Here is a 57,701-nt window from a genome sequence, read left to right on the forward strand (position 1 = left end):
GTGTGTGTGTGTGTGTGTGTGTGTGTGTGTGTGTGTGTGTGTGTGTGCAATTCTTATTTCAGATGGCATTCAGAAATGTGAATGCAAGCAAACAAAATAATGTGTAAAATCTGCCCTTTTTAGATTTGGAGACTTGGCTCTGACCTTGAGAATGTAGCCACAGCCTTTCAGACCATCTTCTGTTGCTCTTTTCTAAAATGAATCATCATTTTTCAGGTCCCCACAAATCTTTACTTTCAAGATTCCTGAAAAATCTCTTCATAGCAGTTTCTGGTAATGTTCTTATGTCCTAAGAGCAGGATAGGCACATGCTCCATCATTTTGTTGGTGTCATCAACCACACAGGAGTCTTTTCAACCTCCCTAGCTCATATAACCTGATTTATCTTAAATTCTGGATATCACTTACCCAATGTGACCAGCACAGAATGCATGGTGTTTCTAACTCTCTTCTCTGTTTTGAATCTTCTGAGACTGACTAGCTTACTTACCCAGTGGCTGAAGCCATAAAATCTCTTTTCTTCTTTCTTTGGTAGGGCGGCAGCCAGTTATTAAATCCTGGCACAATGCAGCCTTCTAAGAATCATTTTATCATCCACCCATCCTAAACTCACGTTTCCCAAGTTAGTTCTGGCTTCTCTAATGTTTCACATTGCTGATTGCCAAGTGTCCTGCCTGGATGACTTGTGCCTCATTTCTCCCCCTCTCTGCTTTCTATAAGCATCTGCTCTAGGACACATAGCATTTTCTACCTTCTCTTCTTGCAGTCATGAACTCAGTCAGCATAAAGAATTGTGTATACCCAGCATACAGCAAGAGCCAAAATAAAATAAAAAGTGTCTTAAATGTGTGATAGAGACTTGTAATATTACCCTCATAGTAATATTCCATAGGACAGAAAGCATCCAACATATTTTTATGTGCAAGCATTAAGAGAGTTCATGTACGTGTGCGTTTATGTGCTTATCTATGTTTATAAATAGATGTGACTACTTGGAAATTCTAAAACATTCTCTCTCTTGTCTTTATTTCTGACTTTGAAATTCTAACCGATATTTCCAGGTATATTTCAATATTTAACTTGGCTGCCTCTGACCTGTGAAACATACAGATGTCCCAGTTCAACACTGAATCATGTATACTAAATGGAAACCCCTTGCCCTTGGCATAAAAGAAGGGCAACACAAATGTTAGGAGAAAAACTCACACTCAACAGAAGCTACATGGAGAGTGTAGGCCTTTTGAGAAGCTTCATTCCCATCACTCCCTCACTCGTCATCCCAATAGATTTACATCTGCTTGCAAGTATTATACTTCGTTTAAACATAGCTGAAACCATACATAAAATTCATATTTTCAAAACATGAACATCCATAGGGTGTAAAACCATGCCTTGATTTACAAAACTACTTTTATATACAGTATTTTGATCCTGGATTCTAATGGCTAAATAGAATGTGGAACAGTGTGCTGGATAGTTTCATGTCAACTTGGCACAAGCTAAAGTCACCTGAGAGGAGAGAACCTTAATTAAGAAAATTCTTTCATAACATGGGGCTGTAAGCAAACCTTCAGAGCATTTTTTACAGTAGCAGTTGATGGGGGAGGGCCCAGACATTATGGGTGGTGCCATCGCCTGGCTAGCGGTCCCGGGTTCTCTAAGGAAGCAGGTTGAGCAAGCCACGAGGCGCAAGCCATAAGCAGCACTTCTCCATGGCCTCTGCATCAGCTCCTGATCCATGTCTTTGCTTTGCTTGGGTTCCTTTTCTGACTTCATTCAGTGATGGCCTATGATGTGGAAGTGTAAGCCAAATAAACCCCTTTTCTCCCGAAGTTGCTTCAGTTATAGTCTTTTTATCACAGCAATAGTAATACCAACCTAAGACAAACAGTATTCTCTTCTGCTCCTGGAGGACCTTGCTAACAGGTTTTCTCTACTTCACAGTTTCCTTACTTTCTTGTGGACACTGAACCAGGTCTGTTAAGACAATATTCCACACACAGGTTTGTTATTGGAAAATACATAGCTAGAGATATGCTGTAGATATTTAAACTTTGCTTTTAAACATAAGGAGGAAGAACAGGTTTGATGGAAAAATATCATTCATTTCTTACTCTGTATTTAACATGAAGTAGCATACCGCTACTGTACTGTGGTCATGTCATATCAGTCATTGGTGTGGTCCGTAGACACCAATAGACATCAGAGACATCAGAGATGGATGCTGCAGCCTTGGCAGCAAACAACTCTTTGATTGGATTTAAGATCTGCTTAACAAGAGGGAAACCATGCCTGGTAATGGAAGCCTCGCTAACTGCTCGATGGTAGTGAAGTCTTGGTTATCGAAGAGGAATCTACAACCACTAATTTACTAAATCAGCACAACCCCTAACAACATTCTATAAGCATTTGTCTTTATATCCACAGATAAATGTAGTCTTCACCATATATCAAAAAAAGAAAAAAGAAAAGAAAAAAAAAAGGACAGAGGAACTTTCACAACCAATCAGAATGCAGAGTAGTGGTGCCTACTCCCAGTGGATACATCTACAAAACACTCTTGAGCCTAAAGCTTAGGAAATACTGTGAAAGAGGGAGCAGAATATTTGCTGTGAGACTTCGTCTCACATCAATGGGTTGTCCAATGTCAAATGGTCAGCCCTGAAAACACACATACAGGTAACACTACACAGACTAAACGGGTTATACTTAGGAAAAAGTGTGTGTGTGTGTGTATAAAATAACAATTAGTTGAAACAGAAAACATGAATTTGAAGGAGAGAGGAGGTGGATATGTGAGAGGGTTTGGAGGGAGGAAAGGGATATGAGAAATGTAAAGATATAATCTCGAAAATAAAATTAAAAAAGAAAACACAATGTATTAAAGTGGCATATACTTTATAGTACGTACTCTAGTGTTCTGCCTTCTCAGGATCATTCTCTGGGAACATAGTATTGATGATGACTGTTGCTTCATCTGGGTTAGATGCCCCATGGACAGCATTTCTCAAAATGTCTACCCCATATTTGGCTCGGAGGCAACCTGGGGAGATGAGCTTTGCTTCTTCTGGGTCTACGGGGCCTATCATGCGTCTCCATTCTGCAACAGCATTCCACTTGGTCAGAACCATGACTATAGAGTTGCCCCTGCAAATGGCAATTCTTTTAGAAGGCTGGTCCCTCCACACATTGCTAAAGACAGAATGCTTCTGGCACATCCAGAGAATTTTTCCCTAATCAATATAATCATGTATTTTCTTCTTTTTCACAAGCTTTGTGTCATTTAGGTGCTGTAACTTAATTCTAGAGAATGAATGTGAGAGAATTCCCATTTTTACCATTTTGGGGATCACACAAACATTGTCCTGGACCCAGGCTTTTACTTTATGTTCACCGTTCAGTCTCCAGTGCAGTGGTACTCAACCTCGTTAATGCTCTGGCCCTTTAATACAGTTCCTCATGTGGTGACCTTCAACCATGAAACTGTTTCATTGCTTCTTCATAATTGTACTTTTGCTACTGCTACGGATCATAATGTCAATATATGATGTGCAGGAGATTTGACATGCGACCCCGAAAGGTGTTGTGGTCCATAAGTTGAGAACCATTGTCTAGCCCTATAGGGATTGCCTCCACTGCAGAAGGCTACCTTGCCCAGACTACCCTTATTCTCAAGATGTACTCTATCCAGTGATTGGCTGGTATAAGTCCTCAGCCCACTGCATTACCACTTAGATGGCAGATCTAGTTGGTCAGCAGAGACTTTGGTCCTCTGTATAGCACCTTGAACTCTTCTTCCTGCCCCTTTCACCTCTTTTGCCTCTGCCTGCACAATCCTCTAAATATATTACCTAAACCAACAGCTCTCAACATAATCTACAACAAAGTTGCCTGGAGCTTTGCTTTCTTGGTGTTTGTGGTGCAGGTTTTCATTGATTTCACTTCCTGTAAGGCAAGTCTTGTGTCTTTCTATTTTACAGATAAGAATATTTTAACATAGTTCTGCATTGGCTAAACAAGAACTTAAACCTTGACAGCCTCTATATGTAGTATGAAGAACTAAACAACTAGAAGAACAGATAGATAAGAAAGGAAGGGGGAAGAAATTGTAAAAATAAACTATCAATGCTAACAAAGTGTTTCTCCATGAGTCAGATTAGATAGAGCACTATTTAAAAAGTAATTTATGTCTCCCACAGTTTCTATAATGTACAGGAACCACTTCTACAGTACAAATAACTACATGTCAGTAGTTGCCCAAACTTACATAGACAAGACTTCCAATACATGCTTATAGAAATCTCTTCCTGTTATTTTGAAATAAATTTTGTTTGCATGCTCTGGAAGCAGGTGTATTTCCTTCAGCAGGGTCAACTCAAATCCCGCCTCTTTGATGGTCTTTAGGATCTCCACTAAGGAAACAAACATTAAATACCATTGTAGAGCATTCATCCCATGTCCGTGGTATATTCAAGGCAATCAAAATGTCAGAGGAAAACACGAGTTCAACTTGCATCTAATGATTTTGATATATACAAAATCGTGTAAGACTAAAAGCACCAAATTCCCAGCCAGAAGACCTTCAGGTCGTTAGCCTCGATGCCCCACTGTGATCAACTGAGGACGCATCAAAGGGAAAAGGAAGTCTGCTGACATGCTAAGCACGAAGACATAGCTTCGTCTTTCTGCCCCAAATGTCTACGAATTTCTTGTGTGATCTGTGCTGGGGGGAGAGGCAAGGCGAACATTCTTGCCTGACACCGAGAGGCACTGCTGGGTGCATCAATACAGTGAAGACTGTACGCATCTCACCAACAGCCTGAATGCTGAAGCTTTCATTCTCCAGACCAAGGGGAAGCAACTGAAAGACCTGGAGCTTTCTGACAAAGGAAGAGGAGGAGGGGGGAAGATGCGATGATGCCTGGGAAAGAGGGAAAGGGAAAGGGAAAAAGAAATAAAGTATTTTTTTTTACACCAAATAAAAAACACTCAGAGGTGCTGGGTTGGGAAGAAAGGTGAGTGAGACCCAATCTACAGAAAACCTGAACAAGATTGGGCCTTTCCTGCTCGCAAAGATAATCAGGTTATACCTCCAGGGTCCCTCTAAGTGACAAAGGTGAACAGAGTACAAAGCATACATCAAAATTTGAGCTGACCCAGTAAATTTATCATGAGAAGATGGTATGATAAAGAATAATATGCATGGTTCCTAACCCACAAGCCAGGAAACAGTGCTCCCTGGAATATCCAAGGAGTTCATTTTCAGAAAGTTTCCCTTAAAATCCACTAGTCCTACAGGAGAATCCAGAAGGCAACATTTAGAAGAACAACTAGAAATTTTACCAAATAACTCAGTGAGTTTAAAGTAGATATGAACAAACACGTCACTGAACTCCACTTGGCTAAAAATAAGTGCCTGAATAACGTCCAAGAAAATATAAATATACAACAGAGTGAAGGAATGGAGACAAGTCAGGATTTGAAGACTGAATTCAATAAAGAGAAGCATTGAAGGAAACAAAAGCCAAAATAAAAAAGAAATTGAAAAAAAAAACACTTAATAACCCAATAAGAAAATTCAGGGGGAATAACCTTATATAGAGCAAATCAAGCAGAACATAAGCTGTCAGGACTTGAAGATAAAGTAGATGCTTACCCCTGTGTTCATATGACACATGAGGCTTGATCAGTGCCAGCGTGCTCTGCGGAGGAAAGAAGTACTCTATTTCTTTCTCAGCTGCTGCTTTTGAGCTGCTTCCGTAGAACTGGTTGACAGGTAAACTTTCTGTGGCAAACTGTGCACACAAACTATCGGGGGGGAGAAACTCAGTTAAAAATTGAATGTAATATAATAATCACATGTAATATCACAATATTTTTTATAATTTTATTTCATTTTATTTGATGTGCATTAGTGTGACGGCGTCAGATCCCTTGGAATTGGCATTATAGACAGTTGTGAGCTGCCATGTAGGTGCTAGGAATCGAACCTGGGTCCTTTGGAAGGGCAGACGGTGCTCTTAACCAGTGAGCCATCTCTCCAGCCCCAAAATCACACTATTTATTTAAGTTTGGAAAAAAAAAATCAAGCAACAACACACATCCCAGATCTAAGTACTGCATAACAGGAAATAATTAACTAGTGACTTTGACATACAATGTCCTTTCAGGGAGTAGCACACATTGGGAAGAAAATATGTGGACAATTAAATGCCACTGTTAATGGCTATGACCAAGGGAAACAATAAAGGGCAGGAAAACCTGTAGTAAAAAATTATGGCTAGCTGTGAGACTTCACTTGGTAAGATTAAAGTTCTCTGTATAGTAGTGTTAAGGTTAATCTTGATTTTTCCCATCAACATTTCAAAGCTCTTATGATCAATTAAAGATATTGAAGCTATGATCACAACTTTTCTCATGGGAATTTGTCATAAATTGTGACTATGGTGGATAGTTCTTCCTGTAAGTAGAGAGACACGAGGCCTAAGTCAAGCATTCCAGCTCTTCTTGGAAAACTATGGCTATCTCCAAATTTATATTAGAGCAGACCTCCACACTAGGCAGTCAAATACTCCACTAGGAACACTTGCTTTCTTGAGAAGTTCTCTCGTACTAAAACTGCATTGCATGAAAAAGGGTAGGGAGCCAAGATGTAAGTGATACCAGTCTGGATGAGATACAAAAGCTTCATCAACAGTTTTGGGTCCGATTAAATATTGCCAGTAGTCCACAGCATTTCCCCTCAATAGAACAAGGACATAAGATTTATCACTGTTAGAAAAAGCAAAAAACCAATAGTTAATGAAAGAACATCTTAGTTGCTAATGACATCCAGAGGACACAAGTATGTGTCGTTAAACTGACTTCAGTGTATCAAATGATCTATAAGGAGTCCAACATTAATATATATTGGCATCCACTCAAGAGTACACTTAGATGAGATGAGAAAACAGATAGGAAGAAAAGCTCTTTGGAGTGGTTTCTTCCAAACTGTCATACATTGGTTGGTTTATGTAATCTTGCTGGCTTTTTGCTTCAGCTTCATTTCTGTTACTCCACTAGCTATCAGGCAGCTTTCCAGCATCTTATTTCTTCTCTAGGATGTGTGATATCAAAGCTTATCAAACCCTCAAAACAGTAATTAGACAGCCCAAAGGCTCTAATAGTTCTCTGCTTGGACCTGGTAATATTGCTCACTCTGAAATTCTACATCCAACTCAACTGGAAACTGGTATGTGTCCATGTCCATGGGACCCATTATTTTCTCTAACAGTATTTTAGAGAGAGAGAGAAAGAAGACAGACATTTGAGCAGAGAACGAGCACAGTAACAACACTGAAAAAGAAATAGACCAAGAACTTGTTTGAAGAATTCAGAAGTTTTCTAGTCTAATGAAAAGGAAGCTTTAAAAAGGTTGAAATGAACAGAAAATAATCAGAACGCTTTCTAAGCCTGATCCCTGCTTTACCTGCACACATAGGATATAAGTTTATCAAAGTAATCCTCGTTCTTATATGTCTTGCACAGTGTTCTTGCTTCTTCCTCTGATAATGATATTTGCCTCTGCATCAGTATGGTAAATCCTTCATTTTCAATGATGTTCAAAACTTCATCTGAATAAAAACAGTTATGACAAAGTAAGTTTCGAACTTGCAGATTTCTAGCTATAAGCACAACACGTGGTGCAATGTGGTGAAGGTATCTTATGTACTTGACTCTCTTGTGAAATGTGAAGTTTTCATAAACAGCTTCTTAGGTTTCAAGATGAATGGTGCTTCTTAATATATCATTAATGTTGTTGTTTGAAATTTTCTTACCACATACTAAAACAGTCACACAGAGGAGCTTCAGGATATAATTTCATTTTCTGCACATGAACTGTGTGTATGCTGCTATGGGGTGGCTTGAATGAAGATGACTCCCATAGATTCATATATTTAAATGCTTGGTTCCTTGTTGGTTAAACTGTTTGTGAAGAATTAGGAGATGTGGCTTTGTTGGAGGAACTACTGGGTGTTACTGAGTTTTTACTGATTGGGTTACTGAGGGTGGGATTGGAGGTTTAGGAATCTCATGCTGACCAGAATCCAAGATGGCTGCTGCCAGTGTATCTGTAATTGAGGGGCACAGGAACTGAAACTCCAAAATTGGTGAGTGGAAGGGCAGCTGAAACCAGAACATTGACATTGAGGCTTCCTGGGCAAGAGGGGATGACCCATGAGGTGGGACATTTTGGATCCACCTGTGGACATCTCTAGGAACTGAGAGTGGCGAATATTCAACCCCTCTGCACATCCCCTTGCCCTAAGCACGGGCCTCCCTGCCCGGGGTGGGTGGCAGTGATCGCTCCAAGCACAAGCTTCCATTCTCGGTGACTGAGACAGCAGAGGTGGCTACCCCAAGTACAGGTCTCCCTGTCTGGCAGTCAAACAGTGGACACCACAGAGCTGTCAGATCTCCTACGTTCTCATTCACCCCTATGGGCCCAAATCTGAGATTAGAGAACAGGGGGAAACCCTGTGTTTTCCAGTTAGACCTGTTAGTGAGTGAGTGCACCTTCAAGTGAGTACATACAGAGCCTCAGATCCAGGCTCCCTTACACTAGCAGCCAAACATCGGATCCCTTCCGTCCAATGGGCTACTGGGACAGTGTTCTCAACATTGAAGCCCCTGTTCTGTGGGTCTACCAGTGGAGTCCAGGCAAAAAATTCCTGAAGCCCAGACAGATCTGAATACCAGGAAGACAGTACAACAGGCCTGTAGGCCACTGAGGTACTCAGGGCACCTGCACATGCACATTGCGCTCACAGCGCCAGCACCCGCACCCCTCCTGCACGTAAGCTCCACATTCCAGGCATCTACACACTCTAGCACCCTGTCCTTCAAGGCAAACTTCCATGCACATTTCTGTGCTTGTGCACATGTGCCTGTGACCTTCCTCCCTTAGCTACAGCTGAAACACCAACATCCACTCTCAAACCAGTGAACCTCTCTCATCTTACTAAAGAATACTCCAGGTACCAGAGACAGATGGACCCAGTCTAAAGTACAGACTCCAGGAACAAATCTCAAAGGTTACAGATAAGCAGATGGCTAGAGGTCAACATAAGAACACATCCAACAAAAATCAGAACATCGTGGCTTCACCAGCAACCCCCAAAATCAACAGATATACTAATTCATCGGAAACACAGGAAAATGGTCTCAAATTTATGCTTATCCAGTTATTAGAGGCACATAAAGAGGAAATGAACAAAGCTCTCAAAGAAATGCAGGCAAGTACAGCCAAACAAATAGAGGCACAGGTAGAGGCACAAGTAGAGGCATATAGAAAGGAAACAAACAAACAAGAAAAGAGGCCATCGTGGAAAGACAGGAATCCACATTGAAACAGATGAAGGAAATGGTGCAAGAGATGAAAACAGAATTAGAATCAATAAAGAAAACACAAACAGAGAAAACTGTGGAGCTGGAGAACTTAGAGAAAAGATCAGGAACCACAAAGGTAAGCATCACCAACAGAATACAAGAGATGGAAGAGAAAAATCTCAGGTGTTGATGATACAATTGCAGAAATTGATACATCTCTCAAAGAAAAAGTAAAATAAGAAAAGTTCCAAACACAAAACAACCAAGAAATCAAGGACGCCATGAAAAGATGAAATCAAAGAATAATAGGAATAAACGAAAAAGAAGATTCCCGGCTCCAAGGTCCAGAAAATATTTTAAAGAAAATCATAAAAGAAAATTTTTTTCAACTTAAAGAGATGTCTATAAACATACAAGGGGATTGCAGAACACCAAATAGAAAAGTAGCCCAGAAAAGAAATTCCTCATGACATGTAACAGTCTAAACAGTAAATCTACAGAGCAAAGAAAAAATATTAAAAGCAGCAAGGAGAAAAGGCCAAATAAAATATAAAGGTAGACCTATCAGAGTCACACTAGACTTCTCAGCAGAAAATGAGAAATCCAGAAGAACCTGGGCAGATGTCATGCAGACTCTAAGAGACCAAAGTTGCCAACCCAGAATACTATATCCTGCAAAGCTTTCAGTCAACATAGATGGAGAAATCAAAATATTCCATGACAAAACTAAACTTACATAATATCTACACAGCAGCTCAGCCCTACAGAAGATACTAGAAGGAAAACTCCAATCCATTGAAATCAACCAACCCAAGAAAACACAGGATATAGATAACTTCACAACAAAAAAATTAAAAGAATTAAAAGCATTAAAACACAATAACACCACGAACTCCACAATACAAGGAAGATTCATTGTATTCTAAGATTCATTGGTCACTATTTTCTATCAACATCAACAGACTCAACTTTCCAATAGAAAGACACAGACTAACAGAATGGTTGCAAAAACAGGATCCAACATTCTGTTGCATCCAAGAAACACACCTCTACAACAAAGATAAACACTACCTCAGAGTAAAGGGCTAGAAAAATGTTTTTCAAGCAATTGGACCCAGAAAACAAGCTGGGGTAGCTATCCTAATATTTAATAAAATAGATTTTTCAACTAAAATTAATCAAAAAAGATGAGGAGAGGCACCTCATTCTCATCAAAGGAAAAATCCACCAGAGGGACATCATAATCCTGAACATCTATGTCCCAAATATAAGAGGACCTGCATTTGCCAATGAAACATTGTTAACACTTAAATCACACATCGCTCCCAAAACCTTAATAATGGGAGACTTCAACAATCCACTTTCACCAAGGGACAGATCATATAGACAGAAGCTAAATAGGGAAATAATGACAATTACAGAGGTCCTAAATAAAATGAACCTGATAGATGTCTACAGAACTTTTCACCCAAATTCAAAAGACTGCACCATTTTTTCAGCACCTCATGGAACTTTCTCAAAAATTGACCTTATACCTGGGCACAAAGCAAGCCTCAACAGATACCAGAAGATTGAAATAATCCCTTGTATCCTATCAGACCACCATGGCCTAAAACTAGACCTCAACAACAAAAGAAATAACAAGAAGCCTACATACACATGGAAACTAAACAACTCTCTACTCAAGGACAGCTTGGTCAGGGAAGAAATGAAAAAAGAAATCAGAGACTTCCAAAAATTCAATGAAAATGAAGGCACAACTTACCCAAACTTATGGGACAGAATGAAAGCAGTGCTAAGAGGAAAGTTCACAGCACTAAATGCCTCCAGAAAGACATTTGAGATGACTCATACAAGCAACTTAATGGCACAACTAAAAGCCCTAGGGGAAAAAAAAGAAGCACACACAACCAAGAGGAGTAGACAATTGGAAATAACCAAACTCAGGACTGAAATCAATGAATTCGAAACAAACAAACAAAAAACAATGAAAAGAATCAATGAGACCAAGAGCTGGTTCTTTGAGAAAATCAACAAGATAGACAACCCTTAGCCAAATTAACTAAAAGGCAGAGAGAAACTATCCAAATCAGAAAAATCAGAAACAAAAAGGAGGACATAACAACAGACACTGAGGAAATCCAAACAATCATTAGGTCTTACTACAAAAGCCTATATGCCACAAAATTTGAAAATCTAAAGGAAATGGACAATTTTCTTGATAGATTCCATTTAAGAAAATTAAATCAAGATCAGGTAAATAGATTAAATAGCTTTATATCCTCCAAGGAAATAGAAGCAGTCATCAAAAGTCTCCCTTAAAAAAAAAAAAAAAGAAAGAAAGCTCAGGGCCAAATGGTTTCAGTGCAGAATTCTACCAGACCTTCAAAGAAGAGCTAATTCCAATTCTCTTCAAACTATTCCACAAAATGGAAACAGAAGGAACATTACCAAACTCATTCTATGAACCCACAGTCACCTTGATTCCAAAACCACACAAAGACTCAACAAAAAAGAGAACTTCAGTCCTATCTTTCTAATGAACACTGATTCAAATATACTCAATAAAATACTTGCAAACTGAACCCAAGAACACATAAAAGATACCATCCACTATGACCAAGGAGGCTTCATCCCAGGTTTGCAGGGGTGGTTCAACATGTGGAAATACATCAATGTAATCCATCATATAAACAAATTGAAGGAGAAAAGCCACATGATTATCTCCTTAGATGCCAAAAAAGCATTTAACAAAATCCAACAGCCATTCATGTTTAAAGTCTTGGAGAGATCAGGGATACAAGGCATATTCTTAAACATAGTAAAGACAATATACAGCAAGCCTACAGCCAACATCAAACCAAATGGAGAGAAACTTGAATCAATCCCACTGAAATCAGGGACAAGGCATGGTTGCCCCCTCTCTCCATATCACTTCAACATAGTATTTGAAGTTCTAGCTAGCACAATAAGACAACTAATGGAGATCAAGAGGATACAAATCAGAAAGGAAGAAGTCAAAGTATCACTATTTATAGATATTGTGATAGTATATATGAATGACCCCAAAAATTCAACCAGAGAACTCCTTCAGCTGATAAACAACTTCAGCAAAGTAGCTGGATACAAAATTAACTTAAAAAAATCAGTAGCCCTCCTGTATACAAAAGACAAAAGAGCTCAGAAAAACAAAACAAAACAAAACAAAACAAAAAAACAGGGAAACAACATCCCTCACAATAACAGTAATAACATAAAGTTCCTTGGTGTGACTCTAACCAAGTAAAAGACCTGTTTGAAGAAAACTTCAAGTCTCTGAAAAAGGAAATTGAAGAAGATATCAGAAGATGGAAAGCTCTCCCTCTCCCATGCCCACAGATCTGTAGGATTAAATAGTGAAAAATGGCCATCCTGCCAAAAGCAAACTACAGATTCAATGTAATTCCCATCAAAATAACAGTATGACTCTTTTCAGACATTGAGAGAACAATTCTCAACTTCATATGGAAAAAAAAAACCCAGAAATGCTAAAACAATCCTCTACAACAACACATTGTCTGGCGGTATCTCCATCCCTGATCTCAAGCTATTGCAGAGCAATAGTAATAAAAACTGCATGGTACTGTCACAGAAACAGAATGATGGATCAATGGAATCAAAGAAAAGACCCAGAAATAAACCCACACACCTATGGATAACTTATTTTTGACAAAGAAGCCAGAACCATACAATGAAAAAAAGACATGTTCAGCAAATAGTGCTGGTCTAACTGGATGTCTACATGTAGAAAAAAATGCAAACAGATCCATATTCATTACCCTGCAAAAAACCAAAGTGCAAGTGGATCAAAAATCTCAACATAAAACCAAACACACTAAATCTGTTAAAAGAAAAAGTGGAGAAGAGCCTAGAATTCATTGGCACAGGAGACAACTTCCTGAACACCAACAGCAAGCACCTGCTCTAAGAGCAACAATCAATAAGTGAGACTTAACAAAACTGAAAAGCTTCTGTAAAGCAAAGGACACTGTCCTCAGAACAAAATGACAGGCTACAGACTGGGAAAGGATTTACACGAACCCTATATCTGACAAAAGGCTAATATCCAGAATATATAAAGAACGCAAGAAGTTAAAAAGTAACAAATCAAGTAATCCAATTAAAAAATGGGATACAGAGCTAAACAGAGAATCCTCAATAGAGGAATATCGAATGGCAGAGAAACACTTAAAGAAGTGCTCGGTGTCCTTAGTTATCAGACTAATGCAAATTAAAACAACACAGATTTCATCTTAATCCCCCCTCAGCATGCCTAAGATCAAACACTCAAGTGACAATACATGCTGGAGAGAATGTGGAGAAAGGGGAACCCTCCTCCAATGTTGGTGGGAATGTAAGCTTGTACAACCACTTTGGAAATCAATCTGGTGCTTTCTCAGACAATTAGGAATAGTGCTACCTCAAGACCCAGCTATACCACTTCCAGGCATATATTCAAAATATGCTCAAGTACACAATAAGGATATTTGCTCAACCATGTTTATAGCAGCTTTATCAGTAATAGCCAGAACCTGGAAACAACCCAGATGTCCCTCAACAGAGGAATGGGTACAGAAATTGTGTTAGTTTTACACAATGGAATACTACTCAGCAATCAAAAAGGAGGAAATCATGAAATTTGCAGGCAAATGGTGGGAACTAGAAAAGGTCATCCTGAGTGAGGTGTCCCAGAAGCAGAAAGACACCCATTGTATATACTCAGTTTTAAGTGGATATTAGGCATATAATATAGGATAAACATACTAAAATTTGTACACCTAAAAAGGCTAAGCAAGAAGGAGGACCCTGCTTATCACCCCTGAGATGATCAATCCTCACTCAGAAAGGCAAACAGGACGGACATTGAAAGAGGGAAAAAACATGGAACAGGACAGAAGCCTACCAAGAGAGCTTCTGAAAGATTCTACCTAGCAGGGTATTAAAGCAAGTGCTGAGACTCATAGCCAAACTTTGGGCAGAATGCAGGGAATCTTATGAAAGAAGGGGGAGAGAGAAAGACATGGGCAGCCACAGGAGCATTATAAGGAGAGCAACAGAACCAAACAATCTGAGCCCAGAGGTCTTTTCTGAAACTGATGATACTCCAACCCAGGACCATGCATGGAGATAACCTAGAACCCTTACACAGATGTAGCTCATAGCAGTTCACATGGGTTCCTAGTGAGGGAACAGGGACTGTCTCTGACATGAACTCATGGGCTGGCTCTTTGATCACTTCCATGTGAAGGGTAAACAGCCTTACCAGGCCACAGAGGAAGACAATGCAGCCAGTTCTGATGAGACCTGATAGGCTAGGGTCTGAAGGAAAGGGAGGAGGACCACCCCTATCAGTGGACTTGGGAAGGGCATGGGAGGAGATGAGGGAGGATAGGTGGATTGGGAGGGAATGAGGGAGGGTCCTGCAGCTAGGATATAAAGTGAATAAACTGTAATTAATAAAATAATAAAAAATAAAAATAAAAATAAAAAAGAAGCTCATGCCATTGCCAGTTAGCTTTTTCTTTCTGTGCCTCCAACTTGAGGATCAAATGTAAGCTCTCAGGTATTTCTCCAGCACCATGCCTGCCTGTCTGCTGCCAGGCCTCTCACCGTGATGTTCAGGGACTCACCCTCTGAACACTAAGCAAGCCCTCAATTAAGTATTTTCTTTCATGAGTTTCCATGGTCATAATGTCTTTCCACAGAAATAAAAAAATAACCAAGATAGCAACATAAATATTTAACCAATTCAAGTATAAATCTTTGTAAGAGCAGGCTACTATTTTACTTTTCTATTTGGAGAGAAATAATTTGACTGAATTTCCCAAATTGTTTCTCCACCTCCTTCTCACTAGCCTGCTTCTGTCAGCCAAAGAACAGAAAATAAAGCACCTTGCCAACCTTCATCTTGCACAGTGTGGAAATGAACCCAGATGTGATATATTATGTTTTACAAAAGTATGCTGAGATGTTTCTCAGAAGAGGTACCTAGGAAAAATCCTCTACACTGGCTTTCTGTAGATACCACTGAATAAACGAAAAATACAGTTCTTAACTCGGAGCCCAGTCAGTATTATTCCTGTTTAATGATTTTTTTTTAACAATCATCTGATTCTGGGAGTATAAACTAAGGAAGGTATACACGAGGACAATCAACCACAACTCTTCAAGTATGTGCAGCTTCCTTAGCTGTAGCAGCTCACCTTCCCAGAACAGCTTCCCTCAGCCTTTTTCACAAGTCGGTATAAGAAGCTATGGCAGGCCAATTGCCTGAGAAGCAAGCGTCATTTCTTACATGACTATAGAGGTCATTGCTAAGCAAATCAAACTACATTAATGTGCAGTATAGCTCCCAGGCTTTATTCTCGCCTAACAATTGTTTATTGCACTCTGGTTTTTTAGATTTATTTCCTGTTTATCATGGGAGACATAATATATCAGATGCATTTGCTTGGCCTTAATCAGAGCCTTATGCTATTGTCAGGAAGAAAAACAAATACAGAAGTCACTATCTTTCTTATACAGAAAATAGGAGCGAGATGGTAGCAATAATCCAAACAGGGAATGATACTACATAGACCTATGTTGTAGTAACATAGGTCCAGGCTAACACATCCTGGCATCCTCTTCCTTCCTCATTTCCTGTCTGTCTGTCTGTCCTTCCTGTGATTCTTCCTGGGATTCTCCAAAGTCCAGAAACCCTAGCTACGCCTACCCCATTCTGCCCTGCCCAGGTATAGGCTGTTTAATTAGCCAATCAGGTATAATGACCTAAGCAGGTTTACACAGAGGACCAGTAACTACCATCAGAACAACCTCCAACAGAGCTATTTATTTACTGAAACAGCAACAACCATAAAAACCAAAACAAAACCAAAAGCTGATCTATAACTGGGCACAATGGTGCACACCTGTAATCCCAGCACTCAGGGAGGCAGAGGCAAGTGGATCTCTGTGAGTTTGAGACCAGCCTGATCCCCAAAGTGAGTCCAGGACAGCCTGTCTTGGGGAAAAAAAAACCTGATATTTGCTGAGGACATAAAGCAAATACATTTGCTCCAAAAGATTTCTGTTTGCCTAAAAAATAAGTTAACAAAAAAGTAGTAAAAGAAAAATATCATATCAAGTAGAAGATATATAGAAAAAAATGAATAGAGGTGCATTATATTTTTTGAAATAATGAGAATAATGAACATAACAACTTTATTTATTTGTGTGTGTGTGTGTGTGTGTGTGCTGGCATGCATGTTCAAGCATGTATGTGTTCAGATGTGACTATATGTGCACATATATGCTGTGGAGACAGGATATCAACCTTTGGTGTTCTTCCTCAGGAGTTGTCCACATTTTTTTTTAAGAGAGGCTGTCTCACCCACCGGGATCTGAGCCTCACCATGTAGGCTAGGCTGCCTGACCAGTGAGTCCTAGGGATCTATCTAGCTCTATCTTTCTAGTGCTGAGGTTACAACAATGGTGTACCACGCCTGAGTTTTTCTACAGGTCCTTATGTTTGCATAGCAAGCATTTCACTGAGAGGGCTAGCATCCCAGCCCTAAAGATGTCAATGTTACCTACATTAAATAATCCACATGGGCTTTGCTTTAGAATTTCTTGAAGTGATCCAGAACAATAACATATCAAAATTTAACAGAACTTTATTGAAAGAAAAGCATGATGGGTTGTTACGATCAACTGTCAATCATATAAACCAGAAATGATCAAAAAAATTGAGGCTAGAATCAAAACAAGGACCAGTAAAGTAGGATGTCTGAGAGGTAGTTTCAGTTTCCTTTTCCCCCTTTATCATTACCCCAGGAATGTCAAGCGGTACTAAGATCCCTAAGCCATGACAGCAATCTGTTTTTCTCTTGGCCTCTATTAAAATTCATAAAGGAAATGACACTGATTTTGTTTAAACAAAAAACATTTCATAAATTCTTCAAAAAGGTGAGCTTTCTGGCACAGACTGGAGTTTATCTGCTCTCTTTAGGAAAATGGAAAGAATGTCTCAGCTGTTGAGTTAATGGGAGTCTGGTGCTCCCTCTTACTCTAAGCCAAGGCATCTGTACTGGACAGGAAAGGGAGAGAGAAGGAGAGGGGCAGGGGCCTTTGGCGAGCTAGAGGACAAGTATGACTAGGAGTTCGGGCAGAACACACATGGGAGGAGTGAGGAGTGGGAAGGTTAAGAAGTTTTCAGAGATAATCTGTGGAAGAGGGGTCCCTGCCGGAGAACCCAGAAGTAACCTACTGGCTGAAAGTGCTAAGGTCCAAGGGAGGTTTTTGTTTTATGAGTGTCATTGAATTGTGTATATTAACAAAATGGAATATATCACTGTGGTAACCAGAAAACTTCATTTTGGAGAGAGAAAGTGGTGTTGGAAGAAAATTAAGGGGCGTTTGCAGGTGGACGTTGCTTGGGCAGCAGGGATGACGTGCATGGAATAAGAAAGTGCGAGGCATTTCACGTGTCATATACAGCAAAGTGTTATCTTTGTTTTCAGCTGAGGATGAGTAACAAAGGTATTAGTAAAAGAGAACTCTCTCAAGAGGCTGCAGAGATGGCCCGGAGGTTAAGAGCATGGGTTGCTCTCCCAGAGTTCAATTAAACCTGGGTTCAAGTCTCAGCACTTACATGACAGTTCACAACTCTCTGTGTAACTCTTGTTCCAGGGGATCCAACACCCTCAAACAGACAAACATGCAAGCAAAATACCAATGTACATGAAAAATAAAAAATAAATAAGTTAAAAAAGAAAGAAAGGAAAGAAAGAAACAGAGAGAAAGGAAATGAAAAGAAAAAAGAAAAGAAAAGAAAAAAGCTCCCTCAGTTTCCTGCCACCAGCACTAGTCTAATGTGCAGATCCTGGGCACCTCTTCCTCCTGCTGCAGAGAAAATAAGGGCTGCTTTTTGAGGCTAACCCTCTCATCTCTGCCGTAGAAATAATTTCTGCCTGGCTCTATTCACGGTCAGTCCTTCAGCTAATGAATCACATGGCATAATTCAAACGCAAAGGATTCAAAAGTGTGACTCTAGGACAGATGACGCTATGGGGAGCTGATAATCCTGGAAAAGCATGCCAGGGCTCTAGTTACACAGCACTAAACTGTACAGAATATTCCTACTACCTAGAAAAGTACTACTGGCCAAACTCCAAGTAGGATCGGTCCCCCAAGGCTCCACATCTACAGGTTCAACCAAATGCAACTTGTAGGGGCAGATAGGTAGATCTTTGGGACTGCTGAATTCATGCACATATTGGGCATGTACACATTTTTGTTGTTCTTCCTTAAACAATGCATGAGGATAATTTACATAGCATTTGCATTGCATTACGTATTGCGAGTCATAGAGATCCTCTCACATACATACTGATGGACGCACATCTCATGCAAAGAGTACAACACTTATGTGTGGGGTCAAGTGTCCTGGGCTTTATAGCATTCAGAGCAACTCTGAAGCTAACCCTTGAATACACTAAGGGAGGAGTGGGCTCAGAAACTAGCATTCAACAAGACTTAGGAGCCAAGACTTAGGAGCCTAAATAAGACAGAAATCTGAGGAGTGAGTTGTGAGGTATGAAGATCATATCTTTAAAAAGATGCTTTGACATGTATTTATATATTTAGAAATAGACACACATCATATATGTATGTAGAAATAATTGATAAAGAGGCCATGGCTTTCAGAGAACAATGAGAAGGTTTAGAGCAAGAAAAGAGAAATGATGTACTTGTAACCTCAAAAAATATCAGAGAAAAAAATTAATACAAATTAAGGTAGTACTAAATGTAGACTGAGTAAATAATTTTAAGTTAAAAAAATGAGCTGAAATATATGTTCTAAAAAAATAACTGAATAAGAGTCCTTAGAAGAAAAAGAAAAAATAACTTTTCAAACTAGCAAGAAAAAAATTTTCAAAAACCGAAAATTTTTAGCAAACTCTGAGATAAAAAGAAAAAAAAATTAGGGTCTAGTCAGAAGTCCCAGTGATTGATAGCAATAGTTAGTCCTCCAGAGGACCTGGGTTCAAAACCTGCCACCCACATGGCCTCTCATAGTTGTCTGTAACTCCAGTTCCATGAGCTCAAACACCCCATCTACGTCATGGGCACCACACAAAAGTGTTGCTCAGACATACATGTAAGACAAACACACATATACATAATGTAAAAATAAAGAAAATTTTAAAAATTCTTTCCAGTGGCATGAAGAGGTCTGGAAGTTCAGTGGTAAAGCAGTGGCTCAAAACTTGCAAGACCCTGGGCTCACATTCTACCACTGCACTCAGTCAATCAGTGGTCATAAAGACAGATGAATAAATTCCACAGAATAACGTTAACTTTTAAATTAGAAAATAATATGTTCAAATTAAACTGTTAGTGGGCATGGAGATAATTATAGTATGTGTAAGGCCCTAGGTTCACTTCCCAAAGGCACAAATAGTAATTGTAATGCTACTAGGTAACAAATCCGTAAAATAAGAGTGAGAAATGATTTAACAATACACTTCAAAAAGCAGTGTGCGAGTGCACCTATCAGTCTTTATAAATGGTCACTTATACACAATAATCTTTCTCTTCTATGAATGTGGCGAGTGATACTTAAAGATACTCGATACACCATTAATCCTCAAAGGAATCTGAAACCGTGGAAGAGAATATAAAATCCCGAAGGGCTGGGGAGCAGGCTTGATTGGTCAAGTATTTGCTTTGCAAGCATGAGGACCTGAGTTTGGGCCCCAGGATCCATAGGGAGAAAAAAAATCCAGGTGTAACTAAGACCCCAGCACGGACAGAACAAAAGTGGGCAGATCCTGGGGTTCATGGGTCAGACTGCCTCGCCTGCAATTTCCAGACTGGTGAGGGAGCCTGTCTCAAAGTAAAGCAGAGCCTGAGGAAGACAACTCACAGCTGAGGCTGTTCTCCGTGTAACACACACACACACACACACACACACACACACACACACACACACAAATATAACAAAGAACATGAACTACATACATAGACTTTCATAAAAGTCTATTAATCTAAATATCTTACTTTAAATATATTTTAAACAATTTATTTTATTTTAAAAGAATAAAGATCTTTACGTTTTTATGCTGTAATGTTAAACTGAAAGGGAATGTGTTAAAAATTGCTCTCTGTGTGTGTTTGTGTGTGTGTGCGTTTGTGTGTGTGCATGTGCATGTTTGTGTAGGTGTGTGTAAATCTCAAAAGGAAGTTTACCAAAATTCTCATGAAATTAATAACAACTATTTTTCTGTTTATATTTGTTTTTTTCTAAGTGCTATTAAATGATTATTATTGTTTGTATAGGGTCATTTTAAAAGGATGTTTTCAGTCTTTGGAGATTTTTTTTTGATACTGAAAGTGTGGGTTGGGAAACTGCAGAAGCAAGAGCCCCTGGATGATCAAATCAGCATTCCACTTACTAAGGCACTTGCTCAAAGCACACGCAAACACTCCCTGGGCTCTCTATTGGAGGTGGTTAAAAATTAAACATGGTGAGATTTTGTTACATGTAGCAATGGAGGAGCATGTGATGTTTCAGTGTGCATATAAATCGTGTAATCAGGCTAAGCCTACCCTTTTCCTTCACTGTTTAACAGTGCCTTCTAGTGTTGTGAGGGACACAGTGCAGGATGCTGTTGATTATCCTCCAACTCGCAGTCTCTCACCGGCCTCATTCCTGACCACAATTCCATGGAGCATTTCCGAGCCACCCTCCCCACTATTTCCCCAGCATCCAGCCGTCACTCTTCTCCTCTAAGTTTCTGAAAGGTCAGCCAACCATGCAAGATTCCATATTCAAATGAGACTCTTCCAAACTTGCCTTTCCACGCTTGGTTTGTTTTACTTAACATAATGAACTCTACCTTCACCTATGCTCTCGTAAATGACTTACTTTTATTCCTTGAATGGATAAGTACTATTCCACAATGTGCGTGCTGAAATTTTTTTTTCTTAACCATCCATCATTTTATGGACAGCTGTTTCCATTTCTTGGCTTTTGCAGACAAGAATATGCTTGCCTCTTGGACATACTGATTTCATTTCTCCTGGATATGTACTCAGGAGTGGAATTCTGGATCATACGGCAGTACCTTCAATTTTTTTTAATTAAAAATGTAATTTTTATTTTAAATTATTTTTATTTAAATTATGTTTATGTGTATATCTCTGTGCATGGTTTTGTGCAAGTGGCATAATAGGTCAGAAGCGTAGGATCTCTCTGGAGTTGGAGTTACAGAGAGTTGTGAACTGATCAGTGTTTATTTGGGGAAGTGAACTGGAGTCTTTGAACACACTCTTAACACTGAGCCATCTCTCCATCCCTTGGGAACCCCTTTCCAGGATACCTATATTAGTTCAGATTTCCAACAAGAGTCCTAAGGTCTTCCCCACATCCTCCACTGCAGTTGTTGCTTTCCTAACAGGAAACAAAACAAAACAACAACAACAATGGAACACTCTTCAGTTATTTTAAACTGGAGCTTGCAGAAGTCTAGGTAAGACATTAAGCACACTTCTACTAGGTTCACCTAAATCATATCTGGAATGCATATAGCAACTCTCTGAGAACATTAGAAGTTAAACAATTGTAGGTGGTTGGGAAATCAACAAAGTAGTGTTCTCCGATGGAGTGACACTGAGTATATCAAAATACCCCAGAGTGGGCTTCATGTTTATGAGTAGTTGACCAATGCAAAACTTTTTTGTGTGTGTTTTATTATTATTTTGCTTAGGTTTGGGGTGTGTTTAATTGGTTTGTTTTGATTTGTTGTTGTTTAGAGAGAAAGAAAATGAAGTTGGATGAGTTGGGATATAGGAAGGATCTGGGAGAGGTTATGGGAAAGGAAAGAATATGATCAAAACATATGTAAAGAAAAATTTAAACCAATAAAAACAAAAACCTCAAATAGGATCAAACAATGAGATGCGTTTTGGGGGGATTATTTTGTTTTCTGTCTCTCAGATAAAATCTCACTATTGAGCATTGAAAGTCAAGACTAGAACAACAACAACAACAACAAAAAAGAGTTTGAGATAGTGATGACTTCCTGCTGGGGTCAGAGTGAGGTCTATAGAGGTGGAAGAGATGTAATTCCTTCCTCATAAGTTCTCTCAAATGAAAAGTCAAACTCACAGTATGTTTTGGTGAAGTGTTCAATACACATACATGCAATCCTGGTGAGAACAAATGAAATGAAATACCTTTGAAATACCCTTGCTTTTAACATTATTTTCTTCTCAAGTAGAAAAATATAAATTGTTCATCATTTCACTATTGCTTTATATGTAATCCATAGAGCAATCACTAAAAGAAATATATAAATTATACATACATATGGTTAAATTAAAATGGGACACTTAAAAACCATGCAAATTCTAAAAGAAAGCAGGAAAGAAACAATTCCCAAGTGATAATGACATTTAATTTAAATGCCATGAACACAGCAGTTAAAACACAGATGTTCAGACTCAATTTGATTTTAAGATTATATTCTGTGCTAATTACTCGTGAAGAGACAAAATGATAATAGACATGAATGACACGCTTAGGTAGGAAATGCAGAGAAGGAGCTGTGATGTCTCTGAGGAAATAGAGGAGATTTAAAAGAAAGGACAAGAAATGCTTCTGGAATTTATGTTACTGCTGTTGTCTCCTACCACTCTCAGTCTCAATGGACACGCTCCTCTAAGTATGACATTGCCATTGCTTTCTCCGAATCAGAGCATAGATCACCAACACAAGACCCTCATAAGATTGGACCAGTAATAGCCCCTTGAAGGACAGGGAAGTCTAATAATGCTTAGGATGCCCATGAGGTTCATGGGTACATGAGATCTCTCTCCTAAAAGATTCTATTGTGACTACTCAACAAATTCCAGGGAAAGGGAGACTCTCCCTTGGTATAGCTGCACATGAGTCATCAGGTCTCCTGTAAATAGTGCCAATGAAAGCCACTTTCATACACCAAATAAAACTTGGATGTAAGCATTTATTCTGTCTGTAATTGCTCTCTCTATCTGGGTCAAAGGGAAATATAATGCTTAAGAGAAGTCATGCAACATCTGTGGATACTTGAAACCTGTGTATCATTTCTTACTGTATATATGTAAGAGGTTAGAAAATATTAATTATAAATTAGAATAAATGCATTGGGGGCCTCTGAGAAGTCTCATTCTGCAGCCCATGCTGACCTTGAACTCATGGGAATTTTTTGCCTTAGTGCTGGGATTTCTTGAATTAGCTACCACACCCAGCTAAAATCAAACAAAATGTTTAGTAACTTATTATCAGTGGCATAAATTTTATTTATAAGTATTTTTTATTTCTTAATACATTTGTGAACAGTGTCCACTAAAGTATTTCAGCTGATATCTGAGATGGCCACGGAAAGACTAGATGGCAGGCAGTACTAGGAAACTGAATGCCTCAAACTATACCCAAGGGAAAAGCCAATCATTTTGAAATACATCCAGAAAAATTGTCCAAAACAAGTTTTTACAGAAAACCAACTTATTGCAAGCTTATCCAGTCCAGGAAAAAGCAATCAAGTAACTACAGCATGCTTTGTCCTCCTTTAGGATATGCTGTCCTCCTTTCTCACAGAAAGGAGTGGTTATGTCTAAGAAGGACTTTGAGTTGTTCAGTCTAGGGACTCAGGTCCAACGGAACATTAGTTATCATTACAAGGTGACCAAGTGCTTCTTCTTCCAGAAGAACATCAATAGAAGCCCAGTGAGTGCTTTCAGTGCCTTCCAGTTGAGAGCTACAGACATAAACTCCATTTAAAGAGTTTTTAGGGAAACCAAATTAAGTGAAGAAAGCTGGAGCAACTGTCTCGTGAGAGAACATTAAACACAGCCCAGCTCCTGATCACATCAACAAAAAGCAACTAAAAGACTCACTGCCTCAGTTTCTACTAGTGATACATCTTTTCTGGCTTTTAATAACAGTAAAGAAAATCAAAGTAATTGAAAAAGGAGAGGGCAATATGAAGAGAAAAAGAATAAGCATTTGAAGTGAATTGATATACACAATATTTGAACGTATCAAAGGAGCACCTGAATTGGTAGTCATGCCACAAGCAAAGATGATTCAGTGAGTCAGTGCTACATTAATAAGAGTTCCCCAAACTGAATTGTGGGCTAAGTGAAGAAACAGGATAATATACAAGAACTGTTGGACAATTATAAAGTAAATGAAACCCATAATGACAGTACCAGAAAAAAAAATCTGAAGGAAGATAACTAGAAAAACAAAGAAAGAGAAAATTATAATAGCTAAGCATTTTGTTTAATTAATGATTGAAAGGTGGAGAACACAGAATACAATAAATTACAAAATGTTTACATCTGTGCAAACTATCTTCAAACTGTAGAAAAATAAACATAACAACATTTCAAGGAAAGATCCAAAAGTGTAGAAGAAATGTATGGATGAAATAGCTGTCAATAGTAAATTTGATAGTCTATAACATAGGTCAGGAAATAGGAGGTGGGACATTGCTAGGTAAAAAGGATTCTGGGAGAAAGCTAGTCATGAATATTTGCAGGAAGATGTGAGGAGGACACAGACACATGGTGCCTAAGCACAGGTATCTAGTTAAATGGCAGAATGTAGATTAAAATAGATGGGTTGCTTTAAGTTATGAGCTAGTCAGAGAAGAGCTTAGGTATATGGTCTAGGTATTTGCAAATATATTTTCAGTCTCATGAATCTTTACTTTGGGAGTTTAGGGACAGGAGGTAAAACCACCAGCCCCACATTGGACAAAATTATGTAGAAAGAAGTTTTTCCTCCCTTCCCCAAGCTCCCAGAATAATGACTCATGAGACTCATTAAATTTTATATAAATACTTTGGCCATATAGCTAGACCCTTCTTAGACTAGCTTATAACTTAAAATAACTCATTTATACTAATTTGAATTCTGCCACGCGGATGGTTACCTGGGCTCAGGTACTAAGCATCTATCCTCTTTACATCTTGCCCACTGAATCATGTGTGCCTGACTATGTTCCAAAATCCTTTCTGCCTGCTGGATGCCCTACCTCCTATTTCCTGCCTAAGCTCTAGGTCACCAGATTTATTATTGACAGTTTAGGCCCCTACCAGATTTGAGTACTTTTCTGTCTTTTGTGTTCATCTTTCCAGAATGATGCCAGTGAAACCACACAGCATACTTTAGCAGTCTTACCAGGCCACCGAGGAAGACAATGCAGCCAGTTCTGATGAGACCTGATAGGGTAGGGTCAGAGGGAAGGGGAGGAGGACCTCTGCTATCAGTGGACTTGGGGAGGGGCATGGGAGGAAATGGGGGAGTGAGAGTGGGATTAGGAGGGAATGAGGGAGGGGGCTACAGTTAGGATACAAAGTGAATAAACTGCAATTAATAAAATAAATAAAATTTTGAAAATATCGAGCCACATACACATGGTTGGGAACCGCAGATGAGGGCAGCAACAGGTATCGTTGTACATCTACTAGTTCAGATGAAAACAGACAGTAAAGAGGTTGACAGGGATGCAGACCAAGAAGAATTCTTATTTGTTGACGGCAGAATAAAAAATAGTATCACTACCTTGAAATGCGCTCCGGAAGTTTCTTGCACCATTAATTACAACTTTACACATGATCCAGGAATCATGCTCCCAGCTAATAACCTAGTTAAATTGGAAGCTTACGTCAACACAGGAACCTCTGTATGAGTGTCTATGGCAGTTCATTCATGAAAGTGAAAGAAACTGAAACTGGGCAAAACATCCTTTAAAAAAATCACCTGTTGAATGTCATTGTATTCTTACAACTGAATATTATTCAGCAATTAAAAAAAAAAAAGCAATGATCTGTGAATCCTGATGGATAATGATAAGTGGAAGAATTCAGTCTGAAAGGGGCTTTGTGCTGTGTGGTTTCAATGGCATCATTCTGGAAAGATGAACACATAAGACAGAAGAGTGCTCAAATCTGGTAGGGGCCTAAACTGAAAAGAAAGGCATGGCACTTTCAGGGATGAGACCCCATGCTGACCTAATCTGCAAAAGAATAAATGATGCCATTCATTTGTCTCAACACTTGGGATGTTCAAAAACCAAGAGTGAACCTTAATACAAACTATGAACTTTAGTTCAAGTATAGCAAAAATATTGCAGCGTTGACTACAATATATCATATTTTAAGTACACGTATAATAATAATACAATTTGATTACAACAAGCAGAGCTTCCAGGAGTTCTGTACATGGAAGCCGCGAGCTAGGTGACTTGTTTGATAAAAATGTTCTAAACCACAAAGTCTATTAATTAAAAAAGAACATGGTCATGATAAAAGATCCAAAAGGATGAAATATAAAAACCAATCAAATCTCCAAAACAGACAACTCCAGGCATAGGTAACTTAACTAACAAATCTCAGAAAGCAATTAGAAAGTGGGAATGTAAACTTGTGCAACCACTTTGGAAATCAATCTGGCGATTTCTCGGACAATTAGGAATAGTGCGTCCTCACGATCCAGCTTTAGCTCTCCTAGACATGTATCCAAACTATGCTGAAGCATACAACAAGGACAATTGCTCAACCATGTTCGTAGCAGCTTTATTGGTTATAGGAAGAATCTGGAAACAACCCAGGTGTCCCTCAATTGAGGAACAAATGAAGAAATTGTGGTACATTTACACATTGGAAAAATACTCCGCAATTAAAAACAAAGAAATCATGAACTTTGCAAGCAAATGGTAGGAAATAGAAAAGATCATTCTGAGTGAAGTATTCCAGAAGCAGAAAGACACCTATTGTATATAATCAGTTGTAAGTGGATATTAGACATATAATATAGGATAAACATACTAAAATCTGCACACCTAAAGAAGCTAAGCAAGAAGGAGTAAGATGATCAATCCTCATTCAGAAAGGCAAACGGGACGGACATTGGAAGAGGGAGAAAACAGGGAACAGGACAGGAGCCTACCACAGAGAGCCTTTGAAAGACTCCACCCAGTAGGGTATTAAAGCAGATGCTGAGAATCATAGCCAAACTTTGGGCAGAATGCAGGGAATCTTATGAAAGAAAGAGGAGATAGAAAAACCTGGAGGGGTCAGGATCTCCACAAGGAGAGCAACAAAACAAAAAAATTCTGGACACAGAGGTCTCAGACTGATACTCCAACCAAGGACCGTACATGGAGGTAATTTTGAACCCCTAGAACCACTGCACAGATGTAGCCTAAGGCAGCTCAGTGTCCAAGTGAGTTCCCTAGTAATAGGTTCCCTGGGAATGGGAACAGGAACTGTCTCTGCTGTCTCTGACATGAACTCAGTGGCTGGCTCTTTGATCACCTCCCCCAGATGGGGGAGCAGCCTTACCAGGCCACAGAGGAAGACAATGCAGCCAGTCCTGATGAGACTTGATAGGCTAGGGTCAGAGGGGAGAAGAACCAACTCCTCTATCAGTGGACTTGGGAAGGGCACTGGAGGAGATAAGGGAAGGGGGTGGGATTAAGAGGGGATGAAGGAGGGGGCTACGGCAGAGATATAAAGTGAATAAACTGATAAATAAAATTTTTAAAGTGAGAAAAGTTAAAAAAGATAACGTCAAGTGATTGACCTTCTATACCTTCTAGAAAACAAGGGAGGAAATACTTTTTGTTCTCATTTTGTGAGTGCTGCTCTTGACACCCAGACCAGATTATCATAAAAGGAAACACCAACATTCCCCATATTTACAGACACAGTTCTCAAGAATATACAAGCAAGCAAGGTGTGCCAGGCTGATCCAAAAATTAAAGTAGTCCACCATAGTATAGAATACAGAAAAAAAATACATAACTGAGGTAGACAAAGAATAAATTACAAAATAACAACACTCATTTACAATATGATAAACTCAGTCCCCAGCATTGCAAAATAACATAGAAATACAAGCATTAACAACAACAAAAAGAATATTCACCTCAAGCCATGTAATATGTGGAAATTTCCTTAACCTAAGAAAGAGCATCAGTAGAGAACATTACACCTAATGTTACAGATACTGAACCTTTTGTTTTGAGGCATGGTGTGTCATTATTCCTGCACAACATCAGTTTCCAGTCAGCATCACACAAACACATCAGCTTGTCCGAGGAAAAGAAATCAAAAGAAATCAAGGCATGTCAATAGAAAGTGGGAGTTTCCATATCTCCCAAGGCAGACAACACATAACACAGTCAGTGATTCTCAGTCCTGTTCAACATGCTTGACAATTGCTGACTGGAGACATTTGTGGTTGTTACAGTTTAGCTTGGGAGGGAAACTCCTGATATCTAGAAGCTAAGAGTGATGACAGGAATTTGGCAATGTAGCATGTGATGAGTGACCAACCCACACCCCCCCAAAAGAAAATTACCTGGCCCCAATACAAATAGACGCAGGGTTACCATACAGTGTTCTATAATGCTAGCCTTGATCCTGTGTCAAAGCTCCTACACAAATGTCAAGGTTGTTTTCAGATGGACAGTTGGATGGATGAATGGATGGATGGATGGATGGATGGATGGATGGATGGATGGATGAATGAATGAAGTTATATAGAACCTCCATTCTCACTATGAAGTATTTGTTCTGCTGTGTGATGATGGGGTGGGGTTTAAAATGACCAGTAATTACGGATGGGGCTGTAGTTCAGTATCAGTATACTTAGTTACAAGTATGTGAGCCTGGGCACTGTGTCCAGTATTGGAAAAAAAACAAAAGCAAATAAAAACTAACACTAAGAGAACACCAGGTATTCTATGTGTGCCTTCTCATCTTGTTCTTCTAATTTTTATAAACAAAATACAGTAGGTACATTATCTTATTCATGCCACATTAGTAATCAGGCTCTCCCACAGCTCTGTGCCGAGGCACTGCAGACATGAAATAGTTATCCTGGTTCCTTGTATCCTTTAAGACATTGACAATGCTGAGACAGACTCTTGCAAAGCCATAGGTTAGTAAATGCTTTGTATGTTCTTCAGCTAAACATGTTCTGCCCATTATTATTGTGAAAGTGATAAATCAATATTCAAGTTGTACCTACCAAGTTCTTATTCTGAGCTTTACTTCCTACCTTTCCTTTCTTCATAGACTTCTGGATACATCAGTGCCAGAGTCTTTTGTACATGCATGCTTTTCATGGTTTTAAAGTTAGGGAATAAGATATCGATGAACTTGGAAACCTTAGGCACATCATCCAAAATATCGCAAAACTCAGATATATGTTGACGTTCCAAAAATTCTTGCAAACTGTTGAAATCCAAAATATAATCTAAGATTATTATGAGATAAGGTGTAAGAGAAATGCCTAAAATTTTTTGTGTTAATGAATGACTTAGAATGTAATAACACAATACAATGCTTCTTTCTGCCCTCACATTGTCTCTTTGAAAGTAATTCCCACTGTTTCCAAAGCCCATTGGTATCCACTGAATCCCCTTTTGCATTACTCTATCCTCCTTAAAACTTGAAAGTAAATGGTAGCATAACCTTGCTCAAGAGTAGAACATTTGGGTAGCATGCAGAAGGCTCTGAGTTCCATACCCAGAAATACAATAGCTTAACAAATTCTAAAATTGCCTGCTACCTAAAAAAAATATGCAGTGACTGGAAACCACAAGAAAACCCCACAGTTTATAAGGAAAGAAGAAAACCTCTTGGGAGTCCCAGACAGAATTTGTATCAGAACTGGTACACAGAGAAGTAGCAGACCTAGCCACAAAGCCTTCATACTCACATATAAAAATAACTTCTTACTCACCAAACTCCTTCAGGCATGTCCTGCATAACTGTTGTGTCAAACTCTGGCCCTTAGTCTTTAGCAGAATAAAAGTCATGATGTGCAATACACAAAGCCAATGTTTTGAAAACTGCTTGCTCATTTTGGAATATTTAAAAATGTATTACCTAATTATATGAATTTTTGTCACCAGAAATTTTATAAGAGTAACTGTCTTAAATGAAACAGAGAGCCTAGAAGATGGAAGAAAATGGCTGATGTTGGAGAATGGGCAGGGTTGACCCATTCTCCTAAGCCTGAAACAATGAGGCCAGATGGTATGCCAGGCTTATAAAGGCAACCAGGGAAAGTTATTCTCTTTATAATTTTCTTGTCATAAACATTCAAGGGAACTCCCCATTCTCTGAACATAATATAATAGGCTGACTAAAAGGTAAACTTGTAGTATCCATGTAAAAACATTAGGTTTGGAGGCATTTGGGCATTGTGCTCCATGGCCTGGTGACACATTATAAATGATAACTTATTATTATAATTTATTACCTACCTGTCCCGTTTCTTTTTTGACACTTCAGGTGTGACCCTAGGGTGAGGCTCTTCAGTGTTCTCAAGCGGTTCTTCTTCTGTGTCAGCCTGAGATTGGTTTTCCTCCTGGGTAAGGTGTTCTTCTTCTCCTTGAGATATAATGAGCACACAGCTTAGGCCGTTTATTACAGAAAACACAAACTCTTCAAAGTCGGGCTACAAAAGAAAACGAGAAACTTTCCCTCAGTCTCCTGACGCAGTTGTATTAAAATGCAGCCACTGTTTAAAAAAAAAAAAAAAAAAGTGAAATCTTTTCTTTCCGTGGTCACTAGCGATGTTATGCTGTCCTTACAAACCTGTTTGCAGGAACATGTTGGCACAGCAGACATTTACAACTAGAAGAAGATGGTTTTTAGGAAAGTGTAGCACAACTATGTCGCAACAACAGGGGGTTGCTGATTTATCTGAAAGGCTTCTTAAAAGACCGTCTTCAGCTGCCCACATACTCCGGTGTGAGTGAGGCCTTGCATTAGAGCATGGTCCAGGGGCCACAAACTTAAAGAAAACTCTCCCATCAGCTATCATTGCTAATAGGTCCTTAGCTAAAAATGGGACTTTGTGCCCTCCTTCCCTTTCCATGCTGGAATTTTGACTGGCTTCAGCCTGAGCAAGTCTTATGCATGGTGTCACAATCAAATTTGATTTTGTTTTAGATTTTTTTTGTTTTTTGTCTTGTCTTTTTAAATAAGACACAGTTGGGTGGGGAAAATTTTGGAAGGAGTTATGGGAAAGGCAGAAAGAATGATTGAATATGCCATAGAAAATCCCCCAAAGAACTAACACACATGATACACACACAGAGAGAGAGAGAGAGAGACAGACAGACAGACAGATCGATACAAAGACAGAGACAAAGACAGATACAGAGAGATCTTTTGGTGTTCAATCCCGAACTTTCCAATTCAGTAATTCTCACAGTTAGATCCAAAATGTCCTCCAGTGGCATGTGATAAAGGCTTGGACACCAACATTGCTATTGAAAGTAATGAAATATTTAAGGCTGTACAGTCCTGGGTATTTCCTTGAAGCAGTTATCAGGACCCTAACATCTCCTCTCTACCACTTTTGTTCCCTGGCTTCACAAAGCTAACAGCTTTAGTTCACCGTGATCTCCTGAGTATGACGCTCTGCCTCAACACAGACACCAAAGTTATGGGTCCAGGCCACTGTGAAATGAAATGGCTGAATTCATAAGCCAAAATGAAACTTTCCTCCTTTTCAGTTGACAGTGACAGAAATCTGACAAACACAACAGCTTCTGGATGACATTCCTAAGGTGGGTTTTCATAAAAGTACACACATATTGATGACATGTGTGGCCAAATTCTTTTTTTTTTTTCTCATATGCAGAAATTGGGACCAAGAGTGATAAGTAGAGTGGTAGATCAATTATAAAGGGGCTGACTAGTAGAACTTTGCATATGGTAACATACTCGGCACTCTCTATCAATATTGCTGAACATGGCTCCATAATCACCTGAAATGTGGCTAGTGTCAATAAAACTCCAATTTTTAGATGTTATTCGGTTTGAATGAATTTAAATTCAAATAGCCACACATGGTTACTGCCCATAACATAGGCAGAGTGTTTTTAGAAGATAGGTCTCCTAATCTCCAAGTCACACCTCCACTTTAATTTTTTTTTTTTTATAAATACTGTTTTTAGCATGTTTCTCCACGAAGAACAAAACTTGCTGGAGTATAGCTTTTAAGAAAATGACTCAGCGAATAAGTGAGTTACAGATCCCTATGTAGCAGATGGAAAGCAGTACTTTCGTCAAGGCTGAAAATTGATAGGAGAAGACTGGCTATCATTCTCTTCCAGAAAGCATAGCAGAAAAAAAAATCTTCAACAAAACAAACCATCCAGTCTTGCCTGGGTGCTACTGTTTACATTGGAGATGTTACCAGAGATGCCATCTTGGGCATCACCAAGATGTAGACATCATCAAGACACCAAAAGTTTATTCAGTTGGCTAGAATTATTAATTTTGAAGTTAATGAAAATCTAAACTTACAGCAATCACTGTCGTTGAATAGATAGGTACATGTGTGTTTGTGCGTAGAGATGTAAATGAGTACACAGTGACTTTTTAAAAGCCTTCTTACCTGGTCTGCCATATGAGAATAGAATACTCTCACTAGATCTTCAGGGAGAAACATATTTTCCTGTGCTTCAATGAGATATCCTTCTCTGGCAATCTTCAATTCAGATGATGTCAGAAGCAAACATGATAGAGGAAAACATTTAAAACAAATTAGAGCTGTTTAATGCAGAACTAACTAAACTACCTGGATTTTCACATTTTCAGGTAAAGGCCACAATAAATCCACAGGGTTTGAAGTGGCTCAGAAATGTATAAAGGTTTCCCTTGATACTCCCTAGATATCCATATTTTTAAAACTTCCATCAGTCATTTCAAAATATTTTTATTAGAGTGGACTTTAATCAATGCTAACACAGAAGGGTGAGGAAAATAAAAACATGATTCCAAGGAAATCCAACTTATGTATTTGCATAAGTGTGTGTATATATATATATATATATATATATATATATCTTATAAATAATTCAGAAAGTTGATATATACATACATATGTAATATATGTACACATATATGATATGTATGTATATAACTTTCTAAATTAGTCACGAGATAGAAATTTAAAAGTACTTCTTAATTATGTTCAAAATTATTTTAGCTTCTTTTTTTCCCATGTTTCTATTTTTGAAGGCTAACTCAATTGAAACACTAGATTCCATAATATACTATCTCCAGGAAACACACCTTACCAGTAAATACATCTGTAGACTGAGATCATATGATGAGAAACAATCTATCAAGCAAGCAGAAACTGAAAACAATTTGACCTAGTAATCCTGATATCTGATAAAGTATATATCCAACCAAAATTAGTCAGAATAGATTTGTGTGTGTGTCTTTTTTTAATTAAATTTTTATTTTTTTAATATCAGTTACAGTTTATTAACTTTGTATCCCAGCTCTAGCCTACTCCCTCATTCCCTCCCAATCACTTCCACTCTCCCTCATTTCCTCCCTGCCTCTTTCCAAGTCCACTAATTAGGGAGGACCTCCCCCCCTTTCATCTGACCCTAGCTTATCAGGTACCTTCAGGACTGGCTGCAAAGTCCTCCTCTGTGGCCTAGCTAGGCTGCTCCTCCCTTGGGGAGGGGGGGTGTCAAAGAGCCAGCCATTGAGTTCATGTCAAAAATAGTCCCTGTTCTCCTTACTAGGGTAACCACTTGGATAATGAGCTACCATGGGCTACATCTGAGCAGAGGTTCTAGGTTATATCCATACATGGTCCTTGGTTGAAGAAACAGTCTCATAAAAGACCTCTGTGCTCAGATATATTTGGTCCTTGTAGAGCTCCTGTCCTCTCAAGGTCACAATAACTCCTCCTTCTTTCATATGATTTCCTGCACTCTGTCAAAAGTTTGGTTATGAGTCTTAGTATCTGCTTTGTTACACTGCTAGGTAGAGTCTTTCAGAGGTCGTCTGTGGTAGGCTCCTGTCCTGTTACTTGTTTTCCCCTACATCCAATATCCATCCCATTTGTCTTTCTAAGTGGGGACTGATCATCTTACCCCAGGTCTTCTTTCTTGTTTATCTTCTTTAGGTGTATAGATTTCAGTATGTTTATCCTATCTTATAGGTTTAGTATCCACTTATAAGTGAGTATATACCATGTGTGTCTTTCTCTTTCTGGGATACCTCTACTCAGGATGATCTTTTCTAGATCCCACCACTTGCCTGCAAAATTCATGATTTCCTTGTTTTTAATTGCTGAGTAGTATTCCATTGTGTAAAAGTAGAGGATGAATGGAACCGAATAAAAGACCCAGAAATAAACCCACACACCTATGAATACTTGATTTTTGACAAAGAAGCCAAAGCCATTCAATGAAAAAAAGACAGCATCTTCAACAAATGGTGCTAGTCCAACTGGATGTCTACATGTAGAAAAATGCAAATAGATCCATATTCATTACCCAGCACAAAACTAAAGTCCAAGTTGATCAAAGACCTCAACATAAAAACAGATACACTAAATCTGTTAGAAGAAAAAATGGGGAAGAGCCTAGAATTCATTGGCACAGGAGACAACTTCCTGAACAGAACACCAACAGCACAGGCTCTAAGATCAGCAATCAATAAATGAGACCTCGTGAAACTGAGAAGCTTCTGTAAAGCAAAAGACACTGTCATCAGAACAAAATGACAGTCTACAGACTAGGAAAGGATCTTCACCAACCCTACATCTGACAGAGGGCTGATATTCAAAATATATAAAGAACTAAAGAATTTAAAAAGCAATAAATCAAGAAATCCAATTAAAAATGGGGTACAGAGCTAAACAGAGAACTCTCTGTAGAGAAATAAAGAATGGCAGAGAAACAGTTAAAGAGATGCTTAATATACTTAGCCATCAAAGAGATGCAAATCAAAATCACCCTGAAATTTCACCTTACAGCCATCAGAATGGCTAAGATCAAAAACTCATGTGACAACACATGCTGGAGAGGTTGTGGAGAAAGGGGAACCCTCCTCCATTGCTGGTGGGAATGTAAACTTGTACAACCACTTTGGAAATCAATCTGACACTTTCTCAGACAATTAGGAATAGTGTTTCCTCAAGATCCAGCTATACCACTCCCAGGCACATATCCAAAAGATGCTCAAGTACAAAACAAGGACATTCGTTCAACCACATTTGTAGCAGTTTTATTCGTAATAGCCAGAACCTGGAAGCAACCCAGATGTCCCTCAGTGGAGGAATGGAGACAGAAATTGTGGTACTGTTACAGAATAGATTTCTTAAAGGCATTATATGGGAATGATTCCGCAGGAATATATGCCAACAATAAACATACATGTACCAAATATTCAGCCACAAATATTACAGAGTTCAAAGGTCAGTTTGAACATGAAACAGGTGATTTCAGTGCCATACTTTTAATTTTAGATTTGTCATGCAAACTGAAAATCAACAGTGTAACCTTAAAGTGAACATATATCTATTGGAGAGATACAGAATATTCCATCCTACATATACAAAACACATTATTCTCAGTAGCCCATGGACCTGTATCTATATAAACAATACTTTAGGCCATAAACCAAAACTTATCAAAAATAAAAAAAAGACAATTCTCTGTATTTTATCAGATTATGGTCCCATCAAACTAAAAACCCATAGTAAGAAAACTATGAGAAGTATTTACATTCATTGATACTAAACAATACAGCCTTGAGTGTTAGTGAATCATTGAAACAACCAAACAGGAAATATAAAAAGTTTCTGGAAAAAAATGACAATGAGAGCAAAGGTACCAACACCTATGGGATATAGCTAGGACAGGTGTGGGAGTAAACTTTATAGCTATGAGTACTTACATAACAAGTATCTGGCCAAGGAAAAAAAAGAAGTATCTGAGAATTCTCAAGGAAAGAACTCACAGCTGGACCTCAAACACAATCTAAGAGATAGTAATAAATAATAAGGACCAGGATAGAACATATTAAATTGGAAACTAAATCAACAATACATAGAATCAATCAAACAAAGACTCAAATCTTTTATAAAATAAGATGGAAAACCATTTTTTTTAAAATAACTAAGAGAAAGAAGACCTAAATTAGTAAATAAGAGATGGCAAGGGGAATTTAATACAGATTCCACTGAAATACAGAGAAGCATTAGTAACTTTGAAATTTTATATTTCAAAATAGAAAATCTAGACGAAATGAATAACTTTCTAGATATGTATTATCTGCAAAAATTCAATTAAGTTATTCAATAAATAACTTAGATGTGTCTATAAGTCAGTGCGATTGGAGCAGCAATACAAGAACCTCTCAAAAATACAGGTTCAAGTCCAGATGAATTCACTGTTGAAATTTGCCAAACCTTTAAAGAGGAAATACTAATGTTCCTCAAACTTTCCATACAATAGAAATGGAAGGAATATTACTAGTAAATCTCTCTGATACCATAGCAGGATTAGGACCCAACAAAGCAAACCTACATATCAATCTCCACAGTGAACATAATCACAAAAATTCTCATTCCTAGTCTTGCAAACCAAAAGATCATACATCATGACCAGGTTAATTTCACTGCAGTATACAAAGTTTATTCTATAGACACAAATCAATAGGCATAATTCAGCTGACAATCAGAATAAAAGACAGACATGATCATTTCAATCAGAGTAGAGAAGGTTTCAACAAAGCTGAATATCATTTTGTAAGAAAAATCCATATCTTTTAATTGTATTATTTGGTTTGTTGATGTCTAATTTCTTGAGTTTTTAATATATTCTGGATATTAGCCTTCTGTCGGATGTAGGATTAGTGAAGATATTTTTCCATACTGTAGGCTGCCATTTTGTTTTGTTGACAAGTGTCCTTTACAAGAAAATAGATACCAACAAACCAAATAATCCAATTAAAAAAATGGGGCCAGAGCTAAGCAGAGAATTCTAAATAGAGGAATATAAAATGATGGAGAAACACTTACAGAAATGTTCAACATTCTTAGTCATCAGGGAATGAAAATCAAAATGACTCTGAGATTCCATCTTACACCAATCAGAATGACTAAGATGAAAAAAACTCAAGTGACAACACATGCTGGAGAGGATGTGGAGAAAGGAGAACCCCCTTCCATTGCTGGTGGGGGTGCAAACTTGTAGAACTACTTTGGAAATCAGTCTGTTACTATCTCAGAATATTGGAGCAATATTGGAGCAACTACCACAAAAATCCAGCTCTCCCACTCTTGGGCATATAGCCAAAAGATGCCCCACCATTCAACAAGGACATTTGCTCAACCATGTTCATAGTAGCTTTATGTGTAATAGCCAGAACCTGGAAACAACCTAGATGCCTCTCAGTGTAGGAAAGGATATAGAAATTGTGGCATATTTACACAATGGAATACTACTCAGCAATTTAAAACAAGGAAATCATGAAATTTGCAAGCAAATGGATAGAACTAGTAAAGATCATCCTGAGTGATGTAACCCAGAAACAGAAAGACACACATGGTATACATTCACTTATAAGCAGATATTAGCTGTATAATATAGAATAGACATACTAAAATGTGCAGACCTAAAGAAGCTAAACAACAAGGAAGACCCTAGGGAGGATGCTTAAATCTCATTCAGAATGGCAAACAGGATAGACACTAGAAGTGGTAAAAGAGATGGAACAGGATAGGAGCCTACTATATAGGGTCCTCAACAGGGGATCAAAACAGATGCTGAGACACACAGCCAAACTTTGGGCAGAATGCATGGAGTCTTATGGAAGAAGGGGGGAATAGAAGGACACGAGGGGACAGGAGCCCCACAATGAGACCAACAGAGCTAAAAAACAAAAACAAACAAACAAACAACAACAACAACAAAAAAAAAAACCCTGAGCTCTGGGGAGCCTGCAGATCCTGCACCAACCAAGGACCATGCATAGAGAGGACCTAGACCCCCTGCTCTGATAGAGCCAATTGGCAGCTCAGTCTCCATGTGGTTATCCGAATAAAGGGATCGGGGATCAGGGGCTGCCTCTGTCATGAATTTAGTCTGTTGCTCTTTTATCACTTGCCCCTGGCAATGCGGCCTTACCAGGCCACAGAGGAAGGGGATCCAGACAGTCCTGATGAGACTTGATAACCTGTGGGCAGATGGCAGAGGAGAAGAACTCCCGCTTTCAGTGAACTAGGGTAAGGGGATGGAGGAAAAGAGGGAAGGAGGGTGAGACTGGGAGGAGTTAAGGAGGGGAGCTTCAGTCAGCACATATAATGAACAAATTGTAAAAAAAAAAAAAAAAAAAGGGGGGGGGGGAAAGAAAAAAGGAAATTTCCTGAAGAAAGTAGAGGTTGAAGGAGCACATCCAAACATAACAAGGATTATAGCCAGCACTATGCTAGCCACAGAAAGAAAGAGAGCATCTCCTCTAGACTCCGGAGCGACACAGGAGTATCCCTTCTGTTTACCCTTATTCAATGTACTGTTAGCTATATATAGCTAAAAAAAATCTTAGATAGAGCAAGAAGACACAAAAAAGAAACAACAGGAACACAAATAGGAAGGAAGCCATGTCATTTCTCATCTAGAAATGACAGGATCCCATTCCTAAACAATCTTACAGATTCTACCAGAAAATTAAGAGCTGATAAACTTGAGCAAAGTAGCTGTGTACAACATCAACATAAAAAAATCAGTCGTGTTGCTACAATACACCTGCCCTCCAAAAATCAGAAAACATTCTTATTGTTGGGGTACCTTTTCTTCACTTTGTATGAAAGTGTGTCTACATATTTTAAGTTGTTCATTCTGTACCTGCAGAGAGCCAAGTGCTCGCAGGATTTTGGCATTGTTATTTCTATAACCCATCACCGTGTTTTCACTTTTGAAAATATCTGCCCTTCTTCACCTGCCTAAATGCAATCTAGAGAATATCAGGTTATCTTGCTGCTGATCGGTCATAATGAAGATCTGACGGTGAATAGCTTCAACAGTCTTATGGAGTGGACGTTCTGGGCAGATAGAGTGATACAGGGAAAGCAAGCAGATGTGAGAAATTTGAAGGAGGTGTGGAAGGGAACAGACGGAGCAGAGCAAACAGGCAAAGAGCTAGCCACGTGGTAGAAACACTGATAGGTTCAGATGAGTTACCGAATAGTCCTATTATATTGCAATGAATTTAAACAACTTTTGATAAGAATTACTTACTTTTTCCTTAATTTCTATATGTTTTCTTCTGAGTACAGTATCAGGTTTGAAAATAGCCATACTGTAAGCATCCACTAAGAGAAAAACCAAAAGTTAATTTTTTTTTTTAGCTTAGAACCAGAATCAAGAGAAGTCTGGAAATAGAAATATGAATTGACAATGTCTGGGCTTTTAAGGGGGCACTGTATGAGTATACAGGCATGCAGCTCTGATACCATTCCCACACACTAGGGGCACACCCACGGTGTGACTAAGTCAGTGAGGCTTCAGCTATGCACTGTGCAAACACAAACCAGAAACCAACAGACCCACCATGTAAGAAGTGCTCTCTTACCACAGACCTCCTGCACAAGGTGTCCGAGTTACCTTCCCTGTTCCTATGATAAAATACCTGACAAAAGGGACTTTCAGCAGAATGTGTTTATTCTGGCTCATAGATCAAGATCCCCATGGTAGGGAGGTAGAGGTGGCCAGATGCTCGTATCACATTCACAGGAGAGATGCAGATACCGACAAGCGGCTACTGCTGCTCAGGTATTGGTCCCCTTTTATGCACTTCAGGGTCCAGCCCTGGGAATGATTCCACCTACAAGGTTCCCATCTACCCACCTCAGATAACCTGATAAAGAATATTCTGCACTAACGTCCGCGGACACTTCTGCTATGGGTGATTTCACATTCTGTCAAAATGACAGTTAACATCAGCCATCACTCCAGAACACTAGGTGCAACTCTTTGCCTTTACTGGCCCCCAGGAAAGAAACACACGCACCCACGAGTGTGCATGACACACATGCACACAGTCAAACTGACAAACACACACAAACACATAGAGAATCCAGTAAAGGCATGAAATTTTCCACTGAGATAAAAATCAAAGACACAGAATTCAACGGAGAAATTATTTTCACAGAGTTTGGAGGTGGAAAATGAACTAGAAATTGGCTGCCCAGTTCTGTTGCAGGAGATGGGATCATATGTTCCTAGGTAAGCCTTGAAGAATCTTTAAGCAGAAATCAAAGGCAGGAGCCAAGTCTTGCAAGTTAGGAACCATTACAAATCAGGATAGCCCTGTAGTGACTAACACTGAAATAGGCGTTCTTCCTTGCTGCAACCGTGTGTGAAAGAGCATGTGCAGAAACAGCAGCTGGTCTCTGTTACATTGATTCTTACTAGCACTATCATTGTGTGATTCTTCAGCTTCTTCTTCAGAGGAATCTGCTAGTAGAATTTCGGCATGCTGTGAAAGAGAAATGAAAGCAAAACAGTTACTTAAGTGTGATAGGGAAAGAATGCCTAGAAATTTTGTTTCTAGTCAACAAAAGCAGGAGATGGGTAGAAGTTAAAACACAAAGGACCCTTTGATTTGCATTGGCAGCATGTTTCCTAAGGAGGCTGGACCATGTCAGCACCTTGCTAGAAAGACAGTGCTACACTTTCCACAAAGCAGCCCCGGAGGCCAGTGTTTCAGAGGCTGAAGTCAAGTCTGGGATGGTAGTGGGAAGTTGTGGAAAATTTTAAAGTAAGGCCTACTTGGAACTCTAGTTCATTTGGGACACACCCTTGAAGGATCTCTTCCTCTTCTTTTTCTTTTTCACTTCTTGGCCTCCCCTCACCTGAGTTTAGCAACTTGTTCCACTACAAATCGCCTTGCTACAGCCCTAAAGCAACAGGAAGGAAGTGGAGTAACACCTGGGAAACCAGGAGCCAACACACATCCTCTTTACAAGCCAACCATCTTGAGTATTATATCACAGTGACATAAAATGGCCTAAGCCATGTAGCTAGGGAAAATGCCTTAGGAAAACATAAATATGATGCACTTAAAATATAATAGCCATTCACCAATAATATTACCTGAGGACGAGGCAGTTCACCGGCTGCAATCTTCCTCTCTTCGTCTATCAAGCCAAGGACTTTTCTGTTGATAAGTGGTGCATTTGCACCATGAATCTTCTCAATAAATTTACCATTCTACAAGAGAAAGTATGAAGAATATTTCATTTTCACAGTAAGTCAGTCATTAACATTTACTCCAGACTAACTTGTTTCCCACCAACCCTCTTTCAGCTACCATGATCAGCATTTGAAAGTAGTACTGATAGGAAAGGCCACTTGGATTTGGTAACATCAGCAATTAGAGTTCCACACTGTCCTCCAAATAAGTCATAGTTGTGTCTCCATCTCCCTACAGTGTCCTTACCCTACTGCCCACCTCTGGCTTTACTCCCATCACAGCACATTAGCACCCTACAGGAGTGCTCACAAGCTCACAAATGCCTGTCTGATTCTTTCTTGCTTTAAATGAGAGGTATTCTACACAGGGCCTTTAATTTTCTCTGACGATGTTCTGATTTCCTTTCTGTTGGGTGTAATAAAACACACTGATCAAAGGCAATTAGGAGATAAAAAAGATTTATCTGGACTCTGTTATAATCCGTCATTGAAGGAAATTTGGGCAGGAACTCGAAGTAGAACTCTCCGGGTAGATGACTATGTAGTCTCAGATTGACAGTGAGAAAGAAGAGATGCCACGTGCCTTTTTTCTATCTTTCGCTTTATATGTTCTAAACATTAGTTTATGGACATGCAACCAGACCTGATGGCATGGAATGAGAGGCTTTGTATACAACCTTATTAAATAACAAACAAACAAACAAACAAAAAAAAAACCCTAAAAGACCCACCAAAGTACAGAAATGTGAAATGGCAACTACAGTAGGTGCCATTAAGAGGCACTGAGAACACTGGGGATATCTCCAAGACCATGTCTGATCAGGGAGATCAGCTGAGGTACGATCTGGTATCAGGAAATGTTTCTTACTTTAAGGTATAAAAAATGAATAAAAAACATACAGGGGAAATGGAAAAAAGAAAATAAGCTATGCAGAAGGAATAACATTACAAGGGCAAAGGATCTATAGGAGACATGGAAAGTGAAGAGGCTCCCTGAAAAAGTGGAACTAAACCCAGATGTATGATCTTCACACCCAGGGAAATTCAGACTATAAGGGGCCTTGGGCATTTTGGGGAGGGGGGGGACAAGGCCTCCTTCCGTCAGCCAAAGGTCACTAGAATGCTGGGATGCAGAATGTGTCCATAGCTAATTTTTTTAAAGATTTATTCTATTTTTCAGTGTGTGTGTGTGTGTGTGTGTGTGTGTGTGTGTGTGTGTGTGTGCACGCGCGCGCATGTGTGCTTCAGGGGTCAGCCTGGAGCTGAAGTTATCGTGACTATGAAACATTGAGTGATGCAGATGTAACTGTTGAGCCATTCCTCTAGCCTCCTGATTAAAATTCCAGTTGTAAAGATTTTTTGTTTGTTTGTTTGTTTGTTTGTTTTTGTTTTTTTCCTACTTTGTGAGAAGGATTTCAGGGAGCAAGAGAAGATGTCTGTCTTTCTACAGGTCTAAGCATTCTCAGTTCAATTCCAGCCTGACAATTCTCTTGAGGAGAGCTATTCTCATTGAAATGTTGTAGAATGAAGTTTTTGTCAGCTAAGAAAAGCTGACTGATGAAGAGGCTGGTATGGAAATATTTAAGTAAATGAACAATCCACTGGAAGGAAGTTTTGTAGTTAGGGAATATTATTCCTCCATAAATTGTCATTAATGGGGTATGTTCAGATTAAAGTGCCTGAGGCTTGAACATGGGGCTTAGTGGATGAGATATGTTGGAAAAAAAAAATCTTTGATAGAAAGGAAAATAAGAATACACAAGTCAGGAAACAGTGATGTTTCAAGGTAGGTAATGAAACCCAGATAGGAACAGGATAACTTAGGTTTGAAAAATCAGACTTTAAACCACATGCCAAACTGTGCAGTTATGAGCAGAACTTACTCTAAGATATGAGGTGGAAGAAAAAGCAAACTAATCAAATGTAATGGATTCCAGCTAACAAAGGAAAATAAACCAACTAAACTATGAGTGATGGGAAGTAAGAGAGACATCTGTTTTGCTCATGAATCTTACAAAATCTGAAAGAAAAAAAATCACCACTTTTAGGCTGCAGGCAGAATGTTCCAAACCAGCCAGTTCTCTCCTTTGTGTAGTTTCTTATTCTCATTCCTTAAAATACAAATAGGTGAGGTGGCCTCAAACCATCACTCTAAACAAAGGCCATATTTCTTCAAAGCTGAAAATACTATACATCAAACTCTATACATTCAACATAGTGCAAGAACATAGTTCTATTTTTAGTCAACTAATGCAAAAGCTCATTTTCTTGAAATAGCTGAAAGATTATTATTTAACAAGATCAATAGCTTATATACAAAAAGTACTATTAATAAATATTTCTACTATTGAAAAATAAGTACCCTGAACCAGAAGGCTGACCAAGTGGTCGTTACTCTTGACTAACACATGGTTGAGTACTTAGCTGTAGACTGGCTTTAGAAAATAATGTTCACTAGGTTGTTTTCCAACTAGTACAGTTGTGTGTCCACTGCCAAATACAGCTAAAGTACAATGAAGACAAAATTATCAATCCCCCATCCCAGAAAACAATGATAGAAACTCCTGGAATAAGCCTTGTACACTATTTCTAAACATTTGTAAACACGGAGATGAAAGCAAATGCATTAGAAAGAATGATTAGAGAGATGCTTTTGCAGAAATCCATGGATACTTAGAACCAATTCTCTCCTGACGCTCCTCTGAGAATGGCTTCTCACTCCAGTAAATGCTGTCTTATTTGTGTGATAGTCTTAACAAGCTCCCTGAAGGCAAATTATTGAATTTATTATCAGACAAATAGAGACAAGGCAAACACTGTGCAATTATTAGTGCCGGCAAACAGCCCCATGGCAATTGTCAGTGCTACCTGCTCCTTCACGTGGCTCCGATAATGAGATGATGAACGCTATACTTACGAGACTAAAGAGGAACAAAGGCTCACATTTATCTCTGAATGGCTGCAGAATCGGGATGCTGTCAGCTTCAGCCTGAACGATATTGCAAATATTTGATACAATAATGAGAAAGCAATATCCACACTATTCTGTATGCTATGTTCAAATGATATAGAAGCATGCACAATTTTTCTGGGGACTTCAGCATTTCTGGGTTTGTGATAATTGTATTAAGGATCAAACTACATGTGTTAGCAACTCACACTAATTTGGTTATTCGGTGCCAACTGGACCTTTCAGTATTCTCCTTTACAAAGTGTTCTCCTTAGACAAACTCACTTCTATATTTCCACTTTCCTCACTGCCTGATCCTGCCATTACCACTCTCCCCCGCCCATTCCAGCCCAAGTGTCCTTGATCGAAAGAATATCTTTCACTTCCTCCCAAAAGGACACATCTGGCTCTATATTTCGCTTGACATCCCCTCAACCAGCACAGAAGATCTCTTTTAACACTGTATTGCAGGCAAGCATGAGGCTGCCTCACTTGTTTTGTCAGAAAAGCAGTGACTTTCCGACAACATGTAAATCCAGCTCCAGGGCATTCAACACCTTTTGTCTCTTGTGTAGGGGAATTTTAATCCAGCAACAGGGCTTCTCTGACAGGGGATCAAATCCAAAGAACTAGGTCCTTGTGATCCAGCTGGATTGTGCACACACCCTTAGTAGACACCTTTAATCCCTCTGGCTGGAACATAGAGAGGACACACCTTTAACCCCAAACAATAATGTCTAATTGAGGGGTAGACAAAGTGATGAACTAGAGAAAGATTTGACAGAATCAGTCAGAGATGGGATATTCCCAACTCTCAGGAGAACAAACAGGAAAGGGAAGCTACTTAAGAGCAACACACACAGAGATAGAGAGAGAGAGAGAGGAGACAGTACACAATACAGCAGAGTTCTGGAGTACAATACAGTTCAGTAGAGTTTGGTGTAGTTCAGTTGAGTAGTTGAGTACATGCAGCTCAGTTCATGGAATTCAGAGGCAGTTTTTCTAAGCACAGCAATTCAGTGCGAAGCCAAGAGAAGCCAGTTTGATTCAGTCAGCTTGGAGATGAATTTTAAGCCAGAAGAGCTGAGTTGAACTAGCCAGTCAGCGTTCAGGAAGAACTAGAAAAGGTGAGCTTATTCAGCACTAAGTCTCAGAGGCTGAGCACACTCCAGGTCCAGGTTAGCAGATGGAGGCTGGAACCTGAAGCCTTCAAGGTCCAGGATTACAGGAGGCTAGAAGCTTCCAGGCCTAGGCCTAGGGATAATTAGATAGAAACCCTCTGGGCTCGGCTGAAGCTATGTACTCATAAAGCTTAGGTATGACTCTCATTTCCTCTGACCATCTGAGGAAATAAAACGACTGTTCCTGTCTTGGGACATCTACATTCAACATATATGCACCTACACACAAACATTTCCCCCAATGGCACCCCCCCACACACAAAAATATACATACACAGACATACACAGCGACATACACACACAGATACACACATACACACATATATACATACATGCATACCTACATGCACACACAGACAAACACACAAAACTAAAAATTATAAAGAAAAGAAGAACAGAAAGTTTCTACAGAAGGGAATGGCTGGTTGCCACCAAGTGAAGCCAGGAATTAAACTGCCCCTGAGTGTTCCTTGAAGGGCAGTGAAAGCCTACACCTAAGACGCAGTGGGTAGAGGTTTTGTATCTGCCTCATAGTTTAGAGATCTGGAGTAAAAGTGCACACACCAGCCATCCGTTTCTGCAGCTAGAGCCGGATGGCTCAGGTATACATCGGTCTTACAGAAACATATTTTAGCTTCTCTACTAGTCACATTTAAAATAGAAACAGGTGAAAATAATCAATGAAATATTTTCCTTAACTCAAATATATTATCAGTTTCAGCATGTAGTCAATGTAAAAAATGTTAATGGTGTGTTTCACATCACTTTTTACAATAAACATTAAAAAACACAATTTTACAAAAATTTATATTTAAAGCACATTTTAATGATGGATATTCAGTAAATAATTTTTAATCAATATTGACCTCTAATAAAAAATAGAGTCACATTGCCAAATTGTTTCAATTATTAAATATCACAAAAAATTAATATGGTAATATTAGTTTTTAAAATTTTTTAAATTTATTTGTGTGTGTGTATAAGAGAAACAGACAGACAGGCAGACAAGAAAAGAGAGAATCTTTCTCTTCTTCCATCATTTGACTCCCAGGGATCAAACTCATGTCATCAGGCCCTGCCAACAAGTGCCTTTACCTACTGAACTATCTCAACATCCATCAGTTTTTAAATCTAAATTAATTAAAACTGAAAATACAGTTGGTCTAGATAGTTCTCAAGTGTTCTGTTTGTGCACAGAGGCATATTGGCCCATAAGATTCTAACCAACTGTTAATTGAGTATAGATTGAATTACATATTATTACTGGATATAAATGGAATCATCAATAAATTGAGTCAAATTAATTTGGCTATAATACTTAATTTCTTATCACTTTTGATAACTAATAACTGAAAGTGAAATATTTGTGCATATTTAAACACTCAGGGATCTACCACATAACACCCAGGAAATAGTTCCCCATAATCTTAACTCAGAAACACACACTGACCATGTCATGAGGTAATATCAACAGAAATATTTCCATTTTTTATATTTTTCTGAGGATTTTAGTCTTGATGAATTATCTCAGCATCACAGGAATTAGGTAAAAAGAAGCATATTAATTTTCAAACCAAATAGAACTAAACATATGGTAAAACTGCCAAGCAAACATTGTTTAAAGATTGACAGATTGCATAAATTAAGACAGTACTTGAAGTACTGGGGAATCCTTAAGCTCTGATGTAGTAGTAAACACACTGAAAATGAAAAGCTTACAACGACGAAATGAAGAATCTCATCTTCGTTCAGTTCGTTTTTCAGTTTTCTGAATAAAGGTTGCATGGCTTTGCAAGGTCCGCACCAGGCTTGGTAAACATCAATCACTGGAGAATGGTGACGCTTATGAGAAGGCAGAGTCAAAGAATCGAGAGGCTGGCACATTCCCACCCCAGCTGAGGGGCCCAGGGAAGGCAGGAAGGCAACTTTGAAACAACAAGTTGTGTTCTGCAAGGTGTTCCCAGGCGCTTGGGAACAAACCCTGGATGCAGACAGCAGAGAGCCCACTACCTGTTAAACCTCTGTTCAGCAGCATCTCATCCCACAAGTTCTGACTATTGATGACTGCCTGCCAAAAAAAAAAAAGGAAAACCCGGTAAAGCTGCAGCAACTTCACTGCACCCTAGGGTCCTGCTGGGAGGACGGACCCACCCACCTGTAGTTGGACTTCACGCTTTTTGCTTGCCATTTGTGTATTTCTGCATGAGAAAAAAAAAATACAAAACATGAGGAAATCTGAACACTGTTCTCTCTGTGTACCCAAAGAACATCTTAATGTACTGTCCAATTTCTTTTAGAAAATGCTGGTCCGCTCAGACTGGCCTCTAGAGTGCAGTCGATGTCACAGGCAGACGAGGGCATGCTGGGCACTGATTCTCCCAACAAATCAAAGCAATGTAAGAATGTTAGGGGCTTTTGTTTAAAGTCGTTCTCTCTCTCTGTCATCTGTGTGCATTTTAATATTCTAAAGTCAAACTGTGTTGTTGCTTTTTTTTTTTCATATTGTAGTGTTTTCCTACACCAGCAGAACATGTTAATTGGCTATAAACATGCTCTTTAGATATGCTCATCCCAAGGTTATTGACGTTTCGGAACAAAATCACTATAGTGTTCTCTAGAGCACAAAATAAATATTCCATGCGTGTTAGCATCAAGGATGGGTAGTAGCAGGTATTTAGGTGAAAGAAAGGACTAGCCTCTAAGGCTACATCCCAACAAGACTGCTAGAAACCATAGCAAAATGGGCCTCTCTGCCAGACTGAGACCTTTAAAGCCAGTTTTAATTGGCTTCCTTGCTGGAGTCTATGGCCCCTTGGAGTATGAAATTCAGTACCTGGACTACTGGGTCAGGCGCGGGCTGAGGGTGGCAGTTCTCCTGCTTTGCCTTCTTCCCCAGCAGGTCCAGCTACAGGGGGGGATGAGGGATGCCTGGTATCACCCCCTGGAAGATGAAGGGCAAGGGCGCCAACGTTCAGCCCTCGAGGCCCGACCCGCCCTTCCCTTCCTGTGGTGGAGGCTCGAGACTCCTGCTCGCAGCAGGTGGAACTGAGCACCAAACCCACAGGCAGTTGGTCCCTAAAAGTCCTCCACCACTCCGCGGCAGGTGGAACTGAGCACCAAGCCCACAGGCAGTTGGTCCCTAAAAGTCCTCCACCACTCCGCGGCACAGCCTGCACAGCCTGAAAGAGAAGGTTTCCAACTCCTCAAGACCCCTCCCCCCGCTGCCTCCTGCTGAGTTGCAGTCTCTGAGGCTGTCCAGGGTGCAATGTCACCCACCACCTTCCCGGTGCTCCTCAGCACTTCAAGGTTCCCAGCGAAGCTTCTCAAGGCTGACCTGACAAGTCCCCTCCTAGGCCCTGAAGCCTCTGTGACCGGCTGCGCCTTGCAGTAAAGGATACGAATTCTTCCTATTGGAGCAGAAAAGTCCCTCACCCTCTCCTTCTTCCCATTCCCACTTAAGAACTGGGCTCACAGAGCTTTTATTTTAAGGATTTAATTTTGTTTTGGTTTTGGTTTTGGTTTTAGTTTTGGTTTTGGTTTTGGTTTTTTGCGACAGGGTTTCTCTGTGTAGCCTTGGCTGTTCTGAACTCACTTTGTGGACCGGGCTGACCTCGAACTCAAAGAGAATCTCCTGCCTCTGCCTCCCTGAGTGCTGGGATTACAGTCGTGTGCCACCTCGCCTGGCTCCAGTTATCTTTATTCAGTTATTACACAAAATTTCTGGGAAAAGTTGCAACTACCAAAGTTATCTTGCCTTTGCTGCCCGAGAGAGCCGACAGCCATTACCACATTTATGAGTGATCAATCCACACCTCGCCCGAACCTTGCCCATTTCTTCAGAAAATTGTTATTTAATTATGCGTCTATTCTCTCAATGCTTTTTTCATATCCCATGTGCCACACAAGTCAAAATATGGTTAGTGTAAAATGTAACTATCCGTGTTTACAGGAACACAGTTTTCATCTGGAGCTGCAGCTTGTAACAAGTGATGGGTCAGAAAGGCTAAGGATCTGCTGCATTTGAAAACTGACACTGCAGACATGATACCTTTACTTGTTGTCTGAACTCTAAAGAAATGAATCCAAAGCAGTAACAATGATGCAGAAAGAGAAGAAGGAGATAGGGAAGGGCGTTTATGTTGAGAGGTGGTTAAAGATTAGAAACCTGGTGTACACACGGAAAGGTGTGTCTGTCTTTGCCTTGGAAGGCGTACCTGTGAAATGCTCATCTTGATATTGCCTCCAATTCTGTTGGATTGTCCGTGAAATCTCCCCCAGAGAGATACATTTCAGCTTCATGAGGATGAACTTTACCTGGTTTTTCTTCTCCATTAACACGCCATCTCACTTTTCCAGGAACTCTTTTGTTCCCCTAAGCTCATGGGCTTCCCACTGCCTCCTCTCCAGAAACAACACAGTGTATGCCTTTTCTCCAAAAGATTTTTTTTTTTTTTTGCTATCTTTGGGGAAAGAGCACAAACTTTGAAATAGAAGGGTTCAGCAGCTTTACACTCCCCTTGCAGGCTGACCAGCAAGAACTGCTACCTACTCCTTCCAACAATACTTTCCCCAAGCTCGAGGGGCCACCACAGCCACGTGTCTGTGAGATCCATATCGTTAAGAACTAAATCAAGAAGTCTGAGGAGTGGCATGCATGTCTGCTTCTTTACTATTCCTTGTTGTTTCTGCTTGAGGCAAAGCCTGATGACAGAGCATGACTTCAAAAGATATAAAGTGTTCCGGGAGGGCCGTAGCCCGGCAGAGCGCTTGCCACACACGCAGCGAGCCCAGACTGGAACTTGATGCAATCAAAATAATTCAGATTGCCACTTATTGTGCTAACTGAAAGTGAGTTTTCTAACAAAGCTTTCGTAGAAGTTCATGGTCCCCTCGTTCCTAAAATACTAAAGTAGTGAGAGCTTTGAGAATTTTTGTTTGCTAATGCTATTTAACGTATTCAACAACAACAACAACAACAACAAAAAACCTCAGTCTTTTCACCTTGCTGTCGTTTTCCTTAAGTCCTTATATGAGAATGTCACTTTTGCATGTTTCTAAAAACATTCTGTTTGTTGTCTCTTCTAGTTGAAGTTCACATTTAGAAACACTTAGTTGCAACGTCTCACGATGCCCACGAGGGGGCAGTAAGCACTTCTGTGACTAAGACAGAAGCTGCACAGGAAGAAATCCCATAAAAATCTGGATCCCATGCTCTCTTCAGGGCTCTGAAGTTTCCCTGTCTGTAGTACATGGAGGATCAACCAAGACCTGGGACACCAAAGATACAAAGGTTCCTACCCCGGGGGCTTTGTGTCGATTATCCTGCTCCGGATCTCTGTGATAAAATGACACCAGGTGGAAGATACTAGACTTTCTAGCACTTCAGTTACCCAAGTGATGCCGAACCTCCACAGTCACAGTTTTGTTGTTGTTGTTTGTTTGCTTCCTTGCTTGCTTGCTGGAGAGAGAACCTCACAACGTACTCCAGGTTACCATGGTCTTTTGTGTCATCTCTTTCTTCAAAATACACACCAACCTTTGGGCAGAATGCAGGGAATCTTAGGAAAGAAGTGGGAAATAGTAAGACCTGGATAGGACAGGAGCTCCACAAGGACAGCATCAGAACCAAAAAATCTGGGCACAGGGGTCTTTTCTGAGACTGATACTCTAACCAAGGATTATGCATGGAGATAACCTAGAACCCCTGCACAGATGTAGCCCATGGCAGTTCAGTGTCCAAGTAGTTCCACAGGATAGGGACTGTCTCTGACACGAACTCAGTGGCTGGCTCTTTGATCACATCCCCCTGAGGAGGGAGCAGCCTTATCAGGCCACAGAGGGAGACAATGCAACCAGTCCTGATGAGACCTGATAGACTAGGATCAGAAGGAAGCAGAGGAAGACCTCCCCCATCAGTGGACTTGGGGAGGGGCATGAGTAGAGAAGGGAGAGAGAGGGTGGGACTGAGAGGGGAGGAGGGAGAGGTTTACGGGGGGGGGATACAAAGTGAATAAAGTATAATTAATAATAATTTTAAAATGAAATAAAACAAAAAAGTAAAAAAATAAATAAACAAAAAATACGCAATAAACCGCAAACTCCATGTTCAAATATATTATTATAGATGCTGATTTCTTTAAAAATGCTTTTCTTCTACTTGACTCAGCTGCTCTTAGCTCACCTTTGTGCAGTGCATTCCATATTCGTTAAGCAGGAATCGCCCAACATGTGCTCACTTTCTTGACCACATTTCTAAAGCCATCAGTTAAAGTGGCTCAAGGTGACCCTTATTGGGTGTCCCTGAAGAGTAATTATGTTCAATTGCTCCTTATGCACATAGAACCAAAGCTCTTTAAGTTGGTTTCCAGAGCCCTGGGAGACATGGATTACTAACTTCCGTAAATTGAGAATGCATTTTTGAATGTGAAAAAAAAAGTTTTTTATCCTGAATCTAGGCCATTGCTCTAATGAGTTCTCAGAAAGCGCAGAGAACTTCTCGTCTTACAGTTGTAGAAACTAAGACTCCAAACTGACAATAAAATAGCCCAAGTAGTAGAACTGTTGTTTGAAAGACTCACTGCTTCGCCTCACCTGGTAGTAGGCACATCTTCCCTCCCAAACCACCTCCTGCCATTGCAGTCAGAAGGAGTGTTCCTGAGATGTACAGCACACTGCTGCCCTCAGAGCCCCCACAGCGGTGACTTTAGTGTTTAATTTTACTTACTGTTATTTTATCTTCATAGAGGAAACAGCTCCTTCATGTTCTAGTCTTTGTTTATATATATTATCTTGTGTGTTTGGAAGCTTAGCCAGAATGTATATCTGTGCACCAAAAAACATTTACTGGCCACAGAAGCCAGAGTCCTCTGCAACGGGAGTTACAAATGGTTCTTAGCCATAGAGTGGGTGCTGAAAACCAAACCCAGGTCTTCTAGAAGAGTAACAGTGTTCTTAAGCACTGAGCCAGCTCCTTAGGGCATGTCCCGTTCTTCTTGGTCACACTGGCAACTATACAACTCTGGTAGCTTTACAGACCTTATAACATCTGACCCCATAAGAATGGTCAATGAGAAATGAGGTTTAGCTACTACTTATGTTGATATAGTCATGCTCCTTCCACATTCTCTCCATTTATTTTACCCCCTTGGGAACAATAAGGCAAGAGTTTCCACCCTCCTGTCAATGGCTGTGTTGACTTTCGTTCAAGAAACAAACCTTCATCATGCTCTGCCACTGAGATTGGGTGTTTGGCTTGGCAAATCAAGCTGATTGGTTCATTTGAACAGGAAAATGCATTCTCATCACAGAAAACCTAAAATTAAAAAAAAATCATTTTGCTGCTCAGTATACCCTTCCCCTTCCACACATATAAAATATTTGAATGTGTGTCTAAAACTAAGAGCATGCTTTATAATACCATTTTCCTGATAAATGAACATGATATTAAGATGACTTCTAATGACTTAGGGCTATACCCACAGATGATCTCTCAATGCCTGTCAAAAAAGCTTCTCCATGTAGTAGATGGCAGTTAACTCACAGAGTCTCAACTGGTCACTTGACAGAGACCAGGGACTGTGGACATTTGTATGCTCTAGGCTCAGGAGTCTTTGTAGAAGAGGGGACAGATAGCTAAAGGTGGTCAAAAACATCAAAGAAACGATGCTTTCCTTCAATAGGACAGAGGCCATGTGCACTCCTAATGATTGTGACAGCATGCACGAGACTTGGACAAGCTCCAGCCAGACAAAATCTTAGCATGAGATTTTGGGGAGGTAGGGGGAGGTGAGCATGAAACCCCACCAGTAGCTGAGATGCTGGTACTTTTTGACGTCTGGGCAAGGAGAGTCACTTTTCTTTAACGATGTGACTCCTGGTAGGCTGACCACACATCAGAGCCAGCCCACTCTCAATACTAACAGGGCAACACAATGATAATAATGGGGAGTGTGAGGGAGACTGGAATGGATGCTTTTAGAATACACTGTAGGGCATGCTCAAAGACCTAATAAGACTATTGAGGGGGAAACTGGGCACAAAAAAGTAGACACAGATCATTAGCGCAGAATAAAACATCTAGAATTTTTTAAATTCACTTTACAGCCTGATCGAAGCCTCCTTTTCTCCTCTCCTCCTAGTCCTACTCTCATACTCCCTTCCCTATTTCCCTATCCTCTTATCCTCAGAGAAGGGGAGGCTCTCCATGGGTAAAAACCTACCCCAGTTCGTCAAGTCACAGCAGGGCTAGGTGCCTCCTCTTCCACTGAGGCTAGACAAGGCAGCCCAGCTATGTGAAAGGCATTCAGAGGCAGGCAACAGAGTCAGAGACAGCCCCCACTCTAATTATTACAGGACCCACATGAACAAGCTGCACATCTGCTCCATATGTGTAAAGGGCCTACGTCCAGCCCATGCATGCTCTTTGGTTCAGGCTCTGTGAGTACCCATGGGCCCAGGTTAGTTTACTTCATAGGTCTTCTTGTGGTGTTTTTGACCCCTTCATCTCCTTCAACCCTTTCCCTGACTCTTCCACAAGCCTTCACAAGCTCTGCCTATTTATTGTTTGGCTTTGGGTTTTTTGCATCTGTTTCCATCAGCTGCTAGAAAGCATCTTCAACAAATGGTGCTGGTTCTAACTATATGTCTATGCGTAGAAGAATACAAATAGATCCATATTTATCACCCTGCATAAAACTAAAGTCCAAGTGGATCAAAGACCTCAACATAAAAACAGATGCACTAAATCTAATAGAAGAGAAAGTGGGGAATAACCTTGAAAGCATTGGTAAAGGAGGCAATTTCCTGACAGAACACCCTAAAATCAATAAATGGGATCTCACGAAACGGAAAAGCTTCTGTAAGGCAAAGGACACCATCAAAAGGACAAAACTACAGCCCACAGAATGGGAAATGATCTTCATCAACCCTACATCTGACAGAGGGCTAATATCCAAAATATATAAAGAACTCAAGAAATTAAACACCAACAAACCAAATGACCCAATTAAAAATGGGATACTGAGCTAAACAGAATTCTCAACAAAGTAATTTTTAATGGCTGAGAAGCACTTTAAAAATGTTCAATGTCCTTCAGGGAAAATGCAAATCAAAATGACTCTGAGATTCCATCTTACACCCCTCAGAGTAATCAAGATCAAAAACTCAAGTGGCTGCACCTGCTGGAGAGAATGTGGAGCAACAGGAACACTCCTCCATTGCTGGTGGGAGTACAAACTTGTGCAACTACTTTGGAAATCAGTCTAACGCTTTCTCAGAAAATTGGGAATAATTATACTAGGATCTGGAATAAGGTGAAGGAAAGACCCAGACTCAAATAGTATGTAAAAGCAAGGAGTTTTTCTTCTGCAAAAAATTCCAGCATGCTGGAGTCATCCCCTTCAAAATGGTGGCAACCCCTAGGGTAGCTCGAGGGCCCCTTTTAAAGCCAGAAAGGCGACTTCCTACTGTGGCTATGTGACCTAGATTGGGATTGGCTGGTGCCCAAGGCTAAGTGACTCTGATTTGGTATTGGTAGGGCTGAGTGAGGAGTTGGGGGCTTTCCAAATCAGCAGTTAAGCAAGTGTATCTTCCTCAGGCCAGGTGTCTTGGCTGTTTATGATTGGTTGCCCTTTTCTGTGTTTTTTTGTTGTTGTTGTTGTTGTTTTGTTTTGTTCTGTTTTGTTTTGTTTTGTTTTGTTTTCCTGTAAGTCTCGGGCCTGTTTTGTCCAGTAAGAAAATGAAGCCTGTCATGGAGTTGGTCAGGCTTATTTAGCCAGGAGCTCTCAGTTCTACATCAAGACCCAGCTATGCCTATGCCGCTTCTGGGCATATACTCAAAAGATGTTTTACCATATCACAATGACATATGCTCAAGTATGTTCATAGCAGTTCTACTTGTAATAGCCAAAACCTAGAATTAAAAAACAAACAAACAAAAAAAACAACAACAATAAGAAAACTAATGATTATCTGGATGTTAGAGCAATCATACAGACAGCCCAATCAGGATTCCCAAAACCTTCAATTTGGAAAAAAAAAATGAGGTGCAATAAATTTATCTAAGCATAAAACTCAGATCAGATGGTTGAATTATATAATTTATTACTGATAAATTCTTTATATAGGGAAGATTAAATAAAGCAAACACTGAGCCAGGTTGTAATCTGATTACTTGAGTAAAATGCTTCATCTTATCTGATTTTTAAATTCAAATTCATATGGGTTTCTTAGAACTTTAATAACATCATTTTTGTAAAGAGATGTTTTTATTTCTCACTTGCAGGATGTAATAGCATCCATGTTTTCAAAGTATAATATTGTTAATTTTTAATAAAGAATTTGACTGAATGCTTGTTTTTAAAAAACTGAATTAATCTTTGCTTGAGAAAATAATTGAAATGCCTGGATAAGTTTTTCTCTCTCTCTCTCTTTCTTTCTTTCTTTCTTTCTTTCTTTCTTTCTTTCTTTCTTTCTTTCTTTCTTTTTTCCTTCCTTCCTTTCCTTCCTTCCTTCCTTCCTTCCTTCTTCCTTCCTTCCTTCCTTCCTTTCCTTCTTTCTCTCTTTCTTTCTTTCTTTCTTTCTTTCTTTCTTTCTTTCTTTCTTTCTTTCTTTCTCTCTTTCTTAACTTATTTCAATGCTAGAAATACTTTTTCACAAGAGAATGTGGCTTTAAAAGGAAAGGAGGAAAGGCTGTGTGTGTGCTAACCCTATCATAATGTAGGAGATACTCTGTATTGTCAGGAAATTGCCCTGTGTTCTTTCCGCAGAACAGATCTCAGTTGGTTTCTCTACTCAATTTATCAGGGTGCTTTATAGTTAGCAAATCATGGAGGGTGGGAATCAAAATATTTTGAGATTTTATTAAAAGACAATTTCAAAAAAAACGTGTGTGTGTGTGTGTGTGTGTGTTTTACAACTGTAATTACTTTAAAATTTTTGTTTGCTTGTGTGAATGTGGGTGTACAGTAGTGTTGAGGTCAGTACGTGGGGAGGTGGATCAGAGAACAACTTTCAGGATTTGGTTGTCTGCTTCCACCAAGTGCATTCCAGAGATCAACTTCAAGTCAGATGTGGTGGCAGGTACCCTTTCTCACTGGCCTGAGATGGCTTTCTTATTGCAAGTACTTTCCCTTGTTTAAATTTGAGATAGTTCATACTTTCGCCTCATCCATCCCTCTTATGCTGCTGGAGTTGAACACCACACACACACACACACACACACACACACACACACACACACACACACTGGTCAATTTGTGAAGAAAAGAAACTTACTTTCTACAATGTGGGAGTTTTGTTAGACCAATATCAAGGTGCTAGCAGGATTTAGCGACTCCCCTGTGGCAATGATCTTGTGGTTGATAAAAGAGAGCAAGCACAATCACTAGCCCACAGTCCTGCAGGGGGAGGGGTTGACTCTAGCCTTTATTAAAGAATCCTCCTGGTGGCCACACTTGAGAAACAGCAGGAGTCCATTCACCAAGGGGAGAGCCTCGGGACTAATCGCCTCTCAGCACTGCCACACTGGGGATAGATTTTTCACTCATACATGGAACTAGAAAGATTTCATTGAAACCACAGCATACACAAGGCCCATTTCCATTATTAATTCATGATTGTCTGACACTAAGGAACAGATTAAAGGTGAGCGATATTCTGCAATTACGGGCCTGTGATTTGTTTAAGGGAGGCATACAAATTTGTTATTGTTCCTTCGACACGATAATATTTAATTTAATAAGGATATCTATCAACTGGTTTTGCCGCAACCAGGGATGAAGAGGGCTTGGAGGCAAGGTGCACAAGTGGAATGTGTCTGTGTGACAGGCTCCTGACAAGAGACACTCAACAGATGTTGAGCTTTCTGGCAGCTTTGCACACATGTAGTGCTTGAAGAGCTTGAGGTGAGCATGTTTTCTATTACCCAGACTGGCAGGGCAAGGATGCCAAGGAGAACATTACTTATGATAAATATGTAAGTGTAGTGATAATGTCATCCTTATGTTTCAGATTTAAAAATAAGCAAAATTAATAATAATGACTGTATTTTATTTTATTTTATTTTATTTTATTTTATTTTATTTTATTTTA

General features: G+C 39.5%; 1 protein-coding gene across 1 annotated transcript; it reads right to left on the reverse strand.

Moving 5' to 3' along the window:
• Positions 1-2,912: 2,912 nt before the first annotated feature.
• Positions 2,913-47,799, reverse strand: Nme8 (NME/NM23 family member 8). The gene is made up of 15 exons (XM_055597246.1): positions 47,767-47,799; positions 47,622-47,679; positions 47,331-47,437; positions 44,398-44,469; positions 41,382-41,498; positions 40,698-40,764; positions 39,525-39,598; positions 32,870-32,962; positions 30,723-30,916; positions 29,510-29,685; positions 7,469-7,613; positions 6,664-6,771; positions 5,657-5,808; positions 4,268-4,412; positions 2,913-3,147 (listed from the first exon to the last, which is right to left on the reverse strand). The coding sequence occupies exons 1-15, from the start codon at positions 47,797-47,799 to the stop codon at positions 2,913-2,915; spliced, it is 1,776 nt and encodes a 591-aa protein (XP_055453221.1).
• Positions 47,800-57,701: the final 9,902 nt, after the last annotated feature.

Source organism: Psammomys obesus, unplaced genomic scaffold, assembly GCF_907164565.1.
Source record: "Psammomys obesus unplaced genomic scaffold, mPsaObe1.curated_primary_1811, whole genome shotgun sequence".
NCBI classification, from domain to species: domain Eukaryota; kingdom Metazoa; phylum Chordata; class Mammalia; order Rodentia; family Muridae; genus Psammomys; species Psammomys obesus.

Excerpts from the sequence above, each read along its gene's own strand:
- Nme8 (XM_055597246.1), bottom strand. The coding sequence starts at position 47,799 with ATGGCAAGCAAAAAGCGTGAAGTCCAACTACAG. Across the intron at positions 32,963-39,524 it reads ATATAGAAATTAAGGAAAAA|ATTGCCAGAGAAGGATATCT; the intron begins GTAAGTAATTCT and ends TCTGAATTGAAG. Across the intron at positions 5,809-6,663 it reads TTTGTATCTCATCCAGACTG|TTTGTGTGCACAGTTTGCCA; the intron begins GTATCACTTACA and ends CCCCCCCGATAG.